Consider the following 60,948-nt stretch of genomic DNA (forward strand, 5'->3'; position numbering starts at 1 on the left):
GGAGGATTGCTTGAGCCCAGGAGCTCAAGACCAGCCTTGGCAACATAGGGAGACTGTCTCTACAACAACAACAACAACAACAATTAAGATTACCAGTGTAGGCCAGGCACTATAGCCCACGCCTGTAATCCCAGCACTTCGGGAGGCCGAGGTGGGTGGATCACCTGAGGTCAGGAGTTTGAGACCAGCCTGGCCAACATAGCAAAACCCTGTCTCTAATAAATATACAAAAATTAGCTGGGTGTGGTGGCATGCACCTGTAATCCCAGCTACTCGGGAGGCTGAGGCAGGAGAATCGCTTGAATCTGGGAGTGGAAGTTGCAAAGAGCTGAGACAGTGCCACTGAACTCCAGCTTGGGCAACAGAGTAAGATTCTGTCATAAAAACAAATGAACAAACCAAAAACCAAAACACAAAAAAACAAGATTACCAGTGTAAAACACTATGCTAGTGTGTTGTGGATACAGAGGTAACTACGACATGATATCCGTCTAGAGAGTTCATAGTATGATACTGCAGACAAATATGTGTATAGACATGTTAAAATAATTTAGGAAGGGCAAAGAGAAATATGAATCCTGAGCATTATAAAGGCATAAAGGCACAAAGGTGTATGTGTGTAGGTAGGTAGGTAGGTAGGAAGACTTTCTAGGAAGAGACAGTAACTAAGATAGGTTTTATAAAAGAATGGTTAGGAATTAGCTAAATTATGAGGAAGAGGGTAGAAAGAGGCAGGGTAGAGTGTTCCAGATAGGAACAGCAGAGAAACAGCACCATTGTTAGAGAACAAGTAGAAAGAGAAGAAGTGGAGGAGGATGAGAGATTAAAATATAAAGTTAGATGGGGGCAGATCACAGAATTCTTGAATTCCATGTCAAGAAGCTTGAACTTTATCCTACAAGCAATGAGGAGTCAATGAGCTTTTAAAACAGGGAGACTGGCTAGGTGCAGTGGTTCATGCCTGTAATCCTAACACTTTGGGAAGCCGAGGTGAGAGTATCTCTTGAGCCCAGAAGTTCAAGACCAGCCGGGGCAACATAGTTAGACTTCATCTCTCAAAAAAAAAAAAAAAAAAAAAAAAAAAAAATCCAAACAAATAAAATATGGAAACAAAATTAAAACATATAGATAAGGGCAAACCAGAGATTAGAATAGATTAGTTGGCCAGGTATGGTGGCTCATGCCTGTAATCCCAGCAATTTGAGAGGCCAAGGCAGGCAGATCACGAGGTCAAGAGATCGAGACCATGCTAGCCAACATGGTGAAACCCCGTCTCCACTAAAAATACTAAAATTAGCTGGGCGTGGTGGAGTATGCCTGTAGTCCCAGCTACTTGGGAGGCTGAGGCAGGAGAATCTCTTGAACCCAGGAGGTGGAGGTTGCAGTGAGCCGAGATCACGCCACTGCACTCCAGCCTAGGTGACAGAATGAGACTCCGTCTTTAAAAAAAAAAAAAAAAAAATGAAGACTAGTTAATAGGTTTGCTGCAGTATTTGGGATAGGAGAGGATGATAGGCCAAACCAGGGCAGTAACAGCAGAGGCAGAGAGTAGGAAAAGGATTCAAGAGTTAATTATAATTAGTAGGTATAATTGGCAGGACTTGGTGGTTGGATGAATGTGGGAAATATGGAAAATGGAAGAGTGCAAGACTATTGTGAGGCATAGTATCAACACCAAGTGCAACAGAGAATATTCGAAAAGGAGTAGGTTTGAAGGGAAGTGGTAACCTCAGTGATTTTAGGCTTGCTGAGGTTAAGAGGTAGGTGGAGGATACATGTAGCAGGCAGTCAGCAGCTATTGAGAAAGGTTTGGGGTGCAGCTGTAGATTTGATGTCATTACCATATTTGTGATAATTAAAATCAATGGGTCACGTAACTCAGAAATAATGTAGGCTGAGAGAATTTTCTCTCAACCCACCGTGAAGTTGTACTTTTACAGAGCTTCTCTCTGCCATTAACTGTGGACTTTAGATGTAGTACCCATCACGAAAGGGTCCACCTACTAGATTTATCACTGATTTATGTATCTTTGAAATTGTTCTCCAAAGCCTAGACATGGAGGCTCATGGTTTTCTAGTTTGTTTGTTTATTTGAGACGAAGTCTCGCTCTGTTGCCCAGGCTGGAGTGCAGTGGCGCGATCTCGGCTCACTGCAAGCTCTGCCTCCCGGGTTCTCCTGCCTCAGCCTCCAGAGTAGCTGGGACTACAGGCACCCGCCACCACGCCCTGCTAATTTTTTTTTTTTTTTTTTTTTTTGTATTTTTAGTAGAGACAGGGTTTCACCGTGTTAGCCAGGATGGTCTCGATCTTCTGACCTCGTGATCCACCCGTCTCAGCCTCCCAAAGTGCTGGGATTACAGGCATGAGCCACCGCACTTGGCCATGGAGGCTCATGTTAAGTGAAGCAGCGCAGAACAGCAACAAAAAAACAAGCAAATACACAAAAGTATCTAAGATTGAATATACTGACAGTTCTTCAGTACTATTTCTTATATTCCAGGGGTTCAACAATACCCCCAACATACTAATTCTTCAGTATGTTCTACTTCGTTCAGCTTTTATGCCAAACTCTACCTGCCTCACAAAGATGTCACAATATTTTCAGTGTTCTAATTGTTTCTTTTTTTCTTTTTTTTTTTTTCTCTTTTGAGACACAGTCTCACTCTGTGGCCCAGGCTGGAGTGCAGTGGCATGATCTTGGCTCACTGCAAATTCCGCTTCCCAGGTTCAAGCAATTCTCCTGTCTCAGCCTCCCGGGTAGCTGGGATAACAGGCACACGCCACCATGCCAGGGGAATTTCTGTATTTTTAGTAGAGACGGAGTTTCAACATGTTGGCCATGCTGGTCTCAAACTCCTAACCTCAGGTGATCCACCGGCCTCGGCCTCCCAAAGTGCTAGGATTACAGGTGTCAGCCATCGTGCCTGGCCTGTTTCTTTATTAATGTATCATTTGGCAATATGCCGTCAACATAACAATTTACCAATATTACCAGATCTCTTGTGGAACTTTCAAAGTGGCAGCTGAATTCTTTGATTAATTTCCAAAAGAAATCCCAAACAAAGAAACAAACAAAAAACTCTTATGGTATTTGTTTACTTTTAAGTCAAATTGAAACTATTTTCTGAGGAGCTTCAGGAAAGAACCATGAACAAAACTTACAGTAACATTTCAGAACCATGTGTGACAACCATGCAGATTAGTACTCACCCAAATTCCAAGAGTTACTAAAAATAGACCTTGTGTAATTGGGCAAATGAGTGGGCGGGTGGATATTTTAGTAGGGCCATGACCTCTAAGATTTTCTGTTGTCTTTGCTATGGTCTATAAACTGAACAAAGTGCTGTTTTCTTTCTCATCAGGGTAGTCTGTAACTAGCCTAGGACCAATGCATCTGTTAGGAATGAAGATATAATTCCTGTTGTTGTTGTTGTTTATGACAAATATGGCCTACTTATACCTTCTCTTTTATGTTCCTTGTCCACAGTAAACAATTTGCCACCACAATTCACAATTCCAATTCCCAACAATGCCAATTTGCCATAGCATTTTTTGGATGAGCCAGTAATCTGCTTCAGAATCCTTAACATCACATAACTCAGCAATAACTAAGTTAGTACTATTCAATTGGAGCCAACAAGCAAGATGAAATTCTAGTGCCATTGCTGGTCAAGACCTTCCTTTTCACACTTAAGACAGGCATCCAATGTGACTCTCCTTGAGGTAAAAAGTGGACTGGAAATATAAGACAACCAGGATCATGCTCCTTCTCCAAGAAGCTCAAAGTGGAATAAGAGACAAATATGAGAGCAGTCAATGAGCAATACAGTGAGGTCCATGAAATAAGGGAGGTTACTTCACATTTACACTTGAATCTGATTTTCAGGTTAAACAAGAACAGGAGAAGAAAAATACCATAGTCTATGTCATCTATGCACATACCTGGAGTCCATGCAGAGCTCTTACCTCCTACCCCAAGTGACATCCATGAGAACAGGATCAGACCAACTTATTTCATTCAACCACATAAGGGTATTGAAAATTATCTCTTTGAAATGTCACAACAGAGATTTAAAGTTAACAATAAATACAAAATCTTACTTTAGCCAGTTAGACATAAGTAACCAAAATAAACTGGTTCATGAAAAATCCTAGTAAACATGGAGCACTCCAAGCATAGCACTGAGCTACATTAGGTTATTACATAAGAAATTTAAGAAAATCCTCCTATGAGCCTCATAGTGAATCTTGAAAGTTCAGGGTCCAGCAACAGACTCCACAACTTAAAGAGGGATGTGCAGAAAGTGGAAGGGATTCAACAGACAGTCACAGAGATGATTAAAGGGTTGGGAAAATAGGAGCTGGAAATTATTTAGCCCAATTTAGATCAGACTACTAGGTTTCTTAATAACAGTATTTAAGCCCAGGAAGGGTTGTTATATACAAGATGATGAACAGCTGCTTTCTTTCTCAACTGGAGAGTGAACAGAAGAAACAGACTTTGATTAAAGCATGAAAGACCTAAGACGGATATATAAAAAATGACTTTTGAAAATGAGGATTATTAGATGTGAGATCTCCTCAGGAACCCCTTCTTGTACCTGCTCCTTAAATGATGCTGTCTCACAGAATTCTTTTTCTATTTATTTATTTATTTATTTATTTAGTTATTTATTTATTTATTTATTTATTTATTTATTTATTTTTGAGACAGAGTCTTGCTCTGTTGCCCAGGTTGGAGTGCAGCGACGCAATCTCAACTCCCTGCAACTTCCACCTCCCAGGTTTAGGCAATTCTCGTACCTCAGCCTCCCAAGTATCTGGGATTATAGGCATGTGCCACCATGCCTGGCTAATTTTTGTATTTTTGGTAGAGATGAGGTTTCACCATGTTGGCCAGGCTTGTCTCGAACTCCTGGGCTCAAGTGATCTGCCTGCCTCAGCCTCCCAAAGTGGTAGGACTACAGGCATAAGACACTGCACCTGGCCGTCACAAAATTCTAAGTTCTCTATCTCTTCTCATGATGCATGGTCTTCATAGTTCACTTTACTTACTCTGATTTTACTTAACCTCTTATAAACTGGTAATTCCCAAATATATATCTAAATATCTCCAATCCAGACTATTCTCTAAATGCCTGCTGGACTTCAAGCTTTCATCTCTTCCTGTTCTATTGCAATAACATCATAACTGATACCCTTGTCTCTCTAGTCTTCAGTTCCATTCTCTGGTTTATATGATGGTGGGAACCTTTCCATTTAAAAAGAAGTCTAGTCATGTCATTTCCTTGCTTAAGATCTTCCAGTGGGTTCCCACTACTTAGTCGTTCTCCATCATTTGACCCTGCTTATCCAATATCATCTGTCACTCCCCAAATGTTAATTCCAAGATGATTTTACTTTGCAGTCATGTGTTTGTGTTTTTTATGGTCTTTGTACTCTTCAGTTCTCCTAGAAAACACCTTCCCACTTTTTTCCTGTGGTCATCCTCTACTTTCAAGTTCCAGTAATTTTTTTCTGACCTTATCAAGCTAGACTAATGATCCTCAATAGATGTTCATAAATTTCCATGAAAACTTCTCTTGAATAATGCTGTAGTTAGTATTGATAAAAGCCTTTCCAGGCTGGGCGTGGTGGCTCACACCTTTAACCCCAGCACTTTAGGAGGCCGAGGTGGGCAGATCACCTGAGGTCAGGAGTTTGAGACCACCCTAGTCAACATGGTGAAACCCCATTTCTACTAAAAATACAAAAATTAGCTGGGCGTGGTAGCACATACCTGTAATCCTCAGCTGAGGCAGGAGAATTGCTTGAACCTGGGAGGCGGAGATTGCAGTGAGCCAAGGTTATGCCACTGCACTCCAGCCTAGGTGACAGAGCGAGACTTTGTCTCAAGAATTTAAAAAAAAAAAGCCTTTCCAGCCCTCAGATTCAATAACAATTCATCTAGAAAACACGTGTATTAAGTGGCTAACAGAATATAGAAATCAATCCTCAAAAGCAATATATACCAGACTAGTTTGTTTATCACACTAGATTCGGGCTGCTGCTCATCTGACACCCCTTGCAACATTGTCTCAAGCATTTCCCTATTCCTCTTTAACTACTGGGTTTTTCTTTTCCTTGCTCTTTGTTCAGCACAGTTACTCATATAGACTTAATATGTTATGTACTCATCTCCACTCAATTCTTACAACATCACTGTGAAATAGGGTCAGCATCTCCATCTTATAGTTGAATAACTCACCAACTATATGCAGATGACACAGATGTATGTGTGAGTATATATTCATATGTGTGCTTATGATATATATATATCCTATGAGCTCCAGCTTATTTAATGTGCTCTTATATGGCTTCAAAGAACCTCAAAATCAGATTTTGAAAAGTGAATGCATAATTTACTCCCCAGACTTTCTTCTTCTGATGTCACCTGTCTCAGTGTATGGTGTCAGAAACCTAGACGTTATCCTCAACACTTTGTTCTTTCTAAATCCCCCTATCCAATCCATCACCAACTTCTATCAATTCTCCCTCCTAAATATCTCTCATATGTGTTCAGTTCTCTCCACCTTTACCATTATCGATCTAGTCCAAGCTTTCACTGTCTCTTGTAATAGCCTCTATATCCTCTCGTCGTCTTCGTATCCATTCTCTGCAGCTAAGATGACATCACTCCTGCTCCTGCTCTCACCAGGTGCTGTGCTGGCTCCCCTTCACCTTCCGCCATGATTTGGAAGCTTCCTGGGGCCCTCACCAGAAGCAGATGTCAGCACTATGATTCATATACAGCCTGAAGAACCATGAGCCAATTAAACCTCTTTATAAATTAAAAAATACATCAAAATTCAAATTTGATCCTGTTACTTGACACTGCCCCTTCCTCCTACTTCATTCAAGCCCTTCAGCTGCTTCCCATTGTTCTTATCAAAAAGATAACCTCACCACTGCCACACAGCCCTGCCCCCTGGATCCCACCCACCACATCTCACACCTACCTCATCTCACATCCTGTTCTCCTCAACTGTTCCAGCCATTTGGGCTTGTTTTCCGCCCTTCACACCTGTGATGACCCCTTCCTCTGCGGGTCTTTGCACAGGATGGAAAGCCATCTTTCTTCTCCACTTCACCTAGTTCACTCCTAATCATCCTTGCGCTCAAGGGTCACTTTCCCAGGGAAGTCTCTGATCACTCTAAAGAACTCGGTCCCCAGCACTTTAGGAGGCAGAGGCGGGTGGATCACAAGATTAGGAGATCGAGACCATCCTGGCTAACACAGTGAAACCTGTCTCTACTAAAAATACAAAAAATTAGCTGGGCATGGTGGCAGGCGCCTGTAGTCCCAGCTACTAGGGAGGCTGAGGCAGGAAAATGCTGTGAACCCAGGAGACGGAGCTTGCAGTGAGCTGAGATCTCGCCACTGCACTCCAGCCTGGGCAACAGAGTGAGACTCCATATCAACAACAACAACAACAACAAAGAACTGGGTCACGTCTTTCTATTACAGGTTAAAAACACTTGGGACTGAAAGCATTTTGCATTTCAGATTTTTTCGGATTTGGGAATATCTGCATTATGATTTATGTAAAATTTTTTTTTACTTTTTATTTTTCAAGACAGGTGTCGCCGGGCGCGGTGGCTCAAGCCTGTAATCCCAGCACTTTGGGAGGCTGAGACGGGCGGATCACGAGGTCAGGAGATCGAGACCATCCTGGCTAACATGGTGAAACCCCGTCTCTACTAAAAATACAAAAACTAGCCGGGCGAGGTGGCGGGCGCCTGTAGTCCCAGCTACTCCGGAGGCTGAGGCAGGAGAATGGCATAAACCCGGGAGGCAGAGCTTGCAGTGAGCTGAGATCCGGCCACTGCACTCCAGTCCGGGCGACAGAGCGAGACTCCGCCTCAAAAAAAAAAAAAAAAAAAAAAAAAAAAAAAAAAAAAAAAAAGACAGGTGTCACTATGTTGCCTAGGCTGGGCTCAAGCAATTCCCACCTCAGCTTCCCAAAGTGCTGCGATTACAGGCATGGGCCACAGCACCAGGCATTTGCATTATACTTACTGGTTAAACATTCCAAATCAGAAAATCTGAAATCCAAAATGCTCCAAAGAGCGTTTATTTTAAACTTCATGTCAGTGCTCAAAAAGTTTTAGATTTTAGGCCAGGCACGGTGGCTCACACCCGTAATCCTAGCACTTTGGGAGGCTGAGGCGGGTGGATCACCTAAGGTCAGGAGTTTGAGACCAGCCTGACCAACATCGTGAAACCCCCATCTCTACTAAAAATACAAAAATTAGCCAGGCATGGTGGCATGCACCTGTAGTCCCAGGTACTCAGGAGGCTGGGACAGGAAAATTGCTTCAACGCAGGTGGCAGAGGTTGCAGTAAGCTGAGATCTTGCCACTGCACTACAGCCTGGACGACAGAGTGAGACTCCATCTCAAAAAAAAAAAAAAAAATTTAGATGCTATACCCTTTCGGATTTTGGATTTGGGATGCTCAATCTGTATAAGCTCCAAAGGGCCATGTCCTTTCCATTTCCCCTTTCCTCCCTTCTTTCCTTTCCCTACCCACCCCTCCTTTTCATAGGTGTTTTTGTGATTAGTAGATAATCGACCTCCCCCATTAGATTGCAAGCTTCATGAAAGGAGGGACTGTACCTATTTTTGCTCACAATATTGACTCCTATACCTAGTATATCATCTGGCAGGTAGAAAGTATTTAAATATCATGAATAAATTAACTTGTTGGTTTATATTTATCAGGCACTGAGCTAAGTGCTTTACATAGATTATCTCATTAAATCGTCACAACAAACCTATGAGATTACAACAATTCTGTATTAGCTCCATTATACAAATGAGAAAACCAGGATAACAGAGATATTAAATACTTTTCTCAAGGCCTCACAACACAAATACTGAAATCCTCTATGGTAAAATTACGTGTGACTGGTCCCCATCATTTGTGGATGTCTATGGAGATGCCAATCTATTAACCAAAGAAACATGGAGCATGTGAGAAGGAAGAGATCTCCGAATCACAAATTGATCATTTACGTCTCTTAAGCAAACCTGAAAATCCTGAATTTAAGAGTCAACAACAGAATCTCACGGCGTTAGGTCAGGTTACTTAAATAGAAGAAAAAAATAGGCTGTACCTGAATTGTACTTGTTCAATGAGCCTAACTGTTCCACTGACCAGTGAGGCATAATAACTTTGCAATGTGCAGCACTGAATGTGACTGGCCTGGGCAAATATACCTCAGTCAAAAAACTTACCAAGCCAAAATAATGACCTGATTCTCGTTTCACCAATGGGAGAACAACTTGCCTTCCTCATTTGTGCTGACCATCTTCCTATGTGCAGATAATATTACTGACCCTCAGAACAAGGATCTCTAAGGAAAAAGTTTTTTTAAAAAAAAGGAGAAAAGAAAAAGAAAAAAAGAAATAAAAAATATTACTGAACCACTGTAAGTAGTGCAACTACTTTGAGCAGTTTCTCCAAAGGAACTTGTACATTTTTCCTTCTCCAGCCACACTAACTGACTCACCACTTTATTCTCACGGCTCTCGCTGCAAGAGTAATATTTCAGAGTTTGAAGGAAATTTTATGTTGGTTGATCACAAATGTTTGGAAGAGTTTCATCTTCATTTCTGGAAGTTTTTGTTAAGGATGTTTAAAGTATCATTGCCATCTTTTATGAAATTGCTATCATGACTATGGAATTTTCAGTGTGCCTGAGGGGTGGCAAGTTGATGAATGTGTAATCTAGTGGATACAAGAAAATTGTTAGAAATTCTAGTAGCTTCTTGAAACACTAGTAGAAGTTACTGAGGCAGGACTTCAAGAGGTGAAAATAACTGCTACATCTCCCTAAATCTCAACTAAGTATTAGCATACCAAATCTAGGCTTGATTACTATATTTAAAATATATTAGATTCTCAGACACTACCTTAAATCATCATAATTCAAAAAAGACTGCCTTTTTTTTTTTTTTTTTTTTTGAGACAGGGTCACACTCTGTCACTGGAGTGCAGTAGTACGATCATAGCTCACTCTAACCTCGAACTCCTGGACTCAAGAGATCCTCCTGTCTCAGCCTCCCAAGCAGCTGGTACTACAGATATGCACTACCACTCCAGTCTAATTATAGATAAAATTTTTTTTTTTTTGCAGAGACAGGATCTTACTATGTTGCCAAGGCTGGTCTCAAACTCCTAATCTTAAGTGAGCCTCTTGTCTTGGCCTTCCAAAGCACTGGGAATGCAGGTGTGAGCCACCATACCTGATCCAATTCATCATTTTTCAATAGAACATGTATCTGGCAAGGGAACCTACCTTGTTTACTAAGGGAATTTCTTCCTAGCGCATAATCTATATAGGAGGCCAAATTAAAGATCAGATTGTTTGATGAGTATATAACTAGAACAAAGGAAACTGATATTATTAACAAATATCTGATTCAGTCACTTCCTTGCATAAAAATCCTTCTGTCTTCCTGTGACTTTGGGGATACATCCAAGAGTCTCGCTTTGTTGCCCAGGATGGGATGCGGTGGCATGATGTCAACTCACTGCAACCTCCGCCTCCTGGGTTCTCACACCTCAGCCTCCCGTGTAGCTGGGAGAGCACCACCACACCTAATTTTTTGTATTTTTAGTAGAGATGGGGTTTCACCATGTTGGTCAGGCTTGTCTAAAACTCCTGACCCCAGGTGATCCACCAGCCTTAGTCTCCCAAAGTGCTGGGATTACAGGCATGAGCCACCGCACCTCGCCCCCCTCCTTTCTTTTCAAACTTCACCTCAAGCATTGGTCCTTTAGCCCCAACACACTGAGCTACTTACTATTTCCTTACTTTTGAAATAAATTTCCTTTTATTTTAGGGAAATTCACATTTGTATTTCAAAACTCTGCTCAAGGATCTATCTTCCCTAGCAACTCAATTTGATTCTTCAAACGAGCAACAGTCATTCTATTCTCCATGTTTCCATAGCTATTTGTACATACCTCTATCAACACTTAACTCTTGTATTTACCAATGTAAAAGTTCTCCCTGAGTGAAAGGTGAGTTTCTTGAAAGTTGGGACAATCCTATTTATTAAATACTAATTTTGGACAAACAGTAGAAACTCAAAAAATGCCCTCCAATTGCTTAGTATGTCCATAAACTAAGTGGTAAACTGGCTGTCTCCATTCTTCAATAATTACACAACATTCTTTTTTTTTTTGAGATAGAGTCTCACTCTGTCTCTGTCACCCAGGCTGGAGTGCAGTGGCGCGATCTCCGTTTGCCACAACCTCTGCCTCCCGGGTTCAAGCGATTCTCCTGCCTCAGCCTCCTAAGTAGCTAGGATTACAGGCATGCACCACTGTGCCCGGCCAATGTTTGTATTTTTAGTAGAAATGGGGTTTTGCCATGTTGGCCAAGCTGGTGTTGAACTCCTGACCTCAGGTGATCTGCCTGCCTCTGACTCCCAAAGTGCTGGGATTACAGGTGTGAGCCACCACGCCCAGCCACAACTTTCTGTATTATAAAATATTCCCCTATATATTCCATTAGACCAGTGGTTCTTTCACAGTTTTGAATTTTGTGACTTAGAAGAACTTTAAAACATTTTGGAGAGCAACAAAGAAAACATTAAAACTATAATCCATTAACATCATAATTTCAAAAATATATATTAAGTCTGAATATATCAGAGAGTATATAATTTCAGAATAAGGGCAGCATTTTAAATTGTACAAATTTAACTTTTTAAAAAAATTATCTAGATTGTCTTTATTTTTCATTTCACCACCAATTAGTGAAAGATAGTATTTGGAAAACACTTAACTAGACTAGCATCTTCCCTGAAATAATTTTGAAAAACTGTATGTTTTGTATACATTCTTAAGTTAGCATCTGTGATATTTCACGGTATGTTCAAGTTGTTGTAATGAATGTCATTTCTGGCAGGTTATAAATACTACAAAATAAAATTATGTCATCTTAGAAAATACACTCAATGGAATCTCTATACTGTAATTCTTTGATAGCAACCACCAATAATTTTAAAATACACTAACAATTGGAACATTCACATTTTCCTTTGATTTCCATTCTACTTCCCCACAACATTTCATAATATATTTATATTATCAATGTACTTAAATTTAATTTAAAAAATTTCTGGGCTGGGCAGGGTGGCTCACACCTGTAATCCCAGCACTTTGGGAGGCCAAGGCAGGCAGATCACCTGAGGTCAGGAGTTCGAGACCAGCCTGGTTAACATGATAGAAACCCTGTCTGTACTAAAAACACAAAAATTAGCCAGGTGTGGTGGTGAGCACCTATAATCCCAGCTACTCGGGAGGCTAAGACAGGAGAATCACTAGAACCTGGGAGGCGGAGGTTGCAGTGAGCCGAGATCATGCCACTGCACTCCAGCCTGGGCAACAAAGAGCAAAACTCTGTCTCAACAACAACAAAAAATTCTGGCCAGGTGTGTGGCTCAAGCCTGTAATACAACACTTTGGCAGGCTGAGGCGGGAGGATCCCTTGAGCCCAAGAGTTTGAGAACAGCCTGAGCAACAACATACTGACACCCTGTCCCCTCAAAAAAATTTTAAAAATTAGCCAGCCTTCATGGCACCCCCCTGTAGTCCCAGCTACTTAGCAGGGTGAGGTAGGAGGATTGTTTGAGCCTAGGAATTGAGGCTGCAGTGAGCCATGATCATGCCACTGCACTCCAGCCTGGGTGACATAGTGAGACCTTGTCAAAAAAAAAGAAAAAGAAAAAGAAAATGATGACTATAAACGTTAAAAAAAAAAAACCTTGAACTGAGTTATTATAATTGTCAAGGCATGTTTGATCATAACAACATAAATATATGAATAAATATTGATATTAAACACAAGATATATACATTTATTGGAAATACATTTCACAGCTGATTTTTTCCCAAGGAATGATTGTGCCAAATATGTGTTTGCTAGAGTAAAACAGGGCTTATCTCATGTATTTTATTCCCTTTTTTCTTTTCTTTTGCTTATGTGTTAACATTTGTTCACAAAAAAATTATGCACAACAGGAATAGAAGGGGTTTTGCTTGAGCTATGTCACAAAATTCTTTAAACTCCTTTCAAGCTATGTGCAAACAAAACCCTTCAAAATCATTTTTAATAATTTAAAATCAATTTTAATGACACTTCAATAAGGTCCTTCTTCAGTTAGTTGAAAGTAAAAGCTGGAAACCGTTAAGAGTTGCAAAAGTGTTGCTACCAAGTGATTACGGACATTTAGTTTCTCCATTTGTGCCTAGTGTTCCTTTTCCATCCAGGGACAATGTATCACAGTTAAGACTAGGGATGGCATGCCTATATGGTGAAAGTATGACTTTTTTTGGTGAAACAGGAGAAGAGTGATTGTGAAAGGAGAGGTGGAAAAGGAAAAACAGCTCGACAAGAGCATTCTCCAACAGTTTAGTTTTAGGGGGAAAGGGCCATTTGCAAGTGGAAAGCCTGAGAACCAACTCTCTTAAACAGTTCATGTGCTCACACACTGCTTGGAAATTCTTTGTGTCCCTCCAGGACTAAGGTACCCCAGTTGGAAGAACACTGGACTAGACCTGAAAGTATTAGAGCTTTCTTTGAAGCCGTTACATCCCAAGCCTGGGATGTGCTCTCAGTCTTAAACAGATGACAGTCAGCCCAATCACATCTTTGGGACGGCAGATTTATTTTGTAAAGACTGATCTCATTATTTATGCTGATTGTCTTATCTCTAGTTTTCAAAGTGTGGTATTTTCTCACCTGGACATTATCTCCAAGTTTTGGGGGATTGAAGTCACCCTATTTGAACCTAAAGCCTCCTATGAAGTTTTTGCATAAAGTTGTGTAGAAAGCCCTGTTTACAGTATTTCTTCATAGCACTATACCATTATGACCTTGGCATCTTTCTCTCTTCCACATTTTCTCACTTGATTCTTCTGAAGGTAACTGGTTTGCACTGCTAACTTGTAAGAAGTGGATTAGTGTGAAATCTGTGGCTACTGAACAGAGTCAAGTAAATTGATTTACCAGAGAAATGAGTCTGTGAAACAAATAGCATCTGTGAGATAAACATTTGGGATACGTCTCCTAATGAACAGAAATCAGTAATATGGTTTTATTAATAATAATTACTTTCAAATAATAAACATCAACCTGTATTCTATTGTTCCTATTCTTTGCAGCCCATAACAAAATTACATTTAAATCAAAATGGACTGTAAAAAGAAATCATTTTGGCCGGGTGCAATGGCTTGCGCCTGTAATGCCAGCACTTTGGGAGGCCAAGATGGGTGGACCCCTTGAGGTCAGGAGTTCAAGACCAGCTGGGCCAACATGGTGAAACCCCATCTCTACTAAAAACACAAAAACTAGCCGGAGGTGGGGGCACACACCTGTAATCCCAGCTACTCGGAAGGCTGAGGCAGGAGAGTTGTTTGAACCCAGGAGGCAGAGGTTGCAGTAAGCCAAGATTGCACCTCTGCACTCCAGCCTGGGTGACACAGTGAGACTCTATCTCAAATTAAATAAACAAAAATAAAAATACAATGCAAATATTATCAACATTTAAAATCTACTATGTTTCTGTTCTACTGGCTTATTCAGCAAAATTCTGATCTATGTTTTAGTCTTTTATTGGAAGTTCAAGGTTCTTGGTACCTATAGCGCCCACAAATTTGCAGATTTATATATTTATTCATTCAACAAATCTTTACTGATTGTCCACTACGTCACAGTCACGGTTTCTAGCTTCTGAAAATATAATATTGAGCAAAACCAACAATGGACCCTGCCCTCACAGGATTTTCAGTTTAATGCAATAATCAGTGCCCTAAGGAAATAATTATACAAGTTTAAAAACTGCAATTGTGACAAGGGCTGGGAGGGAGAGTTAGAAGAATGCTAGGATAATCTGTATTAAGATATTTGAATATCTGGGGCTGTGGGTGGTCAGAGAAAGCTGCCCTAAGAAAGTGATCTAAGGATGAATGTGTGTCAATTAGGAGAAGGGAGGGAAGAGTTTTACAGCAGGGAACAACGGCTTGTGCAAAGGCCAGATAGTTCTCAAAGAAAATGTGAAGGAGGGAAGGAGGAGAGTGTTGGAGAGATGAGGCTGGAGCAGTACAGGGCCACTAAACCTTGCTGGGCTTGGTAGCCATTTTAGCAGTGTTTTGATATGTGTAATAGACCAACAGAAAACAACTGAAACTTTGAAGGGTTTTAGGCATGAAGGGATCAAGAATCATGAGTGTGGGTGGAGTGATAGGATCAGATTTGCATTTTGAAAAGATTACTGACTTCTGTAGAGAATGGATAGGAGGGCACGGCCAGAATGTGTGAGTTATTGTGACAGATGCTTCTCTGAAAATATGCATGTAAATTTAAGCTCTTGTAAAATAAATAATGTTTTAAAGAGATTGAAATTTTCTAAGAAAAGAAATACCATGGTTTTTATCTTTTGAATCTTTTGTGTTTATTTTGGGGGGAAGACCAAAATTGGTTCATAAGTGGAGAAAAAGAAGAATGAACAGTACTTATCCTTCAAAATGCTAGGGAAAACCATATCATTTATTTTGTTTGTTTGAGACAAGGTCTTGCTCTGTTGCCCAGTTGGAGGGCAGCCATGTGATCATAGCTCACTGCAACCTCAAACTCCTGGGCTCAAGGGATCCTCCCATCTCTACCTCCCAGGTAGCTGGGACTACAGGTGTGAGCCACCACATCCAGCTAATTTTTTTATTTTTTGTAGAGACAAAGTCTCAACATGTTGCCCAGGCTATATGCCATTGATTATTGATGTTGTTAAGTTTCTCCCCAAATGAAAATAGTTTTACTGACTTTTTTGTATGCTCAATATAAACTACATTTTTAAATATAAGACTACAGAAAATGTATTAAGAAAGTTTTTTTAAAAACTAAAATTCTCACCAGGCATAGTGGTTCATGCCTGTAATCCCAGCACTTTGGGAGGCCAAGGCAGGTGGATCACTTGAGGTCAGGAGTTTGAGACCAGCCTGACCAATATGGTGAAATCCCATCTCTACTAAAATTACAAAAATTAGCCAGATGTGGTGGCATGTGCCTGTAGTCCCAGCTACTTGGGAGGCTGAGGAAGGAGAATCACTTGAACCTGGGAGGTGGAGGCTGCAGTGAGCTGATAGATTCTATTCTGGTGAACATCTTTTTAAAGTTTTCTCCATGCTTCTGTTCGCACATGGATTTGACGTATAACTCTAGGAGCGAGGGCTGTTTTGCTGTTTTGTTAAGCAATGTATATATGCACAGGGCTTAACAACATAGATGTTCAATAAATACTAATTGAATAATTATTGTTAATATGTTGCTTTTTTCACTCAACATAAGCTTGATTTTTTTTTTTTTTTTTTTGAGATGGAGTCTTGCTCTGTCACCACACCCAGCTAATTTTGTTTTTGTATTTTTAGTAGAGATGGGGTTTCACCATGTTGGCCAGGCTGGTCTTGAACTCCTGACCTCAGGTGATCCGCCCGCCTCAGCCTCCCAAAGTGCTGGGATTACAGGAATGAACCACTGCACCCGGCCCAGCCCAACTTCTTAATACCATAACCATTGGGCTTAGGTTTCAGAATATAAATTTTGGGGAGAACACAAATGTTCAGGCTATGGCACTTGTGTTTTAGACGGTAGCACTTTGTATAAGATTTTTTAATACATGTCCTCCGTACATTTTTTCTTCCACTATATTTGTTTTTATAATTGATTTATTAGACCTCTGTGTATATTAGTGACATTAAGCCTTTGTCTGTCACATATATCACAGATTTCTTTTTCCTAGTCACCTTAAAAATCCTTTGTTTATAATATGCTCATTCCCTTTGCCACAGATTCTCCTTTTTAGAATTCACCTTAAAGAAATAAAATTTACAAAGTTCTACTTTCAAGGATGTTCAATGAAGAATTGTTTATAATGGTTAAAAAAAAGAAAATCCCACAAAGCCCACCTGTAAACAATGAAATGTTCAACAGTGGAACACTGGTTAAATCATTTTTAAATTTGTATTTTTTATTTTTATTTTATTTTTTGAGACAAGAGTCTCGCTCTGTTGCCCAAGTTGGAGTGCAGTGCCGCCGATCTCGGCTCACTGCAACATTCCCATCCCGGGTTCAAGCAATTCTCACGCCTCAGTCTCCCAAGTAGCTGGGACTACAGGTGCACGCCACCATACCCAGCTAATTTTTGTATTTTTAGTAGAGACAGGGTTTCACCATGTTGCCCAGGCTGGTCTCAAACTCCTGACCTCAGGTGATATGCCCACCTCAGCCTCCCAAAGTGGGATTACAGGCACGAGCCATTATCCCCGGCTAGTTAAATCAATTATGATATATCCATAGTCATTGAAATGATACAAAAAATTTCATTATGTTAAAACATATTATTAACTAAAAGCACAAATATCTAGGATCTGTAACTTATAAACACCAAAAAAAAATTTTTTTTAGCGAGGCACAGAGAAAAAGGAGACTGTATTTATACAACAGTGGTTAATTCTGGGTACTGGAAATAAGAGGTGATCCTTTCTTTTCCTCAATGAGATAATTTAACAAGAAAATTTAAAATTTAATATAGCTTATAATTATGCAGATATATAGTAGCTAATGGTGCCTTAGACTGCAGGGCATTACTCCTGTCTGCAATCTTACAAACTTAACTTCTGCCTCATTCAATAACCTCAAGCAAGTTGTTTAGCCTTTTTGCACAGGAGTCTCCTCATCTGTTAAATGATGATAATAATACCCATCATGAATTAACTCAGGGAGGTTCTGTAAACCCAATGTTTGTAATTCACTACAAACTACATAGAAAATGGCACTAATAATATTTGTATCTAACTATGATTATTACAATTTTTAACATAAAGGCAATGGCAACATTAACCCACTACCTTTATTTTTTATTATTTTTCTGAGACGGAGTTTCACTTGTCACCCAGGCTGCAGTGCAATGGTGCAGTCTCAGCTCACTGCAACCTCCATCTCCCGGGTTCAAGTGATTCTCCTGCCTCAGCCTCCCAAGTAGCTGGGATTACAGGCATGCGCCACCGTGCCCGGTAAATTTTGTTATCTTTAGTAGAGATGGGGTTTCACCATGTTGGCCAGGCTGGTCTTGAACTCCTGACCTCAGGTGATGCCACCCACCTCGGCCTCCCAAAGTGCTGGGATGACAGGTATGAGCCACCATGCCTGGTCACTCAGTACCTTTAAGAAGAATATTTTTGTACTAAGCCAAAAAAAGAAGAAAAAAAAAGGAAACGGACAAAAAAGTTGCCTACCAAAATTGACTGCAAGGGAAGATATAATAAATTATTCAACACTTACTACTTGCCTACTATGTACTGGTGGGGGTGGGATGGAGGTATAAGACAGTCCCTGTTCTCATGTGCTTCATTTTGGTGGATGACTCATGTCAATCCCACAGACAGAAAGGCTACTGTCCCTACAGCCTAAAGAGGCAAAGTACCTCTACTAAGGGAGTGAAGGACAGTCAAGTTTGACCCTCAAAGATCAGCTGGGCCAGGTATAGAAGCTAAGCCCCATCACAGAGATATGGTGAGCCAGTAACAAGTGTAATCTACAGCAGTTTTACGTGGGGTAAGGTGAAATTAGGGGACAAATTGGTTGGGGATGCCCCATTCTTAAGGGGTTCCCCTGGTAAGCTTAAGGGGGAATTCCCTTGAATATGGTAGTACCCTAACAACAAGTATAGGGGTTAGAGGCGAGAACACATCCCTGCTTGCTAGTAGGAGACTGGAAGGGCTGGGGAATTCCTAAAAACTCCATTTACAGTGTAGGAGATCCCCTTCTGTTACTCAAAGTTCCCTTCTTACAGAGTATTCTGAGACATTTGTGATTACTATCCCCTGGAGCTTTGTTTCTGATTTCCAACTTCCTTCAGGGCTTAGAGGAAGAAAACTGAATACATATATATACATATATACAAAATCATAAATACATAAATACACAGGCATGCATACTCAACCACATGCAAACACACACACACACCACCCTGATGCTGTTAGTTCAGTGGTCCTAAAATGTAAGTCATTTATTTGTAGCACTGGAATCTAGTGTCATTCATTCCTAATTAGTCCATGTTTAAACATAACTCAGATAGAAGACAAACATAACTCAGATAGAAAACAATGAGGATTTTATAAAACATAAGGTAAGATATATGTCTGAGAAAAAGGCAGTTCTGACACAACACAATTAGGGACTTAAACGTTTTTGGTTGATTCTGGCACTATTAGTAAAAATAATATTAACATAAACTTATATAGTGCCAACTGCGTTTTAGGACACGAGATGAGAAGTAGCAAATATTTGAATTGAACAGTTTTGGAATGAAAACAAGCTTTAGAGGTGAAATACAAATTTTTTTTTTCTTTTTCTTTTTTATTTTTTTTTGAGACAGAATCTCGCTCTGTCCCCCAAGCTGGAGTGCAATGGCCCGATCTCGGTTCGCTGCAACCTCCGCCTCTCGGGTTCAAGCGATTCCTCTGCCTCAGCCTCCTGAGTAGCTGAGATTACAGGCGCACGCCACCATGTCTGGCTAATTTTTTGAATTTTTAGTAGAGACGGGGTTTCACCATGTTGGTCAGGCTGGTATTGAACTCCAGACCTTGTGATTCACCCGCCTTGGCTCCCAAAGTGCTGGGATTACAGGCGTCAGCCACCGTGCCCAGCAAAATAAAAATTCTTAAGTCCATTTTCATTTCCCATTACCTTGATCCTAGATAAGTAATTAACTTCAGTAACTCTTCCCTGTTTTTATGGGGGTGGAGGCTGTGGTGATTAAAACATAATAAATGTATTTATTTTCAAAATGTCTAGAATGAAAAAAAAAAACCCACGCATTAAAAACAGAGCACAAGTATTGTTATAGCATTCTTCCATATGTGGCACATATTATATACAGCTTCACTAGACAGAGTTCTCTTATTTCTGAAGGGTACAAACTCCATTGTTTTAAACTTCTCAGCAGCTAAAACAAAGCAGGACAAAACAAAACAAAACAAAAAACCCTACAACTGTACCCACCTGAGGAACTACATCAGAATTTCAAGCTCTTGAGCACTGGTGGCCAAGTGACAGTATCTTTATTACTGGAAGAATACTCAAAGCCAAAATCCTTTTGTGGCAGGGTAGTACTGTCATTCTTTACATTAAAATTACATGTAGTCTATAAGATAGAACCAATGTTTTTTGTTTGATATACAACACTGCCAATCAACACAGGTACTAAAAATTACAGTGAATCAAGTGAATGTTGCTTTGAATAAATCGATACAATCAGTATGAGTCTGGATGTGGATTCATGTGTTTAGCCCATTTAAAAAATATTAAGAAAAGCGGTCTTTTATAATATGTTTGAAAAGACTTCTTTATTAAAATATTTATTTATTTTTAAAAGACTAGTCAAGTGGAAGTGGGGAAAGAGTGGCGCAAAGGGAAACCAACTGTGAATAACCAACTGAGACAATTCACTACCTTGGGACCAGCCAAAGCTTGCTTTTTAAAGTAACCTTGAAATACATACCATATTCCATATTATGCAAAGCTTTACATATTGCTCTTAGTTTTGAAATAGAAAAAAACTTTTTGAAGAGAGTAAGAATCATAAAACTAGAAGGTCTAAAAATTGTAACACCTGCTCTTCATAAAACATATATAACTTTATTTACATTAATACATTATTTAGGAGGTTCACGCCTTTAACATAACCCTTCCCATTAATCTATAACTATAAAAAGTTCATGCATATTTCTCATTTTCTGCACATATGTATTAATGTAAAAAATCTGCCCTGCCATATTCTTTTTTAGTCAACAATTATCTTGAGCATTTTATTAGTTTGTGATTCAACTTCTAATACATATGTTGCTTAAGAGTAAAAAGCCCCTCCATAACTTTAAAATATCTTTTTTTTAACCTGAAATAGGCTTAAATTCTCACGTTGTCAGATGAGTCTTAACACTAGTATTTTCTAAATTTAGCCTATTAAGATTTTTTTAAAGGAGCATAAGGGCCCTAAATTGGAAAAAAAAAAAAAAAACTCTCCTTCGATCATAATTGTGGGATTTCATTTCCAGTTCATTCTGTTGGAATCAATCTGAATTCCATGTAATGTAAACAGCTCAAAAAGTCTTAAAAATGAATTGTTGAGTTTAAACAATCTTCGGAGCCGCTCACAACGTCCGTAGAAGCAGACTCCTCCCTGCTCCTGGGGAAAACCCTGCCTAATATTTATAACGTTATGACATACTGTAATACTCACAAGGTGGTTGTAGAAGTATAAACACGACTGGAGTTATCTGATTGGCTGCTGGTGATGTAACACCCATGTCAATACTTCCCAGTGAACGCACGTGTTCGACCTTTTATTTAAATTTCCATTTCATCACAGCAATAAGACACTCGGGGCGGTGCATTTTCTGTGAAATGATTATTGCCCTGGGCCCGAGGTGCTGCCTCGCACAATGCACCAGAGGAGGTTGCGTCCGTGGTCGTAACCTCCTCGCGTGAAAGGCAACGCCTGGTCCAGTCTTTGTGAAGGAACAAAATAAGTTCACTTCCTTGGGCACCGCCACCCACCCTCAGCAAATGACAAGGCTGGAGCGCAGCTCCCACCGCACAGTTATTTGCAAAGTCCCAGGTGAACTCGTGGCGAGAGAAGAAAAATGCGCGTCCCGGGCGCGGGTAGGTGCGTGTGGGCAGCGGGGAGGCGGCCAGACCCTGACACTCGCCAGCTGTTTGTCCTCCGCGTAGCCCGGCCCCGGCCGCACACGCCCGCCCCCTCCCTGAGACCCCCAGCTCGCCGCCCGGCCTTTTGTCCCCCGCCCCTCGGCCGACTTCCTTCCCCGCGGCCGCACCCCCGCCCCCAGGCCGGAGGCGCGGCCCAGCCCCTTTCCTGGTCCCCTGGCGCCCCCACCCCACCCCAGCCCAGCCCCAAGCCCAGCCCCCCTCCCCCAGCCCGGCCCCCACCCTTTCCCCCTCCAGCGGTTACTGCTACCCCGGTGCATTGTGGGCGCACGGTCCGTTGTTCATTTGCCATTCGACCTCCGCCAGGGCCTGGTCGGACGGAAACGCTCCGCCGGCTTTATTGTCGCTTCGTTATGTGGCGGAGCCGAGCAGCTTAGCGTGCCTCTCACCCTCAGCGCCTGCGAAGCCGGCGGCGGCGTCGGGACTCCTCGGCGCGCGGAGGAAGGATATCTGTGTGGAGGGTCGGTGTGTGCGCGCGGCTTTAAAGAGGGGGCAGCGAAGGGTCTCCCCGCACTCCGCCGCTCAACTTCGAAGGCCTCGCTCGCCCCCGGCTCGCTCCTCACCTCTCCGCCGCCCGCCCCCTTCTCCGCGCGGGACGCTGCCCGGAGCGCGGCGGGGCGGGGGTGGAGGACGAGAGAGCGGCCGGAGGCGTCGGCCCGGCAGCGGCAGCGGCAGCGGACGCGTGCGGCAGCCCCGGGAGCGAGCGCGAGCCGGGCTGCCGGGCGAGAGGGCGAGGCCGAGCCCCGCGAGACCGGAACGCCGGGGGCGGGGGCGAGACAGAGGGGGAGCTGCGGGGAGCGCGCGGGACGCGGCCCGAGGCCGTGCGCGAGCCGGGGCACCGGGCGGCGGCGGCGGCGGCGGCGCGCGCCATGTCGTTCAGTGAAATGAACCGCAGGACGCTGGCGTTCCGAGGAGGCGGGTTGGTCACCGCTAGCGGCGGCGGCTCCACGAACAATAACGCTGGCGGGGAGGCCTCAGCTTGGCCTCCGCAGCCCCAGCCGAGACAGCCCCCGCCGCCAGCGCCGCCCGCGCTTCAGCAGCCTAATGGGCGGGGGGCCGACGAGGAAGTGGAATTGGAGGGCCTGGAGCCCCAAGACCTGGAGGCCTCCGCCGGGGCGGTCGCCGGCGCTACCGAGGAAGCCAAGGAGTTGCTGCTCCCCCAAGACGCGGGCGGCCCCACCTCGCTTGGCGGCGGTGGCGCGGGGGGCCCCCTGCTAGCGGAAAGGAACCGTCGGACTCTGGCCTTCCGCGGCGGCGGCGGCGGGGGTCTCGGCAACAATGGCAGTAGCCGCGGCCGCCCCGAGACCTCGGCGTGGCCCCTGAGGCATTTCAATGGGCGAGGGCCGGCGACTGTGGATCTGGAGCTGGACGCGCTGGAGGGGAAGGAGTTGATGCAGGACGGCGCGTCCCTGAGCGACAGCACTGAGGACGAAGAGGAGGGGGCGAGCCTGGGCGACGGCAGCGGGGCGGAAGGCGGCAGCTGCAGCAGCAGCAGGCGGTCGGGCGGCGATGGCGGGGACGAAGTGGAGGGCAGCGGTCTGGGAGCTGGCGAAGGAGAGACTGTCCAGCACTTCCCGCTCGCGCGGCCCAAGTCTCTAATGCAGAAGCTCCAATGCTCCTTCCAGACCTCCTGGCTCAAGGACTTTCCCTGGCTGCGCTATTCCAAGGATACTGGTCTTATGTCTTGCGGTTGGTGCCAAAAGACCCCTGCAGATGGGGGAAGCGTGGACCTTCCCCAAGTGGGGCATGATGAGCTTTCGCGAGGGACCCGCAACTACAAGAAAACCCTCCTCCTGAGGCACCACGTCTCTACCGAGCACAAACTCCACGAAGCCAACGCCCAGGTACAGTATATCCTGCTCCTACTTTTTTGAGATCTTTTAGGGAAAGGTTTATCAGCATTCCCTTCCCCCCACCCCCCCAAAAAAATCTCAAAACCATTTTCCTGGGTGAAGACATCGTTCCAGTTGAGAGGTGCGGGAAGCTTACGCGTGGGGGTTTAGAAAGCCTGGGAACAAGTTTTGAAAAGTTCTGTGTGTTGTGGGGGGAAGGGGATGGAATGACAATTGTCTTGTCGTAGCGCTGGATTTTTTTTTTTTTTTATGACTCAGATTTCTTATCAGATTGAATCAAAAAGAAAGTGAGGTTGAAGGTTTTAACCTAAAAGGCTGACTTTGCGGTAAAAACATTTTATTAGCTGTGATTTTAGAGAAGCTGCTCTGTGCTCACAGACGTTTAGTGTGCTGGTCGAAGTCAAATCGGGCAACTCTTTGAAGAGTGAATTAAACAGTTTTCCTTTACCTTTAAGGCTGTCCCTTTCAGGAAAACGTCCAGCCGAAAACATTCTTTGTATGAGATCAAGATAATGTGAAGTATGAGAGCAGTATGTAGATGTAGAGAATGCTATTTGGAACTCCTTGCTCTTGTGTGTATAATTTTACTAAATTAATCTCTGTTGAACTTTCTTACCAAGGCCTGGTTTTGGTAAATTATTGTAGTTTTTACTTGTTTACTCAGATTTCTGTGCTGAGATTTTTTTCGTGCTGTTCCTTTTCAGAAAGATTTTTAAATGCAGTTTACAATTAAGTACTTTAAACTTAGCATTAGAAATGTTTAATGTGTGGTTATTTGTATCAAGTAGTGGATTTGGATTGGTAGGGGATTTATTTACCAAACACCGTGAAAGTGCTTACAAAAAGTAAGCTGTACTTTAGTTCTTAGTCCTTGTTTTAACATTTCCAGTCTAAAGATAGTAAGCCTTACTATTTTGATAATCTATTCAAGCCAAACAGATGTTGATCAGTCCTCACTTTTTGACTTTAAGGCAACCTGTGGTGGTAGATGGAATTCATTCTTTCGTGTTGGTAGCCAGTCGTTGATTTTATAAAGTTAACTCTCAGATGAGTAGTCTGTTTATTGGAATGATTCTGCCGTTCAGCGCATTTACCGTGGGGTTTATTAGGCACACCAGTAACCGACAGACACAGCACCCATGTTTCTCAGAAGTTAGGGCTTTAACTTTAAAGCACAGGGTAATTTCCCCGCCCCCGCCCCAGTGGACAATGTAGTAGGGTTTTTGTTGTTGTTGTTGTTTTGCACACATTTTAGTTGCCTAAGCCCTAGAAGGAAGGTCATTTAACGATACAAGGCCGAGAAAGGTTAAGTAAATTGTCCTAAGAGTCTAGGGTGACCCAACTGAGGCTAGAGCCTGTAAGGAATGTCGTAATGGAAAAAGAATGGATTTGGAGTAAATCTGGGTTCAGATCTCAACTTTTCTGCAATTAACTAGCTTTGTGAGCTTGGGCAATAGAGTGAAATGGAACTAACAGTTCCTTGTCTTTCGTGTGCCAAACACATTTATTCTGCAAAGTGTTTATTTTTTGTTTCCATTTTACAGAAGAGGAATCTAAAGCCTTAAAGGGTTAAGTAACATTCCTGAAGTTAGGCAGTAAGATGATGGAGTTGTAGGGGACTTGTGAAAATGGAAGTTTAATTTTCCAAATAGGGCTAGGTTGGTTACTTAGAAAATGTTAAATGGGATGAAATTTCTTAATCTGCTGTGGACCAATTACTCTTTATCAGCATAGTCTCTCCCTGCAGGTAAATCTGAGTGGGAATGCAAATTATAATTAGCTCTTTCAGTGAACCTGAAATCAGAAGAAGGGGCATTAGTTGGATAACCTTAAGTTAGCCTCAGCCTGGGTGTATTCTCCTCTGGGTATATATCTTTGTCTTGGAATTCCTAGGAAAAACCTTTCTAAACTTGAACTGAACTATGAGTCTCTTCCTGTTCACTCCTTTAAATTCCCCCATCAGTGCAATCTGCAGGCCATCTCCTTTCTTTGGGACATTCTATACGATATGCATATTTTAAGGACTACAGTTTTAGTAAGTCCTGTGTGTCCTAAGGTTATATATTGGTTTGATTGGATTTTGGGTGTTTTCACTTTGAATTGATCCTAATCATTTCTTAGTTTCATTATAACTAATCTTGAGGGGATATCTTGTTATCAACCCCAGGTACCAGCTGTATAAATATATCTTTGTCTTAACTTGAGTGACAGGTTCCTCATCTGTTTTACTTTTTGGAGAGTGCAATCATTTTTTTTTCCCCGTTCTTCTGCCGTCTCCAATTACCTGTAGGAGGCAGTATAACACAACACGTAATGTAAGCGCCTACATGGGCTTAAGGTCAGGGGACTTTGCTCCTAAATCTCTACTTTTTGGGTAGGCAAATTAGTTAACTTTTCGTTTCCATATGTATGCAAACTATGTGTGCCAGCATAAAACCACTTAAGTGCTGTTATTTATTATCATTATTACCTTCTTGTTTTGTTTTTTTGAGACAGTGACTCCGTCGCCCAGCCTGGAGTGCAGTGGTGAGATCAAGGCTCACTGCAGCCTCCTGGGCTCAGGCATCCTCCTGAGTAGCTAGAACTACAGGTGCGCGCCACCATTCCTGGCTAGTTTTTAAGTGTTTTTTGTAGAAACGGGGATCTCACTATGTTGCCCAGGCTGGTCTCAGACTTCTCGGCTCAAGCAGTTTTCCCACCTTGACCTCCCCAAAATTCTGGGATTACAGGTGTGAGCCACTGAATCTGGTCATTATTACTTATTTTGATCACCAATGAGTTCTCCTTCCTTTTTTATACCTTCAGAGACTTCATGGCCATCAGTTTCTTTGAACATTCTGAGCCTATTTCTCATACATGAAATTTTTCTCAGCTTCACAAAGGCACTCTTGAATATCTTGTCTTAAAAACCTGGAAATGAGAGTTCTAGAATTCTTTAGGCAAGAAATCAGTTTGAGTCTATAGGAGTACTAAACTCCTATTTTCCCCATTATTTCTCAGAGTCCTGTTTCTGAGGGGAATTTGGCCACATCTTAACACAGTCATGTACTGCATAACATTTTCAAGGATGGACTACATATATGATGATCCCAAAAGGCTACAGTGGAGCTGAAAAATTACTATCACCTAGTAATACCGTAAAGTTGTAGTGCACTTTGTTTTGTAATCCCAGCAGATCGGGAGGCGGAGGTGGGTGGATCACTTGAGGTCAGGAGTTCGAGACCAGCTTGACCAACATGGTGAAACCCTGTCTCTACTTAGTGTAGCCTAAGTTACGGTGCTCATAAAATCTACAGCAGTGTATAGTAATATCCTAGGCCTTTCATTCAGTCACCACTCACTGACTTACCCCAGAGCAGCTTCCAGTCATGTCAGCTCTGTTCATGGTGAGTGCCCTATAAGGTGTGCCATATTTTTACCGTACCTTTTTCATGTTTAGATAGATTAGATACACAAATACTATTGTGTTAACAATTGTCTAAAGCATTCATTACAGTAACATAATGTACAGGTTTGTAGTCTGGGAGCAATAGGCCTGACCATATAGCCTAGGTGTGTAGTAGGGTATACCATCTAGGTTTGTGTATGCTGTGACATTTGCACAGTGACAAAATCAATGCATCTCTCAGATCATATCCCTGTCATTTAGTGATGCATAACTGTATGTCATGAAAGGTTACTTTTCTCTAAGTAAGAAAAGTATCTTTTTGTTAATCCCTTGGTAGTGACCAAAAAGTTAATTCTTCTGTTAATTGGACCTTGGTTATTGTGGACTGTTCATGGGAGAGTCTTTTTTTTTTTTTTTTGAGACGGAGTCTTGCTCTGTAGCCCAGGCTGGAGTGCAGTGGCCGGGTCTCAGCTCACTGCAAGCAAGCTCCACCTCCTGGGTTCACACCATTCTCCTGCCTCAGCCTCCTGAGCAGCTGGGACTACAGGCGCCCACCACCTCGTCCGGCTAGTTTTTTGTATTTTTTAGTAGAGATGGGGTTTCACCGGGTTAGCCAGGATGGTCTCGATCTCCTGACCTCGTGATCTGCCCGCCTCAGCCTCCCAAAGTGCTGGGATTACAGGCTTGAGCCACCGCGCCCAGCTGGGAGAATCTTTTAAAACATGCTTTCTAAGTCTGTGTTTTGAGCCTTCCATTTCAGAGGTGTCCCTGTATTTATAAGGATATGAGGGACAATTAATAGTTTAATTTTGAGTAACAATTGACTATATCATCAGAGTCAGGTTTAATGATTAGCTCATTCGGTATCTGACCATTGGCCCAGAAGACTTAAAATTAAGTGGTTACCACTTATTCTTGGTCTAGACCACTTTCTACCCAATTGTGAAATTTTCATAGCCTAAATCACACATCCTGTCAACTCTTCCCAGGAGAAACAGGCACCCAAATGTATTTTTGTTGTAAATGTAGTTAACCTTTACAGAAACTAAGTAATTAATTCAGACCAGTGATCTGATTGAAATATCCAATTGCAATATATTGATGTCAGTAGCTGAGCAAACAAAAGACTATAAGGCAGATCTATCAGCCTAATTTGTTTTTGGCAGAAATAAGGGCCAACGTTGATTGGTTGGTTGGTTGGTTGGTTAGTTGATTGGTTTTTAACACTTTAGGAAGAAAGTCTGAAAGATCTTTCACTGAGGAAAAATCAATTAGAGTTGAGCCTGTAACCCATTCAGCTCCATTGTTTATTACTTATATATTTTACATTATTTATAATTTATTAATTCTTTGTCTTTTATTCAGTAACAGCTAGTTCATAGCCCTTATGCTTTTCAAACTTTTATTAACAGTGTTTGACTATACCTTATTGTGTACCTAGGATTAGCTTCCTTTTCCATCTTAAATTTAGCTGTGTTAGGTTGGTGCAAAGCACTGGAGATAAAAATCTATAAATAAAACATTCATTCTCTCTGCCCTCAAGGAACTTGTAGTTTAGTAAGGAGAGACAGACATGACTGAAAAAATACTCAGATACCATGGTAGCAGTATATGATCAGGGTACATTGAAGATTTTTTTTTTTTTTGAGACAGGGTCTCACTCTGTCACCCAGGTTGGAGTGCAGTGGTATGATCTTGGCTCACTGCAACCTCCCCCTCCTGGGTTCAAGCGATTCTTCTCCCTCAACCTCCTGATTAGCTGGGACTACAGGCACATGCCACCATGCTAGGCTAATTTTTGTATTTCTAGTAGAGACAGGGTTTCAGTATGTTGACCAGGATGGTCACTATCTCCTGACCTCGTGATCTGCCCACCTAGGCCTCCCAAAGTGCTGGGATTACAGGCATGAGCCACACGCCTGGCCTGAAGTTTCTTAAGGAAGCGAGTGATCAGTTCTACCTGCAAAGGTTGGAAGAAACTTGTACAATTGACTCTTGAATTTTAATTGCATTTAATTAATAGGTGTTGACCAGGGTGGGGAGGGCATTTAGTAGGCAGTGCAGTTAGAAACAGCCTGAGGAGGAAGCCAGGCGCGGTCGCGGTGGTTTACGCCTGTAATCCCAGCACTTTGGGAGGCCGAGGTGGGTGGATCACTTGAGGTCACGACCAGCCTGAGCAATATGGTGAAACCCTGTCTCTACTAAAAGTACAAAAATTAGCCAGGTGTGGTGGCGGTTGCCTGTAATCTCAGCTACTCAGGAGGCTGAGGCAGGAGAATCGCTTGAACCTAGGAGGCACCCCACTGTACTCGCGACAAGTGAGACTGTGCCTCAGAAAACACACACACACACACACACACACACACACACACACACAGCCTGAGGAAAGTGAAGAATGGTATCTTAGAGAAAGGAGAGTTTGGTTGCTCTGCAGGATGAAAAATCAAGTTTGAATAGTAAGGTCATGGAGGATCTCCTGTCATGCTGAAAATGTTAAATTTCATTCTCTTGACAAGTGGGCAACAATAGCAGTTTTAAGCGGGGGAGAATCATTATCGAATGTGTATGCATTGCTATCCAGAGACACCTACGTAGTATGTATGTGGGTTTAGAGTTTGAGGAGAGAACTGGTTGGCAGGCTTTTATAATAACCTGAATAGGCTAGGCGCAGTGGCTCACACCTGTAATCCCAACACTTTGGGAGGCCGAGGTGGGGGGGGGGGGGGGTTGGATCACCTGAGATCGGGAGTTTGAGACCAACCTGACCAACATGGAGAAACCCCACCTCTAATTAAAATAAATAAATAAATGATACAAAATTAGCCAGGCATGGTGGCACGTACCTACAATCCCAGCTACTCAGGAGGCTGAGGCAGGAGAATCGCTTGAACGCAGGAGGCAGGGGTTGCGGTGAGCCGAGATCGCGCCCTTGCACTGCACCTTGGGCAAGAAGAGTAAAACTCCGTCTTAAAAATAAAAAATAACCTGAATAACCATAGTCTGTCTGCTCCCTAACACTTACAGGATTAGAATTTCTGGGGATAGTACTTAAGCTACCAGAGAGGATGCCATCACTCAAAGATTCAGAGGTGATCAGAAAACTACAAAAGAGACCTTCTTGTCTTTTTCTCTACTATTATAATTTGTCATTGCCAGTAGCGTATGTTTGACATCACACTTGCTATGGTCTTGTCTTCCTTCTATAAAATGAATTTATTCTAAAATTTGGAAGCAGAAATTACTGTTTTTGTTCTTTCAGTATATTCCAGTGAGTTGCTGCAGAGTAATGAAGATTTTGATGTTTTCATTGCTTTTAGTTAACCCTTGAATGATTGTATTTCAGATGTCTTTTTTGCTAATTCAGTTATTGGAAAAGGGCTGTAATTGAGTAGGGTAGTAAATACTTATTGCTTGTTTGTTTAGCTGAATAACATTTTCCTATCATTAATGGATTTACTACAGGTGTGTTGTTTGACTTTCTATTACTTGCAACTGAAGTTAGCCTCTCTTCCTCTTTCCCTGCGAAAGTGTAGGAGACTGGGTGATGGTCTTGTATTCTCTACAAGTTGGCGGCATTGTTTAGGCCGCAAGCTAGAATGCTGATGACCCCATGATTCTCTCCCTCCACCCCTTATGTCTGTTTTATCATGCAAGTTCTGATGATTTTTAGACTGTTTTTCTAGGCTCTGCTTGACACCTCACTGACATCTATCTTCCCTAATTAAGGTCTTTTTTTCTTGCAAGTATGTTGCCCTGTTCACAGTAGCTTTCCAGAGGGTACATGGCTAACACCTGTAATCTTATCTCTTTGGAGGCCGAAGTGGGAGAATTGCTTGAGTCCAGGAGTTTGCCACCAGCCTGGGCAACACAGGGAGACTCTTACCTCTACAAAAAATTTAAAAAATAAAATAACCGGGCATGGTGGCACACACCTTGTAGTCCCAGCTACTTGGGAGGCTGAGACAGGAGGATCCCTTGAACCCAGGAGGTTGAGGGTACAGTGAGCCATGATCTAACCACTGCACTCCAGCCTGGGTGACAGAGTGACACTGTTTCAAAAAAAAAAGGAAAACTAGCTTTCCAACTGGTCACAGTATCTGTAGTCTTCTTTCCCTGATAATAAATCTCCACCTTGCTGCCATAGTCATCTCTTCTCTTTGCTATTTCAATTATATCACTGCTCTGAAAACTCTGTAAGGTGCCAATAGCAATCAATGGTTCTAATATTTGGGAGGGGGAAGGGGGTTCACATCTTTTTTTTTCTTTTTTTTTTTCTTTTTCTTTTTTTTTTTTTTTTAGAGATAGGGTTTTGCTATGTTGACTGGACTGGTCTTGAACTCCTGGCTACCAGCCATCCTGTCGCCTTCCAAAGTGCTGGGATTACAAGTCCCTCTTTGTAATCTGGTCAAAATGGATGGACATTTACCTCTGAAATGTGCCCAAGTGCATATTTGCATTCCATAGGGCTGTTTAGAAAATCACATTGAAGGCCGGGCGCGGTGGCTCAAGCCTGTAATCCCAGCACTTTGGGAGGCCGAGACGGGAGGATCACGAGGTCAGGAGATCGAGACCATCCTGGCTAACATGGTGAAACCCCGTCTCTACAAAAAAAAATACAAAAAACTAGCCGGGCGAGGTGGCGGGTGCCTGTAGTCCCAGCTACTCGGGAGGCTGAGGCAGGAGAATGGCATAAACCCAGGAGGCGGAGCTTGCAGTGAGCTGAGATCCGGCCACTGCACTCCAGCCCGGGCGACAGAGCAAGACTCCGTCTCAAAAAAAAAAAAAAAAAGAAAGAAAATCACATTGAAGTTCTTTTACAAATCTGAACTTTTGAGGATGCTATAGACCATGTTATGTTTTTTTAAATGCTGGATTTTTTGTTGTTGTAGTTTTGTTTTGTTTTTAATGCTGTTTCATTTGCTTGAAGTGCTCATCCACCCATCCCACTCTTGGATCCTTTAAAGCTCTGCTCAGGTCTTGTTTCTTCCAAAAAGCATCCCCACACTTTAAAAAAAAAAAAAAAAAAAAAAAAAACTGGATTAGATACACCTGCTTTCTGCTCTTAAAACACCTTAAGAGTCTTACCCACTAACAGTAACTTCAAATTAGCAACTGAATCATTTTGGTTCCCAGTGTAGACCCTGGCCAAAGTAGGCATTCATTTAATGCTTATTAAATAAATGTGTAAAGTTAGAACTTTTCAAGCATTTTCCTTTGAGTAAAATATTTACTGTGTTGTAACCTATGTTCTTTAAATATTGAACATCTAGATAATAGGTTATAAGTATTTTAATAAATGGACACTTATCTGTGTTTTCTAAATTTTGGAAGACTTGATATTGAGGTATCATCCAGACTAAAGTTTTGCTAACGGACATCTTCACAAATAAAAAAATTCAAGATTTCATATTTAGCTCTGAATGTCTGTTTCTTTAAAATCTGCTTGGTTAGCCAGTTTAGACTATAGTGTCGGAGCTAATCGTGTTGTCCTTTTTGGGAGAGAGGTTAGAAAAGGTCACTACATTTGAAAAGACCAGTTGTGGATATAGTAATTTTTTTTTAACTTATCAGTGGTATCTGATGTTATCGGTATACTAAAAGTGGACATAGAACGTTAAAGAAGGATCTAAAGATACAAAGAATACCTGGAGTTATTAGGGACCTATTTAAGATTTTGTCTCTCGCACTAAGAATTTATTAATTTGTTGAGTTCAACAAATAATATTGGCAGTTTTTTAGTGTTTTGTACTTATTTAGCTCTTTTACCCAAATCCTTTAATAATAATCTCCTTAGAGAGTACGCGTACTCTTGGAAATGATTCATTTTTTCGAAGGGCATATTTATTTGTGTGGTTTTTTTTGTTTGTTTTTTGAAGGGCATATTTAATAGCTGCTGCAGACATATGGAATAGTGCTTTAATCAGTGGTGAACAAGAAATTGCTGTTACTGGTTATAAAAGCAAGCGACATTAATGTTCTTGTACCATAGTAATGAGGAAAAAAAATAGTGGTTGAATAGTGTTTAATTTGTACAGTTTGTGTCAGAGTAGAATGGGCAGATATTTTGATGGATAGGCTTTTGTCTTAGTTACTTCTAAAAATTAGAACATCTGGTATGGTAAAGGCAGAGAATCTTAGCAATTGGCACTGGCCCAGAAAATTCAGAGTGCAGTGACCATAGCCTATTATGACTGCTACAATAGGCATAGCCACCTCCTGAAGTGTTTTCAACTGTTTGATATATGAACTTTAGGCAGTTCTTGACTTGTGCATGCTGATTCACTGCTTTCACAAACACTTCATGGGTATATGCTGCCAGATATTCAGTGTTGAAAACTTTGCTTCTTCCAAATATTCACACAATATTCATACTTTTGCTATAATATATAGTAGATGGAACATTGAACCGCATGAGCTTGGGTTCAGGTACAACTTGTGTAACAAAGCTTAGTGTTGGGCCTGCATCAAAGCAAGATTCTTCCCCCTTATTTGGAATTTCTGTAGAGAGCATAGGCAAAAAAATTGACTCAGTCTCAAAAGGGATACCAAGTAAACAGAATGATGCTTTTGTAGAAAGTTACATTGTCCAAGTAATTGTTATAGGTGTTTTTAGTATCATTCTTTACATTTTCACACAAGTAGTAAATCGTTTCTTTCCTCTTTACTACATGTGAAATTTCACAACATACTGTTTTTTTTTTAAGCAAGTATTTGCAACAATCCAATACAACATACTGGTTTAATACAAAAGCTTAGGTTAAATAAGTCTCATTATTACCTTACTTCCTTTCTGCTGTTCCCCAAAAACAAAAATAAGGGTATTACTCATGAATGGACTTGTTCTGATTCCTCTATCCGTGACTTAACAGTTTTTGCAGAATTGGATGTTTTGGTAGGAGGAGAAAATAGCTAATTTAGAGCATGGAACATTATTATATGATGGGGGGTCATGGGTGGGAGTTTTTTGGTAAAAGGGCATTACGCATTTGGTACCAGAAGGGGACGGGAAGGTTGCCAAGGAATAGTCGAAAATGAGGAAATTTCTCTACTTTGTGTGCTTCATTCTGAAGTGATCCTATACTCCAGATTCGCAGGGTTTTTCATACTATTCCATTTTCACAGTGAAACAGTTGAAGTGTGTCCTGGAATCTTTTTTTTTTCCTTTGTTTTTTTCTTTTTGAGCCAGGATCTTAGTCTGTTGCCCAGACTGGAGTGCAGTGGTGCGATCTTGGCTCACCACAACCTCTGCCTCAGCCTCCCAAGTAGCTAGAATTACAGGCGCACCCCACTACTGCCCAGCTAATGTTTGTATTTTTAGTAGAGACGGAGTTTGGGGTTTCACCGTGTTGGCCAGGGTAGTCTTGAACTCCTGACCTCAAATGATCCACCCGCCTTAGCCTCTCAAGCTGTTGGGATTATAGGCGTGAGCCACCGCACCTGGCTGTGTCCTGGAATATTAATATTTTGGTTCTTTTGGTTGACTTCTCAAATGTGGGAGCAGCACTGTAATTTTTAGATGGACTAAGTTAGTTTCAGAGAATTGAGATGACAGTGTGACAGTGTGTGTGGCCTCCTGTGACATGGACTCAAGTAAAGCTAAAATTTTTATGATTTAGCCATGCATGTGATTGCATCAAGTCACGTTTTGTGATTGTTTAGGGATCCACCATTTAGGATATTGTTTGTAAGACTTCTTTTGCAGTCCTGTCATCTCTACACCGCTTCCTCTCTTCTAAGCATGTCAGTCCTTTGAACCTGTTTACAGTCTAGTATTTATTTCTCCACGTTTTTCTCCATGCTTGTAAAATCATAGATCCGTGTATATGTGTATATATTTTATTATTTTATAGAAATGGTCTATGTTTAACTTAATATTTTGTGCCAAAGAATTGACACTTGAATAAGATCAGTATTTTCAGTTATCTTTTCTACCAGAAATGGTCTAAGCAGTTTATCTCTTGGGAAAGAGATGAGTACTTCAGTTATTTAGCAAAGTGTGGAGGGGATATTTAATCAAAGTGCTGGAGGGGATATTCGGCTCTGCCTTGAGGGAGCTTACCCACCTAGTCACTGTATGAGGAAAGTCATAAAGTTTTAACTAACATTTGTAATACTGATTTATAGTTTAGGGAAAAGGCTCGGGGATAGTGACTTTCCAAGGACACGCAGTTAATAGCTGGTACAGACAGCATTCTGAATTCTAGCTCATACTCTTACGATTATATCACACAATTTTAATTGTGACTCTAAGTAGGACTATAATGAATACCTGTGGGATGAGAAGCAAAATTTATAAACATTTAGAATTTTGAATTCAGGAATTTTAATTTACCTTACAGTTTATAGTATTTATGACCCTAAAGAGATAAATCGTTTTGAAAGTTGATAGGAAATTATATAACTAGATATTCCTGTAGTTGAAGCAGATTTTCCCCTTAGGGTCTTACCTTTATCTCTAGTTAGATTTAATTAACTTCATTGACCTAAACTGTTTGATTTTAATGTTTGCCAAGACTTAAAATTTACCTTTTTGTTAATGGTAGACAGGGTGATATGCCTAGCACAAAATATAACTTGGATAGTTTAAGTTCAATCAGGGGAGACTGCTGCTTTCCTGTCAGAGATAAAGCAAACTCATTAATTCTTATAAATGAAAGTTTCTTTTCTAAAGAAAATAATTGCTCTTTTTAATTTTAAGAAATTCTCAATTCATATTCTTAGCTTATATTTGAAAGATATGATGAATGTTATTTTTAAAATGAAATCCTGCTGATCTTCAGTCAGGTGTGTTGATTTTTTTTTTTAAATAATAGCAGTGGGTTGCACCACCATTGTTCACTCTCTTTCTTGATTACTCACAGATTAATATATTTGATTATCGCTTTTTAAAAGCCTGATAATTGTTTTCCTTGGTTTGGGAGTTTTTTTAAAACGTCAATAGAGTTTAATACTAATGTTTTTTATCCAATTACAGGAGTCAGAAATACCATCAGAAGAGGGGTACTGTGACTTTAATAGTAGGCCAAATGAGAACTCTTATTGCTATCAACTTCTGCGACAACTAAATGAACAGAGAAAGAAAGGTATTCTTTGTGATGTCAGCATTGTGGTAAGCGGAAAAATCTTCAAAGCTCATAAGAACATCCTGGTTGCAGGCAGCCGTTTCTTTAAGACTTTATATTGCTTTTCAAACAAAGAAAGCCCTAACCAAAACAATACTACCCACTTAGATATTGCTGCAGTTCAAGGTTTTTCAGTCATCTTGGACTTCTTGTATTCTGGTAACCTGGTGCTCACAAGCCAAAATGCCATTGAAGTTATGACAGTGGCCAGCTATCTTCAGATGAGTGAAGTTGTTCAAACTTGCCGAAATTTCATTAAAGATGCCTTAAATATAAGCATTAAATCAGAAGCTCCAGAGTCTGTAGTTGTGGACTATAATAATAGAAAACCAGTTAATAGAGATGGTCTATCTTCATCACGGGATCAAAAAATTGCCAGTTTTTGGGCAACACGGAATCTTACCAATTTGGCAAGCAATGTAAAGGTTGAAAATGATGGTTGTAATGTCGACGAGGGCCAAATAGAAAACTACCAAATGAATGACAGTAGTTGGGTCCAGGATGGATCTCCTGAAATGGCTGAAAATGAGTCTGAAGGTCAAACAAAAGTGTTTATTTGGAATAATATGGGCTCCCAGGGAATTCAAGAGACTGGCAAAACAAGGAGAAAAAACCAAACTACAAAAAGATTTATTTATAATATTCCACCTAATAATGAAACGAATTTAGAAGATTGCTCAGTGATGCAGCCACCTGTTGCCTATCCAGAAGAAAATACACTACTCATCAAGGAAGAACCAGGTAAATATATATACAGAGATACTTCCTTGTTCATCCTAATTCTAGTTGGATATAACCTTGAAGTATATTTTTAATTGAATTATTTTAATTATAAAGTAATACTAAAGTTGTTGACAAAAGAAGGGGGGACATCGTTCAAATGCATAACATATTTGGTATATTTTCTTTGTCTTTTTTCAACACATATATATGTGAGTTTATCAAAAGATGTATTAATAGCCAGGTATTGCATATATTGTTAAGGAACGTGGACTCTGCTGCATGTACGGGTCTTTGACTTTCCTCATTTTTAGCCTCTGTGCTCACTATTTTATACCCAGTGCTGGGAAAGATAGAATCTTTAGTTGCAATATATAATCACTTTGTTATTTCATAGACCACCTTAACAACTTTTTTATTTTATTTTTGGCTGTTAAAACATATTTAAGTGTTTCAAAGAATTTTACCAATTATGAGATTATGGTATTCTAGTTTATTTAGGGCTACTGTTCTTCTGTTATTATTTATTTATTTATTTATTTATTTATTTATTTTTGAGTCGGAGTCTCACGCTGTAGCCCAGGCTGGAGTCTCACTGCAAACTCTGCCTCCCGGGTTCAAGCAATACTCCTACCTCAGCCTCCTGAGTAGCTGGGACTGCAGGTGCATGCCACCACACCCAGCTAATTTTTGTATTTTTAGTAGAGATGGCATTTCACCATGTTGTCCAGGCTGGTATCGAACCCCTGACCTCAGGTGAAACGCTTGCCTCGGCCTCCCAAAGTGCTGGTATTACAGGCATGAGCCACCACACCTGGCCTAGAGCAGCTGCTGTTCTGTTCTCACACTAGAAGCTATTTTGTTTGTCCACTGTCACCTGATTTTCATTCACCTTTGCATTAGTTGCAAAGCCTCTGAGGCCTTTCTCTTCAATATATTTCTCTCCAAAAGTTATATAGGAATCTTAGAGAATCACATTGATGGTGGGAATTTTTTTAAAAGAAGACCATTGCTAAGTCTTTAGTTTAATCTGACTGTGTGTATCTTTATTTGAAGAAGCTTAGTGGGTTTGAGGTTTCCTATGCATACCCGAGACTTGTCCACCACTGTCATACATTATTTAATGCTTGTTTTTTCACTTCAAAGCACCATAACTGTTCAGTGTCTGATTTACACGATGGTGGTCATTTGAGGATGGAGTATTTTCTGTTAAAGGAATCACTGTTTTTAGTTGCCAGAGGGCAAAATGCCATAGTAATCCTGTGAAATGTTCCTCTGGCTTTTTAGATTTGGGTTAGCTTTCAGAGGTAGGAATTTGTGTGTGTGTGTGTGTGTGTGAAATTTTTACTGTGTGAAAATCAGCTAGTGTGTATATATAATACTATTTGTTGATCTTTTTCCTTGTACTTTATATCAAGTTTTAACAATAAAATCCCTGAGACAATTTAGTTAAATAAAATATTAAGGGTAGATAGACTCCTTAGCCAGCACTTTGTTTTGTCTTAATTATATAGAAGACCTTGACAAATTTCTTATTAGAGCTACATTGTCTTCCTGCTGTATGGATTATTCCTATTTAACAGTATGGTGGAAACCCTATAGTGTTTTTAAATACACACACTTTTCCTTAAAGAATAAATAAGATCTTCTGGGTGTAGTGCTTGTTTGATGGCAACAGCAGTAACCCGATTTAAAAAATTAATGCCACATATAATTGGAGTGATTTAAAGAAAAGCATTATTAATGAACTACAATGCATACTTTCAAAAATAATATTACTAGCAATTTTTATCAAGTATTTCCTAGCCATGGTTGTATCAATGGACTAGTTCTATCGTAAATTAATTGGTGGTCTAACATACTTTATCTCTTACGTCTTTTTTTTTTTTTAAATGGAGTCTCTGTTTCCCAGGCTGGAGTGCAGTGGCATAGTCTTGGTGCACTGCAACCAATGCCTCCCATGTTCAAGTGATTCTCCTACCTGAGCCTCCCAAGTAGCTGGGATTACAGGCACATGCCACCATGCCTGGCTAATTTTTGTATTATTACTAGAGATGGGGGTCTCACCATGTTGGCCAAGCTGGTCTAGAACTCCTGACCTCAGGTCCACCCACCTCGGCCTCCCAATGTGTTGGGATTGCATGTGTGAGCCACCGTGCCCAGCCATCTCTTAAAAAGGATCATTTTCATTTCGTTGTTAGCAGTTTGGTATCCAAACTTTGCTTAACTCACAAATTTGGTTCTGTCAGTGCCACCAGTGTTATTTGGTGGGGAAAAAAAAATGGGTCTCGAGCATTATGGTTAGGGTATAATATGATTTAGAGCCAAGGACTGGTGAATTTTTACTGTAAAGGGCTAAAACAGTGAAAAAAAAAAAAAAAAAACTTTCACCTTTGTTGGCCATAAAAATCAGCTCATCAACTCTGCCACTTGTGACATGAAAGCAGTCATTTGTAATACGTAAACAAATGAAGGTAGGTGTGTTCCAGTAAAACTTGCCAACCCTTCGTGTATAGCAGTGGTTCTTAATCATAGCTATGCACGTTGGGATCACTTGGGAGTGTTACATACCATAAGGGGTCTCTCTTCCTGTGGATTCCAGTTTAATTGGTATAGAATGTGGTTTGGATGTGGAAATTTTTTTTAAGGTTCTATAGGTAATTCTGTGAGTTAAGGTTGAGATCAGCAAACATTACTATATTGGAAAGAGCCTAAATTGAATCAAACATAATGAATTTGAAAATAAGCTATGCCACCTACCCACTGTGGTCCATTATCAAATTAAGCTCTTGTCCTCAGTTTCCTCATTAAAATATTGTGTTGATTTTATAGATTATGAAAATGAAGTGACAAATATGAAATAACTCTCTTGGTCATGGCAGTCCTCCTTAAACTTGGAAAAGACTATTGAGGTTATTCATATCCAGTTTTCCGGTGCTGTGTACTTTCTAGCGAATGCCAAATAGATGGTCTTAGCCTCAGCTTGATTTTTTTGACTGCTTGTAAAGACTTCCTTAAACAGCTTCCAGTGTAGGGTGACTGATTATTAGGTAGTCATTTTAAATGTAGCCAAAATTTGCTTCTCTGTAACTTCCTAATTCTGTCGTTGGGAATAGTATAATTTATAATTAATTAATTAATTGTATTTATTTTTTTGAGAGACAGAGTCTCCCTGTGTCACCAAGGCTGGAGTGCAGTGGCATAATTTTGGCTCACTAAAACCTCCGCCTCCCAGATTCAAGCTTTCTCCTGCCTCAGCTTCCCAGGTAGCTGAGACTACCGGCGTGCACCACTACACCCAGCTAATTTTTGTATTTTGTATTTTTAGTAGAGAGTTTCACTATATGTTGGCCAGGCTGGTCTGGAACTCCTGACCTCAAGTGATCTGCCCACTTCTGCCTCCCAGAGTGTTGGGAATACAGGCATGAGCCACTGTGCCCTGCTTGAAATAGTATAATTTAAACCTAACCTAATTCCTCTAATCTACCTGCTAACCCTTCAAATGTTAGACATTTAAAAAGTCCTGTTTTTGTAGGCTATGTGCTCTTCTGCCCACCTTGTGATTAATGCACAGAATTTATTCTAACTTTCCAGGCAAGTTCTGACCAATATAGAACACAGTCAGCCTGTGTTTACCAAGGTTAAGGCCTTCCCAAGGTCCCAAGGTCATTCAGCTAGTAAAAGTAGAAAGAGGCAGGTTGCATATTTAGAACTATCCTGCGTTACAACCTTGCAATTAACCACTAAAGTAGTAGATTCCTATCTTTTTAAAAAATTAGTTCCATTTAACTTTAAAATATTTTTATGATCCCCTTCATCATTAGTTATGCTTTAATTTCCATTTGTTGAGAAAACAAAAAGTTTTCCATGAAATAAATGCTTTCAAATGAATGTAAAGTTCTGTAGCAAACATCTGAAAAGTCTTAGTGAATTGTTCAGTCTGCAAACAATGCTTGGCATGTTTGGATTTGTGGGTTTCTTCTAGTTACTGTGACTTCCCCCAGGTCAGCCCAGAGTTTGTAAGGTAGAGCTCTAATAACGCTGTCTTGTATAATGTTGAAGCTTTTGTTTGGGTGCCTTTTAAAAATTGAGGTAAGAAGGTATACCCGTAGCTGCAGAGTTTTTGTTCAGATGGTATTTTTTTATCTTGAAATTAACGTATTTGTTGTTTGACTCACTACAGCGTCATATTTGTTGTTTGACTTCGCTTCAGATCATTTCTGATACGCAAGAATACTTGAAGGTAGAACTCAGGAAAGTTAGAAACTTCTGTCCTAAGAGAATATGCACATACTGGGATTATGGAATAATTAAAACTGTCAGCAAAAACTAAAATCTGGGTGATCAAATAAGGGTAAAAATGATGTCATGAATGAATTGCTCTGATAATGTAAAAATTTCAAAATCCTTGTCTTGCTAATTTGCAACCAGGAAACATTAAATTTTAGCCAAATAAAGTAGATAACCTGAGATTAGAAACTGAATTACAGAAGTACAGATAACTAGTGCCTAAATTTGTTTTACAATGTGTGTTCACACATGTTGTGTCCCATTTAACTAGTACAAGTCAGGTGTTAATCTCATTTTTTAAAATCACTTTATTCTGTGGGCTCAAGGAACATGGTTTTCTGAGCCTAGATTTTTAAATTTATACCTGTCATACTAGTAACTTCTGCCTATTATGAATAATTTTACTCTGTAAAATTGCATGCATACACTGCATGCATACATACCTTATTTTGAAATGACGAAAGAGACAAATTAGCAAAATAAAGTATAATTGGCAAAGAAGAGTGCTCATCATGGATATAAATGTGGTTGCCCTAATTAAGCTTTTAACTGGCTCTAAGATACTAAACAGCCTTACTCAAAAGAGAAAAACATACCAGTTCTACCAGGATGACAAACTTCCTGGTACCGTCTTCTGAAAGGAATTTCTCCGTTTTTTGTGTAGTTGACACCAAGTATTATAATGGACAGTTTCCTCAGATATTTCCTAGTAAATGCAGTCGATTATTATATTTTTTGATATTTGCCACAAGCTGATGTAGTCTGTGTAAATGATTTTTTTTTCTTATGCCATACGAGGACTCTAAGGTAATTTTAGTTGATCAAAAGAAAACATTTAGAATTCTTTTAAATAATCTGGAAGTTTCTTTCACCTAGACTTATGATGGAAAAGGAGTTTTGCAACATTTTTAGGTTTGTATTAATCCTTACAAGTAGAGTTGAAATCAGGTTTAAGCTTTGCATTTATTTGTGTAATTGCTTTTTTGGTAAAAAAGCACATAATTTGGTACTTTGAACACTATTTTGAGAAAAGAATATTCAAACTAGATAGATTTAACAAATCCTAATAAGGCATATATTTGAGACAGAGTCTTGCTCTGTCACCCAGGCTGGAGTGCAGTGTCAGGATCATGGCTTACAGAAACCTCTACCTCCTGGGCTCAAGTGATTCTCTCGCCTCACTCTCCCACAATCAGCCCCACAGTACTTGGGACTACAGGTGAAAGGTGCACCACCATGCCTGGCTAATATTTTTTTTTTTTTTTTCTTAGTAAAGATGAAGTCTCGCTTTGTTGCCTAGGAGGCTGGTCTCAGGCTCAAGGGATCCTCTAGCCTGACCTCCCAAAGTGCTGGGATTACAGGCTTTAGCCACCATGTCCAGTCTAAAATATGTTTCAAAACCATGGGACATGGCTTTGGTGAAGGAGACTTGGGCTTTAGATTCAGTTTTGCCACAATACTAGCCTTTATATCTCAGACAGCCTCCCTAATGGGAAAGAAGTAAAATTTCTACCTTAAAATTCTGAAATCTTAAAAGCTCTGTTGACCCAAAGCTTTTTCTTGATCATTTTGGCAACAAATCAGCTATTTGTATTTTTTTACTTCCTTAAATGTGAATATTCATGGGCTTTTTTTCTTTTTTCTTTTGAAATGGAGTTTCACTCTTGTTGCCCAGGCTGGAGTGCAATGAATAGTGTGATCTCGGCTCACAGCAACCTCCACCTCCTGGGTTCAAACAATTCTCCTGCCTCAGCCTCCCGAGTAGCTGGGATTACAGGCATGTGCCACCATGCCTGGCTAATTTTGTATTTTTAGTAGAGACAAGACGGGGTTTCTCCAAGTTGCTCAGGCTGGTCTTGAACTCCTGACCTCAGGTGATCCACCTGCCTCGACCTCCCAAAGTGCTGGAATTGTAGGCGTGAGCCAGCACGCCCTACAAATATTCATGTTTTACCGTATAAATATTAATGTTTTGTATAAATATTAATGTTTTGATTATAGGGTGCTACTCCAGACCCCACATGAGGTGTTACAGTCATAGCTATAAAATCTGAGACATTCTGTATTCTAAGTCTTACCCCAAGGGTCTCACGTAACAGATTTACGGACCTGGATTAGTTTTTATTCTCTTAGGAGATTCCAGGTGTTTTGCTAGACCTTTTAGGCGTCCCATGGAGTATGCTATGAAGGATGAGCTACAAGTCAGAATTTAATTTCATTTTTCATTAGTAACTTGGGGTTCTAATAACTCGGGGGAGGATGCTGAAAGCCAGATCTTTATTTATTTTATTTTATTTTATATTTTATTAAGAGACAAGATCTCCCTCTGAGGCCAGGTGCGGTGGCTCATGCCTGTAATCCCAGCACTTTGGGAGGCTGAGGCGGGCGGATCAGGAGGTCAAGAGATCGAGACCATCCTGGCCAACATGGTGAAACCCCGTCTCTACTAAAAATACAAAAATTAGCTGGGCGTAGTGGCGCATGCCTATTATCCCAGCTACTCGGGAGGCTGAAGCAGGAGAATCACTTTAACCCGGCAGGCAGAGATCATGCCACTGCACTTCAGCCGAGTGACAGAGCGAGACTCTATCTCAAAAAAAAAAAAAAAAAGGCCGGGTGCAATGGCTCATGCCTGTAATCCCCGCACTTTGCGAGGCCGAGGCCGGTGGATCACAAGGTTAGGAGATGGAGACCATCGTGGCTAACACGGTGAAACCCTGTCTCTACTGAAAATACAAAAAAATTAGCCGGGCGTGGTGGCGGGTGCCTGTAGTCCCAGCTGTTTGGGAGGATGAGGCAGGTGAATGACATGAATCCAGGAGCAGGGGTTGCAGTGAGCCAAGATCGTGCCACTGCACTCCAGCCTGGGGGACAGAGCGAGACGATGTCTCAAAAAAAAAAAAAGATCTCCCTCTGTCACCCAGGCTGGAGTGCAGTGATCATAGCTCACTATAGCCTCAAACTCCTGGGCCCAAGTGATCCTCCTGCCTCAGCCTCTGAGTACCTGGGCACACCTACAGGCACGGGCCACCACTCTTGACTAATTTTTTTTAAGATCTTAAAAATAGAGACAGGGTCTCATTATGTTGCCCACACTGGTCTCCAGCTCTTGGGCTCAACTCGCCTCCTGCCTCAGCCTCCCAGAGTGCTGGGGTTGCAGCCACTGTACCCAGCCCTGATGCTTATTTTTAAAAATAAATAATAGTTAATAAGTTATACAATATACTAATGCGTAAGAATCTTCAGTATTTAATTTTAAAAGATGGTAGTACGCAACCATATGGTAGTGGAAATAGTAGTCTGCCACTTTTTCCCCTTTTGCTCTGCTTACTGTTGGCTTTCCTTCCCTGTATTGTACTTGACCCAAGAAGTGGCTGCGCTGGTGATTATTACCTGTAAGTTGGAAACTCTTTAAGTGGTCAGAGTAAAGCTGAAGAGCTGGGTCAGTTAAGACGTTTTTGTGACTTCTTCCTGCTGAAGGTGTTAAATTGTCTAAACCATATAAAAGTCAGTCCCTGAAAGTTTTTTATAGAACTGAATTTTTGGTTTCTGATACAGCCTTAATATATAGTAGGGTGACCAGATAGTGTAAATTTTCATTCAAAGCTTTACTCTTCAGAAATGTTACAACTTTCTGGGAACTCCAAAATAGCTTTCCACATATAATAGGAAATTTGGAAATGTATTTATTTAAAATCTAAAGACACTGAGCAATAGGCCACATAATGTCAAGATTGAGGAGTCCCTTATGTGGAACTTACTCACAATAGGGTGACTGTGGGGTAGAAGCATATGCAGTGCCATGTGATAAACGTTAAATTAGATTATTTAAGATGCATGAGGGGGTGCAGTGGAACAGTCCTAACTGTCCAGTAGAGTTGGGGAAGGCTTCATAGAGAAGGCAGTGTGAGTGAATCTTTTGTTATTTACAAGTTTGCTAGGAGGAGGAAAAGAACATTCGTTGACTTGCAAGGTGGGAAGAAATTGGAATGAGTGGGTAGAAGAATAGAAAAGGAATAGTGTTGTGGGGACATCTCCAATTTCCTACCATCTTGTCTATAGGTATAACTAGTTATTTTTGTATTGTGACTTGTTTTACAGACTCTGAAGTAATGAGTGGTTTTTAACTAGATATTTGATCTGTTTATGTTGCATTTAAGACTACAAAGTTTAAGAGCATTTTTCATGGATTGGAGGTGGGGCATGTACTGGGGGAACCTGTTAGGGAGAAATAACAGCACTTTGGAATAATGCAAGGAAGAAACACTTGAGCCTAGTCTAAGATGGGGCAGTCACTTGTCAATGAGTTTGCGAGTGAAAGGGAAGCTATTTTGAGTTTAAAAGGCCACTATAGGAACTGTAAATGGTGGTTTATATAATACATTTGCAACTGAATTTACTGTCCACTGAAAGGAGAAAACCGAAGAGAAAAAGTCTGTACCTGTTTATGGGGGGGGGGGGGAGCACTGAATGCATTTGCTTTTAGTTCTGAAACTGTTACCATAAGAGAAACTTGGCTGATAATGTATTTAAATGAAAATGAAAGTTGAGTAGATATGAGTCTGAGTTTTTATACAACTTGTTTAGCTGTTTCTTAAAATTTCTTTCCCAGTGTCTTATATCTTTTCAAGAGTATTTGTATTCTAAGAAAATCTGGATTAGTCTGCACTTGCCTAATGGTTGGAATATTGAGAATCACAAGCAAATGGTCAGGGAAACCTTCTTTCCAACTCAGTCTTGTTTAATTTAGCATTCACAGGCAGGTGCTATGCTACTCACTTCACACATAATTTGGAAGGGTTGGTAGCCCACCATGATCTATGAGATTTCTGACATGACCAAGGCACCAAGATTAGTCTTGTCTTTAATGATACTTTGTTTTGTCTTGTACTTTGCTCAGAATTTTCATTTACTAATATCGTTGGTCAAGGGCACATTTTTGGGAGGTAGAGACTGAGATTTAGACCAGTCTTTTAATCCCATCTCATTCTTTTTCCACTGTTTGTTATAAGATTTTTAAAAATCTATGGTAATATTTTCATTTTTTTTGGGAGACAGGGTCTTAGTCTTTCGCCCATGGAGGGAGTGCAGTGGGAGCTCGCTGCAGCCTTGAACTCTTGGGCTCAAGCGATCCTCCTATTTTGGCCTCCTCCCAAAGTGCTGGGACAGACATGAGCCACTGTATCTGTCCTTCCATGAATAATACCTCTGAAGATAGTTTTACCTTCAGTTTTACCTCTGAAGATAGCTAGTACCTTGGTATCCTTAAGATTTTGGAGAATATGTTGTTAAATAAAGGGAAAGTAATAAAATGGATGCTGGTTTAAGACAGAGTGGAATTAATGTTTATTTTTGTTCATGTCACAAAAAGAGCATATCAAGTGTCAGCAGCAAAGTACATGTGAATATACTTCTGCTCTCATGTTCCCAGCATTGCAAATTGTAGTTTTTTGATTGCCTGCTTATGTGCCAGGCCCTGAGGCTTGGTGCTTGTAATAAACTGTCAGGAAGCAAGGTAATACAGTTACTAAATAGTGCAGACCTCTGCCATTAGCTTGTTATTTAACCTCTCTCAGCCTTAGTTTGCTCATTGATAAAATGTTGAAAGATTTTACTTACTGCTGGATGCATATAATCTGTTTTTTGTTATAGAGATTGCTATCTGTTCACTGAGAAAAGACATTTTTTAAAATAGAAGACATCCTACATAGCTTGTCATTTAGTTCTGGTCATTTGAATATTACATGCCACATGTGTGCCTGCCACCAGTCAGAAAAATAGCTGTCATCTTGTGAAACCAGTGTGGTGTTCGCGTGTGTGTGTGTGTGTGTTTTAGACAAGTGCAGTAGTGAGAAGAGGGGTAAGGAAACTAATGTTTGAATCAGTCTTCCAAAAGGATTTGTGCTGTTTGCAAAGAAATGTTAGCCCTTTTTTTTGCTACCTTTAAATGAAGCTTAAGATTCCCATAGGAAGATACTTGATATCACAAAAGCAGGTGTATTAGAGTTTATTTTGTAATCTTGTAATTTTAGAGAAAAAGATGATGACCAAGAATTGCTATCATGCTTCCTAATGAAGCAAAATTTATTCATGTCAAGTAAATGGTTGCTTGTCTGGCTTCTATTCCATTCACATCAACATCTCTAATAATGAATTACTAGGTGGTTTAGCTGGTTTTGAATAAGGTAAGCAGTGACATAATATATTGCGTCCTGAAAGTTAAGCACACTATTGTCAAAAGATTGTCAACTTGGAAGAACTCGCCTGTTTTTGAGATTTGTTTTTGATATCAAGAACCAAGTAGTTGGTGCCTTTCAAAAGAGACATGAGACAAATACACTTGCTATTTATTTCATAGGGTTTTGGCCAAGGAGGTCTATACTTGTTGTCCATGTAGAATTAGAAATCACAAGTTCTAATACAGTACTTTAGGGGTAGGGTAGGAGTTAGGAAATGCCTCTTAAGAATTGAGGAAAGCCTTCAGCAATTCACTATAGAATTTTGCATAAATAGAAACCTGTATTTGAAAACCCACTCGGCAGAATTGTGAGAAATGTCCTTGGAACAGACTGCATTTCAGAATGATGACTTTTTTAAAAAAGATTGAGAAGTCTAGTGAAATTGAATAATTGTATTTTTTATTTTTATTTCAATTTTGTTGAGACAGGGTCTCACTCTTGCCCGGACTGGAGTATAGTGGTATGATTGTAGCTCACTGCAGCCTTGGACTCCTGGGCTCAAGCCATCCTCCCGCCTCAGCCTCCTCAGTAGCTAGGACTAGTACATGCCTGACCAATGTTATTTTTTGATTATTGAAATACATTTAACTTTAAGAAAACAAAACCACTAAATTTCAGTTAAATATTTTCAGTTCATGATAGGTTTTAGTTTAATTGTAGACCAAAAAACCAAATTGTTCTTCAGATACCATGAATTAAAACTAAACTTTGTTTAGTGATACAAGTTGCAAAGGGCAGACTATTCAAGCCAGCATTTAACTACAATACATATATATCCCAAAGTGCTGGGATTACAGGCTTGAGCCACCATGCCTGGCAAACGGTATTTTAAAAAGTCTTTTATTTATCATGCATTATGATAAATAGTGGGAAAATACCTAAATAGTATCCTATCTAGGTATAATCCTAGATACCTAAGCAGTATCCCTGTTCTTAAGGATTGGGCAGAGGAGTTCTCTATTTACTGTTCTTTCCACATTAAATGCTTGTTCATTGTTCTGACTTCCAACCCATTTATTCTAAGCAATAATGCTACATTCTACTAATTTCACCTTACAGAGAAAAGAGAAACCAACAGCCTGGTGGAATATCCTTAAGTTTTGGCTTTAACTCTGTCCTTAAGTTTTGGCTTTAACACTGATTGTCTCTGCTGTCTCTCTTAAGTACCCAGACCTGTGCCCCTGTATTGCAAGACTCCTTAGGAATGTTACACAATGGTTAATTCCTTCTCTTCGCAGCAATATCTTTAGTATCTTTAACTTCTCCCTTTAGTGACTCCTTCCTGTCAGCATTTAAATATGTAACTTTTGGCCAGGTGCTGTGGTTCATGCCTGTACTCCCAGCACTTTAGAAGGCCAAGGCAGGAGGATTGCTTGAGCTCAGGCATTCAAGACCAGCCTGGGCAACATAGTGAGACCCTGTCTCTACACAAAATTACAAAAATTAGCTAGGTGTGGTGGTGTGCACCTGTAGTCCCAGCTATTTGAGAGGCTGAAGTAGGAGGATCGGTTGAACCTGGGAGGCAGAGGTTGCAGTGAAGTGAGCTGAGATCGTGCCACTGCATCATCTCATTGCACTCCAGCCTGGGTGACGGAGGGAGACCCTGTCTCCAAAAAAAATGTAAGTTTCACTTTCTTAAAAAAGAAAAAAGTCATTACCCTATTTCCTATACTTCCCTTTTATAGTTAAATTTCTCAGAAAGATTGTCAGCATTTTTTCTTAATTGATGATCATCTCTTCACAACAGACCACTCGTTTTATCTGCTTGCCCACCTACTCACCAGTATCGCTCAGTAAGATTACCAGTGACATCCTAGGTGCTTATTGAATGAAAGTGATGTCCATTTTTAGCATTCATCTTGAATTCTAGGGAGTGTTGACAAAGTGGACTACTTTTCCCTTAAAGGTTTTTTATATGTTTTTTTGTAACTCATTAAATGTTAGGATTCTTCAGTGTACTTAATCTTTTCTCACTGTCTCATCTGTTTCACTCCCATGGTTTTATTTGCCATCTATATTCTGTATTCTGACAGTCAAACTTTTTTTTTTTGAGATGAGGTCTCACTCTGTTGCTCCATACTGGAGTGCAGTGGTGTGATTTCAGCTCACTGTAGCCTCTGCCTCCTGGGCTCAGGCAGATCCTCCCACCTCAGCCTCCCGAGTAGCTGGGACTACAGGTGTGTGCCACTACACCTGGTTGATTTTTGTATTTTTTGTAGAGGTGTAGTTTTTCCATGTTGACGAGGCTGATCTCGAACTCTTGGCCTCAAGTGAACCACCCACCTCAGCTTCCCAAAGTGCTGGGATTATAGGCCTGAGCCACCACTTCCAGTCAAGCATTCTAGCTTTAATTGGTCTTATCCACTTGTGAACCAATACGGATGCACCAACAATGTGTTTTATACATCTAGTACTTACTAGTTAATACTAGCAGTATTGTTTGAGTGTCAATTACCATAATTGTAATACTTGCCTTGTTACATTATCCAATTAGATTCCTAGATCACATCTATGATATAAATTAGGGAGAAACTAAGGCACATGGTCACGTAGCCTGTAACAGAAATATGAGTGGCACCTAATTCACCCTGGTTCTACAGCCCATTCCTAACCAGTACACTGTACTCACTGTACATGTCTTTGGCTTCTGTGAGCCTTGTAGTATTGAACACAGTAGATAATTCAGTACTTACAGATGGTACTTTTTATTTAAGAAACAGTTCCAAGAAAGAGTGGTGTTTTGGGTGGTGGCTATGGTGTGGTTTGTAGATAAATTTTTCTATGTTTCCTTTTCAGATTTAGATGGTGCTCTACTCTCGGGGCCAGATGGTGATAGGAATGTGAATGCAAATTTATTGGCTGAAGCTGGCACTAGTCAAGATGGAGGTGATGCTGGTAGGTACAGTAAGATTTTAGCAACAGTACATTTAAGATTGGGAAGTGTTACATCTTACCTGCAGCCTACTGTAATTTCTCTCCCATAAGGGGTTCTATTGTATATAACTACTCTCAATCTATGTTAGCTATGTTCATGATGACTTTGGAAAATTGGTGAATGCAAATTGATGTTTCTGGTTTTGTATGTTTGAGGGAGTCATTTGTTTAGTTTAAAAACTGTTACATATAAAAAGTAATTGAGTTAATATGCCTTATGGCTTCCTGCTGGTATATAGATACGGAATGGAAATGGTAATTACAATAATGATTGAATTTATTTTAATTAGTTTTTATGCAAAATGATGGTGTAGTTAATGGCTATAGAAAATGTTGATTAGTTCTGTGTGATATCAGCAGTGCATTGGAGGAAGCTTGATGAATATAAAAACAAAGAATTCATGAGTATGTTATGAATGAAATAGAGTAAAAGAAAGTCAATCTTTACAGAAGAATGCCAAGCTGATAGAAGAATGATAGAATTGGAAAAATAGCTATTTTGCAACCCCCACAGGAAATAATTCAAAATCATCAGTGGATGTTAAGCCACTGTTAATGGGCTTGTCCCACTATGATAGGGTGAAAGGTTGTTGGGGAATATCATATTCACATGGTCTCAAATTATTCCCATAGATTCCCATAGATGATTTCCACTTGCAAAGGGGAAAAGGTAAATTTAGAATAAAGAGATCTGAGGAAGATTGTCGTAACTAAGTGATTAAACTTAAGTGTCATTAGTAAGAGAACAAACTGAAATTAAAGGCTGACTGATTTGATGTACTACCTGGCACACAACATTTCTTATGCGTATTCTTGAGGAACTGTTCAGCTTGTATCTGATGACAAAGGAAAACCCAGACATCGATGTATACGACAGGTAGTCCAAACCTGTCCAAACTCTAAAATATTAATGTTATGATAGACAAGTGGGGAAACCACTAGATTGAAGGAGACCAGGGAAGTAAACTAAAGTGCAGCATGGATCTTGCTTAGATCATGGGAACAAGAAATGACTAAAGAGGACATTTTGGGGCCAACCGGAAATTAGAATATGTAGTATGTGTTAAGTGATAAGCAGTTTTAAATTTCTTATATGGTGGTTATCTAGGAGCATGTTCTAGAAGATGCATTTAGGCTTGAAGTTATGAGCATGCATGTTTTCAAATAGTGCATAGAAAGCATGTATGTGTGTGTGTACATAAAAACATGACAAAACTAGTATTTGTTGAAGATAGATATGGATGTTTATTGATTGATTCAGTTTGACTAACTTTGGAATTGTTTTCAAAGTTGATGAGAACAGAGACAATGAGGTACTTCTTACAAAAAGTAGTCATGGGCTCTGAATTCAGTATGTACTGACCAAAATAAAGCCACATTTCTGAAGAAACTGCCTTAAGGTGGTTTCCCCTGACTGTCTAAAAGAATTTACAAAACAAGTTTTGAATTTAGCAGTTCATACGTCAGATGTGTTGAATTTTAAAGATTTTGTTTGTACAGAAAATTGCTAACAGCGCAAGAAGGTGTTACTGCACTTGCTTTCTCAGTTTTGAAATCTAGTCCAAGAAAGGGTGTAGTTAGGGGCCTGTGAATTCATATGTAAACTTTTAAATTTGTAAATCTTTGATATAGGGTTATTCCTCTTAAAGGGGACATTTTGATGCATTAGTATTTTTGCATCTGAGATCAGCCTTTGCTTGATGATTTTGAGGTCAAAAACTTACATTGCTTTTTCCTTAGTTTTCTATTATGGAATAATGTACCCAGAAGGTTATTATTGATCAGTAAGCACCATCTTGAAGAGCTCTATGACCTTAATGATCCTTAAGTGTATTGAATTACAATGACAGTACCTTTATTCAGGCCATTCTTGTAATTCCTACGAGTATTCTCTGTTATAAGAATTAGGAGAGATGAAAGAAATTTGGGGCAAGGTTTACTTAATTTGAATTACCATTTTGTGTTCCAGATAAAGTGTTACATTCCTTGTTATCATGGATGTTGAATCTTGGATTTTCAGTTTACAAATTGTTTTAGGGATATTCTTCTGTCTTTCTTTTGAGATGGGCTCTCGCTTTGTCACCCAGGCTGGCCTGAATCTCATGGGCTCAAGCGATCTTCCCACAGCCTCTCAAATTACTGGGATGACAGGCACAAACTACTGTGCCTGGCCTATTTCCTTATTCTTATATGTTGTGAATAATTGTAGATATTAGAACATCTAACATGTCTTTTGATACTAGTTTCCCAAGTTATTTTAAGCAAGTCAGAAGAACATATTGGCATGTGCTAGTTAACATTTATTCTACAAGTAATCATAGGGCATATGTCTTAGTAGAAAAACCAAGGCAAGTAAGATAGGCACAGTTCTTGCTGTCTTGGAGTTTGACTTTGTACTGATTTAGACAAGAAATATGGATCATAAAGCTCAAACTTTATTTAAAAATGTGAAACTAACAGTAGGTTGACCTCCAGGCTACCAGCTCCATCCCATTCTTTATCCCTCACCCAGAAATGCTTCACTTTAGGATTCTTACAGCTTACTTCCAAACACAAATTAGGTGCAACTATGATGAATTATAGTTGAATTATATGTAGCTATGGGTGCAGGGAGCTTTCTTTACATCAAAAACCGGTCAAGATATTCCAAGTACAGCACAGTTTACAGTAATAGTAATGATGTGCAGTTTTAAAATACTTTAGAGACATTTTTACTTTGTTGGGTATTAAGACTTTCACCAAAAGGAATCTTAAGTTATCTTAATTTTTAAGAGGAACAACATGTCTAGGAACATATATGGGAAATGATTCTTAGCAAATCCATTTGGATAAACATTCTTTACTTTTGAAACCGTGATGCCCATGGGAGGAAAATGTATTATTGCTGCTTGAATGAACTGTATCTTGGCAAGGAGTGTTTTAGGCAGCTTAAGTGCTTTGAATTGGGAGCATGCTTATCATGGACGAGGAACAGCACAGAGGTCAGTATGGTTGGAATAGAGTGACTGAAAGGGTGGTTGGAAGCCAGGGCTCCACCAGGTAAAGCTTTGGAAGATACTGAAAGTCTCTAGCTTTTATTGTGAGGGTGGGTAGTCTTTGCAGCCTTGTAAGCTGATGGTGATCTGCCTTAAGGTAGTGTTTTAAAGAATCTGTGATTTCTCTCCTCAGAACAGACTCCAGGAAGGCAACAGTGGAAGTAGGGAGACAAGTTTTTGGTGGCTACTAAAGACAGTCCAGGGGCTAGAGCTCACCATTGATTGGATCAAGGTGGCAATAGTTGTAGAAGATTCTGGATATATTCCTATTGCGAAAAGGTTCCTGGTCCAAGGAATTACATTAAAGATGGAATTAAATCCGGTGGATATAATTCCCGCCCTTGCTAATCTGAAGATCCTTAGGCACATGCATTATTCTATTTTGATTCTATCTTCTGCACGTTATTTTATTTAAGGATGGAGTTAGAAAGAAATTTCAGTGAACCCTGAGAACATTCAGTTACCTTGCCCTAATATGTCTGAAACAACAATGATGTAGTAATAGAACTTTAAATTTTTAATTATCCTGTGTATATTCTTTATTCTCAGTCCATTTTTCTATACTAATTAATCTTAAAATTATGTGCCTATTCTGGGTTTGTAATAAGGAGAATATCCCATTTGATAGCTGGGCTTTAGGGTGATAAAATCTCAAGTGATAGAGTAGTTAGAAAAAAGCAACTATTAGGAGTTCTGGTTTGAATATACCCATCCTTTAAAAGGGTAATTTCTTGTGGCGTCTGCACAATTAAATGATACTCATGTTTTTCTCTCCCCCACCAGCACCTTTTTTGTTGTTGTTGTTGTTGTTGTTGTTGTTGTTGAGACATTGTCTCACTGTCACCCAGGCTGGAGTACAGTGGCGCAATCTTGAATCACTGCAACTCCTGGGCTCAAATGATCTTCCCAAGTAGCTGGGACTGCAGGCACCCACCACCATGCCCAGCTAATTTTAAAACTTTTTTTGTAGAGACGGAGATGGAGTTTCTCCATGTTGCTCAGGCTGGTTGCAAACTCCTGGGCTCAAGTGATCCTTCTGCCTCAGCCTCCCAAAGTGCTGGGATTATATGCATGAGCCACTGTGCCTGGCCCATGATTTTTTTTTTTTTTTAACTGAATTTCTTCTATTACAGTTGAATAGTATTTTGTTTAATTGTGATAATAAAGTAGGAAGACATCTCAATTGTAGACTAAAATACAGTTTTATTTAACTCACTATGAAGTTCTATCAGTGCTCATAGGATATAAATATATTTTCTGTTTTCTGACTCTGATAAGAGACAGATCTTTATTACTATTACTAATTCAGACTTTTTACTTGTACTAGGTACTTCACATGATTTCAAGTATGGTTTGATGCCTGGTCCTTCAAATGATTTCAAGTATGGATTGATACCAAGTACTTCAAATGATTTCAAGTATGGATTGATACCAGGTGCTTCAAATGATTTCAAGTATGGATTATTGCCAGAATCTTGGCCAAAACAAGAAACTTGGGAAAATGGCAAGTATTAGTCAACTAAACAAATACAGAATTATTAAATAATTGTTAAGAATTAAAAGCTTTCGGCCGGGTGTGGTGGCTCAAGCCTGTAATCCCAGCACTTTGGGAGGCCGAGACGGGTGGATCACGAGGTCAGGAGATCGAGACCATCCTGGCTAACACGGTGAAACCCCGTCTCTACTAAAAATACAAGAAAAAAAAAAAACTAGCCGGGTGAGGTGGCGGGCGCCTGTAGTCCCAGCTACTCCGGAGGCTGAGACAGGAGAATGGCGTAAACCCGGGAGGCGGAGCTTGCAGTGAGCTGAGATCCGGCCACTGCACTCCAGCCCAGGCGACAGAGCAAGACTCCGTCTCAAAAAAAATTAAAAAATTAAAAAAAAAAAAGAATTAAAAGCTTTCATATTCTGCATTTTTTAAAAAAAACAAGTATCAGTAGTTCTACATAATTGCTGTTCTCAGAGATAAGAAGTTTTGATAGCAAGTTTTCTGTTTAATATATAATAAGCACTTTCTCTTTTTTTGTTAATTCTCATAGGTGAATCATCTCTAATCATGAACAAGTTAAAATGCCCTCATTGTAGCTATGTAGCCAAATACAGACGAACACTAAAAAGGCACTTGCTCATTCACACAGGAGTGAGATCATTTAGCTGTGATATTTGTGGAAAACTGTTTACTCGAAGAGAACATGTAAAAAGACATTCCCTGGTAAGTAACTTTAAATACAGCTAATCTTTGAGATAAACTGTATTTATGTCAGTGAAGTTTAAAGGGATTTAAACAGTTAATTGTGAATTTAAGGAAGATTGTCTCCTAAATTGCTTTAAACAAAGAGTTTGACTTTATGAACTGATAGTGAGCTTTTTACAGAGAAACAGTGGTATAGTCACTCATTATTAAATGTGTGGTTTAATTTGAGTGGTTCAAATGCATTCTATTATATATAATATCCTTATATTGGATTTTTCCCCCCTTCAATTAGGTGCATAAAAAGGATAAAAAATACAAATGTATGGTGTGTAAGAAGATCTTCATGTTAGCAGCCAGTGTTGGAATAAGACATGGATCTCGACGTTATGGTGTTTGTGTAGACTGTGCAGATAAATCACAACCAGGAGGGCAAGAAGGTGTAGATCAGGGACAGGATACAGAATTCCCTCGGGATGAAGAATACGAGGAGAATGAAGTAGGAGAAGCTGATGAAGAGCTAGTTGATGATGGAGAAGATCAGAATGATCCCTCTCGATGGGATGAATCAGGAGAAGTCTGTATGTCTCTAGATGATTAACTGACCTACTATACTCCTCAAGGATGCTGCATTTGGACCTAATATGAATCGACAATTTGGATTGTTGAACTTGAAGGCTTGCAAAATATGGTACATGCTGGATAGTAGTTATGTTGCTGTGAAAACTGTAGGGTCAAAGCCTTATAGCAAAAAAAAATTTTTTTTTATATTTGCACAGGACTATACAGCAAACAACCATGTGGTTGGATTACATGGAGTCCCCACATATTCAGTCAGTTATCAAAGTAAAATATTTTCTATTTATAGGATATACAGTAACTATTTGGGTCCTATGAAAATAGTCCTTAAAGAGCTTACATTCATGTGCTACTTTAACATGAATGGAGAAAATCCATTTATGGAAGTACAGTGACATTTGACCCAATCACTCTGTCCATCAAACCACTCAGGCTAGTTTGTACTAGTAGAGTTTTGTTTCTATTTTTATTTTTATTAATTTTATTTTTTTTAATACAGATTTTCAGTGAGGGGCTTTTTCAACCCCATTGGTTCTATTTTCTTGTATTTTTCCATTTAATTTGCTTCATAACTTAAACCAAGTCTCTTCTAGTCTTAGGTATTATTTCTCAATTTTGTGCTGATGGGCATGTTTATAAGAACTGGAGAGGTAATTTATTGGAATGAACTAACTGACTTCCTCCATTCCCCCCTTCCTTTTTGACATGAATTTTACTACTTCACAAATGAAGAATGATGTTATGAAGTTACCGTGGCGAAGTTGACAAATACCACTAAAATGATTATGATTTAGAAGTAACTTTCTTCTGCTGCTCTAATCTGATAAATGGTTACTATATGATGTTTTCTGACATGGTATTCGGTTTTGGGTATCTGTTACTTTGGCACTATTCTTGTTTGCCTCTTTATTTTTGCCAGTGTACTATACCTCAGTCCTATTTGAAAGACCTAATTGAAAGAAAAATCATAGAAATAAGTAAAATGATTTGTTTTATAATTTATCCACCATGTCCAGTTTGGTTAGCTTGTTATGCAATATAAGTGAAATATCAGGTTTTTACCCATGTCCCTTTTATCATTAAAATTAACACAAAATGTGCATTCTCTTTCGTTTCATACTTAGCGGGATATTGTTTTGAAATTATGATCAATACTTAATTTATTTTTTTCTGTTCCTTGAAGTCACTACACCTTGATACAGTCCTAGTAGTCACCATGATTCAACAGTCTCAAGAATCTTACAAATAAAATTCTGAGAAGCTTTATTATTCTATAAACTAAATTCTTCAGGGTACAAAGGGTGACATATTGAGGTGAAATTGTCAGATTTACTTAGCCTGGTGACATGAATTAGCTGATTGTGGAACTCTCAGCAGCATTTCACGTATTGTTAACATGTATGGCATTTATTAGCATATTGTATATTATATAAGATTGAGGGATGTCATATTTTCAGCTTTCTTTTAAATAAAAATTGAGTATATTTTCCTATTTTATATCAGGTAACTAAATTATGCTAGTTATGTGGAAAAAATTGCAAAGATGCTTTGACAGATATAATCCCTTTGGTGCTCCATCTGATCAAAGTTGGAAAGTTGATGTTTTTTAAGAGACAAGCTTTATCATTGTCTCTGATTTCAGTAGAATAATGGTTTATTGTTAGACAATGATGTTTCTGCTTGGATAAATCAAAGATAAATTACAGTTACATGGTTAGATGCATCTTTTGTCATCTATATTGTAGTTTCTACATAACTGTAAACCTGACAGATAAGAATAGTTTCAGTTTGATTTTTGTTTAAAACAGATGAGTACATCTTAATGTTCTAGACAAATGAGTAAAATGTATTTCTGGTAGAAATTAGTTGGGCAAAGATACTATGAATGAAAAAGTATTTTAAACGTAAAATGTTCTTTGTGAATATGTAAGTATAGTATAAAGATTTCTTTCATCCCATTTATTCCCTTCCTTTAAATAAACTAGTTTACAATTGGTAGATCTGTCTATATATAAATATATATTAAAGAACAAAGATATATATCTAAAAATCACCTAAATCTGCTTTATTAGACTACAGTTCACTTATTGCATAGAAACTGGACTTTGGCTTTACATTCTTAATGTACTTTTACTTTTCCTCAAGATATGAACTTACTCTCTTGAAGCTGAATTTTCTTTTACTACTTAAATCATTTATGTATATCTGGTAAATTATGACCAAATTTTTGTTAGATTGCATACAGTAAATTGAAATACACACTTGGTACACTACGGGATTGTTGTGCTTTTGTTTGGTTTTAGTTGGAAATAAGGTTTGATGTAGATGGCTTGTTACTGTTAATTTAAAATATTCTATAATTGTCCATTTTATGTTGTGTTGTGACAGATTTGGCTATATTTTTAGTCAATTGAAATATGATACTTTAAAAGTTTGTTTTTAGGTAATCCAAAGGAAAAGTGTTTATACTCTTGAATATATTAGCCTCAGCCTATATAAAAATTTCTTTGAAGTAAACATTTTACCAGAAACAGAATTGACAGATTTTTCTACTTGCTGACTGCCTAACTTATTTTGTTTCATGATCTCGAGGGACTGCCTTTTCCCATCTAGATCTTTTTAAAAAATAGTTTTAGTACTAAGGTATACTACTGGACATTTCTATTTTTTTAAGTGTATTCTTTTTCTGACTTACAGTAAAATTTCAGGAAGTTGATAGATACTAAGAACTTATGATTGGTCTCAGAGGTAACAATGAAATACTCATAATTTTGTCTGTGGAACTCTGGCAGAATTATGTTACACATTTGGCGAAGTTGTCTCTTGTAATTTATATTTTAAATGAAAAAGTATTTTAGAGCTTTTAATTTTAATGAAGGGGAAGAGTATAAACTTTCTTTCATATTCACTCTGTAGTTACAGACAGTCTCATAAATCAAGATTGTGCATTATTTCTTAGAGTTCTCAGAGACAGATACTTCCATATGGACCCCTGTTCATTTTTCTTATTTACTAGATATTTTGCTAAATTTAGCACACTAGCAATTAAGAGTTTAAAAAAGAAGAAACATTATAGGAAAGGGAAACTGAACAGTAATGAGTAGCTTTGAAATTGAGGAAAACACACTAGCTGGGTTAGGTACAGCCATCCTACTGGAGAAGAGTGAGCTAAATGAGTTAATTCATGTAAAGTGCTTAGAACACTGGTACATAATAGGTGCATAACACATCTTAAAGTTGTTAAATAATAGATAACCAAGAGGAAAAAGAAATGAGCAAAGACAGGGGAAAGGAAGGAGAAAATAGGAAATGAAAGGATTAGGACTTGGGCATTTATATTAATACAAAATGGTGTAAAGGGCCTGAATATGACTGGAGTAGTATAATATGGGGGAAAGTGTGATGGAAAATAGGTTTTTAAGAATCTTAAATTTTAAAACTTTAGTAAGCTTTATTTATATTTTTTAGGATTTTCTGAACATAGCATGAAGGGTTTAGATTCATTTTTCTGAAAAACGATTCAAAAAACTACCAATTTTTTTTTGAGTGCCCACACTTGCCATTGTGCTGTATACCTGATTTTACCTTAATCCTCTATAAGGTAGGTGCTAATTGTCTCCATTTTATAGATGAGGAAAGGCTCAGAGAAATTCAGAAACTTGGCTAATTTAACACAGCTGTGATAGAGCTGGGGCTTCGAGCACGTCTGATTCTGAAGCCCATACTCTTTCAAGGAGGCTCTATTGCTGCCTCACTAAACAACTCTTGTAGAATTTCAGCTCTTAATGGAGTCTATGGATTTATATTTTTCCTGTAAGACAGCTGTGTTTAGAATTTTGAGCGTCTTTCCTCCCCCCAACAAATTTCCTTACTACTCTTTCCTCATAAAGCAGTTGTTTTGTCACTTTGACTATATTAAGACACATCAGTGTAGCACATGCTCTTAACCGGCTGTGGCATTTTAATTTTATAAAAGAATGGTTTTTATCTGAAGAACTAGATAGAAACCCCAGTTTTTGTGCCGTTCAGTCACCCAGATCCTTAAACTTAACGATGGTACATAATATCCACACTTAGAACTAACAGGTGTTTAGTCACTTTAGGACTTAAAATGGAAAGTTTTTTTTTTTCCTGCTGTATCCCTGCTTTCATCTGAAATTAAAGAATTCTAGATAGTTTAAAATGTGTTAGGGATAAGCACACTTCAAAAGATGTTTTCTAGCCCTAAATTTTATGACATTGGGTACTTAAATTTGGAGTACACTAGCTATTGAGAACAGTATTTTGGGTTGAGGAGAGTGATGGTTGAGGCCATTATTTAGTGGGAGCATTGGCATTTTGAACACTGTAAACATAAAAGAACACTTCTGCCTGCTGTTTGTAAAAGCTCTTTGGGAAGATCTTTTACGAAGACCAACTTTTTAAAATGTAAATTACCTACCTAATATAAGTGTCCTAAGACATGTATGTAAACTTCCGAAACTGTTTTGTCTGTGTATTTAGAAAATACACAAGAGTCTTTATTCAAACCTAAAAATATAAACTTGTGAGCACTAAACTGCTTCTGGCTTTGTGAATTTTATTGACTGACATTTAATTCAGATTTCTTTGCAAGTGTACTAATTTAGACTAATTGGGGTAAGGGGAACACCTTAATGAAATTGACTTATGTATAATTCAGATATCTTTGTACTTCAGGCTTACAAGTTTGAATTACAGAATACTATAAGGGTTTTTTGTTTGTATGTTTTTATATGAAAG

General features: G+C 39.6%; 1 protein-coding gene across 2 annotated transcripts; it reads left to right on the forward strand.

Annotated features, from left to right (window-relative positions):
• The first annotated feature begins 21,174 nt into the window (after positions 1–21,174).
• On the forward strand, positions 21,175–60,745 carry ZBTB10 (zinc finger and BTB domain containing 10). Of its 2 annotated transcripts, none has more exons than XM_023227812.1 (6): positions 21,175–21,773; positions 36,052–36,940; positions 50,245–50,343; positions 54,745–54,921; positions 55,457–55,629; positions 55,904–60,745. In XM_023227812.1, the coding sequence occupies exons 1-6, from the start codon at positions 21,678–21,680 to the stop codon at positions 56,207–56,209; spliced, it is 1,740 nt and encodes a 579-aa protein (XP_023083580.1). In that variant the 5' UTR covers positions 21,175–21,677; the 3' UTR covers positions 56,210–60,745. The 2 variants fall into 2 exon arrangements, with proteins under 2 accessions (XP_023083580.1, XP_023083579.1); XM_023227811.2 differs by lacking the exon at positions 21,175–21,773 and adding an exon at positions 22,102–23,680.
• Positions 60,746–60,948: the final 203 nt, after the last annotated feature.

This window comes from Piliocolobus tephrosceles, chromosome 7 (genome assembly GCF_002776525.5).
Source record: "Piliocolobus tephrosceles isolate RC106 chromosome 7, ASM277652v3, whole genome shotgun sequence".
Taxonomy (NCBI): domain Eukaryota; kingdom Metazoa; phylum Chordata; class Mammalia; order Primates; family Cercopithecidae; genus Piliocolobus; species Piliocolobus tephrosceles.

Bases quoted from the DNA above. Each gene is read 5' to 3' on its own strand.
- ZBTB10 (XM_023227811.2), top strand. From the start codon at position 22,706: ATGTCGTTCAGTGAAATGAACCGCAGGACGCTGGCGTTCCGAGGAGGC. The intron at 23,681-36,051 runs GTACAGTATATC...ATCCAATTACAG, and splicing joins TCCACGAAGCCAACGCCCAG to GAGTCAGAAATACCATCAGA. The intron at 36,941-50,244 runs GTAAATATATAT...TTTCCTTTTCAG, and splicing joins ACTCATCAAGGAAGAACCAG to ATTTAGATGGTGCTCTACTC.